Here is a 72,089-nt window from a genome sequence, read left to right on the forward strand (position 1 = left end):
AATTGCTCTCTAGATATGCATGACTTATTAGTGCGGAGAAAATAAGCTTTATATGATCTTGTTATGGAAGCAATAAAAGCGACAGACTGCATAATAATGGTCCATATACAAGTGGCGTTAAGATTGTGTGTATCCAACCATAAAAGAGCATGACAACCTCTACTTCCCTATGCGAAGGGCCTATCTTTTACTTTATGTCTTTTAATCTATGCAAGAGTCAAGGTGATCTTCACCTTTCCCTTTTTCATTTTATCCTTTTGACAAGCACCTCATGTTGGAAAGATCCTGATACATATATCCAATTGGATGTTCGTTAGCATGAACTATTATTGTTGACATCACCCAAAGGTGAATACGTTGGGAGGCAAAATTATAAGCCCCTATCTTTCTCAGTGTCCGTTTAAAACTCCATAACCATAAGTATTGTGTGAGTGATAGCAATTGTAGAAGACTATATGATAGTTGAGTATGTGGAGTTGCTGAAAAGCTCTATTCTTGACTCTTTCTGATGTTATGATAAATTGCAATTGCTTCAGCGACTGAGATTATAGTTTGTTAGTTTTCAATGAAGTTTCTGGACCATACTTGACATTGTGAATAGATTGTTACTTGAGAGTAAGAAATCATATGCCAAGATCTATATATGTTGCTGTTATAAGAATGATCATGATGCCCTCATGTTGGTATTTTATTTTTCTCGACACCTCTATCTCTAAACATGTGGACATATTTCTCGATATCAGCTTCCGCTTGAGGATAAGCGAGGTCTAAGCTTGGGGGAGTTGATACATCCATTTTTCATCATGCTTTTATATCGATATTTATTCTATTATGGGCTGGTATTACATGTTATGTCACAATACTTATGGCTATTCTCTCTTATTTTACAAGGTTTATCATGAAGAGGGAGAATGCCGACAGCTGGGATTCTGGCTGGAAAAGGAGCAAATATTGGAAACCTATTCTGCACAACTCCAAAAGACCTGCAACTCCACGAAAGTCATTTTTGGATTTAATAAGAATTATTGGGCAAAGAAAGTACCAGAGGGGCCCACACCCTGGCCAGGAGGGCGGGGAGCGCCCCCCTACTGGGCGCGCCCCCTGTCTCCTGGCCCCCCTGGTGGCCCTCCAGTGCCCATCTTCTGCTATATGTGGTCTTTTACCCTGGAAAAAATAAATCATAAGCACCCTCATGAGACGAAACTCCGCCGCCATGAGGCGGAACCTTGGCGGAACCAATCTAGGGCTCCGGCGGAGCTGTTCTGCCGGGGAAACTTCCCTCCGGGAGGGGGAAATCATCACCATTGTCATCACCAACGATCCTTTCTTCGGAAGGGGGTCAATCTCACTCAACATCTTCACCAGCACCATCTCCTCTCAAACCCTAGTTCATCTCTTGTATCCAAAACCACAAATTGGTACCGTGGGTTGCTAGTAGTGTTGATTACTCCTTGTAGTTGATGCGAATTGGTTTACTTGGTGGAAGATCATATGTTCAGATCCTTTATGCATATTAATACCCCCTCTAATTATGACATGAATATGCTTTGTGAGTAGTTCCGTTTGTTCGTGAGGACATGGGTGAAGTCTTGCTATTAGTAGTCATGTGAATTTGGTATTCGTTCGATATTTTGATGAGATGTATGTTGTCTCTCCTCTAGTGGTGTTATGAGAACGTCGACTACATGACACTTCACCATTATTTGGGCCTAGAGGAAGGTATTGGGAAGTAATAAATAGATGATGGGCTGCTAGAGTGACAGAAGCTTAAACCCTAGTTTATGCGTTGCTTCATAAGGGGCTGATTTGGATCCATTAGTTTCATGCTATGGTTAGGTTTACCTTAATACTTCTTTTGTAGTTGCGGATGATTGCAATAGGGGTTAATCATAAGTGGGATGCTTGTCCAAGAAAGGGCAGTACCTGCTACATCTTGAGATTGCGTTGGTTTTTCTTGAAGAGGAAAGGGTGATGCAACACAGTAGCGTAAGTATTTCCCTTAGTTTTTCAGAATCAAGGTATCAATCCAGTAGGAGGCTCCTCACAAGTCCCACGAACCTACACAAACAAACAAAGAACTCGCAACCAACGCGATAAAGGGGTTGTCAATCCCTTCACGGCCACTTGCGAAAGCGAGATCTGATAGAGATAATATGATAAGATAAATATATTTTTGGTATTTTATAATATAGATGCAGAAAATAAAGATGCAAAAAAAAGTAGATTGGAAACTTATGTGATAACAGATAGACCCGGGGGCCATAGGTTTTACTAGAGGCTTCTCTCAAGATAGCATAAGTATTACGGTGTGTGAAAAAATTACTGTCGAGCAATTGATAGAAAAGCGAATAATTATGAGATTATCTAGGCATGATCATGTATATAGGCATCACGTCCGCAACAAGTAGACCGACTCCTGCCTGCATCTACTACTATTACTCCACATATCGACCGCTATCCAGCATGCATCTAGAGTATTAAGTTCATAAGAATAGAGTAACGTATTAAGAAAGATGACATGATGTAGAGGGATAAACTCAAGCAATATGATATAAACCCCATCTTTTTAGCCTCGATGGCAACAATACAATACGTGTCTTGCAACCCTTTCTGTCACTGGGTAAGAACACTGCAAGATTGAACCCAAAGGTAAGCACTTCTCCCAGGGCAAGAAAGATCAATATAGTAGGCCAAACCAAACCGATAATTCGAAGAGACTTGCAAAGATAACTCAATCATAAATAAAAGAATTCAGAGAAGATTCAAATATTATTCATAGATAAACTTGATCATAAACCCACAATTCATCGGATCTCGACAAACACACCGCAAAAAGAGATTACAACGAATAGATCTCCACAATAGAGGGGGAGAACATTGTATTGAGATCCAAAAAGAGAGAAGAAGCCATCTAGCTAATAACTATGGACCCGAAGGTCTGTGGTAAACTACTCACAACTCATTAGAGGGGCTATGGTGTTGATGTAGAAGCCCTCCTTGGTGGATTCCCCCTCCGGCAGAACACCGGCTACGGCTCCAAGATGGGATCTCGTAGATACAGAAGGTTGCGATGGTGGAAATATTTCTTTGGTGGCTCCCTGCATGTTTTCGGGGTATGTATGCTTATATAGGAGGAAGAAGCACGTCAGTGGCCGCCCGAGGGGCCCACGAGATAGGGGGGCACGCCCTGTAGGGGTGGGCGCGCCCCCCACCCTCGTGGCTGCCTCGGCTGCTTCTTGACTTGCACTTCAAGTCCTCCGGATCACGTTCGTTCCAAAAATCATGCTCCTGAAGGTTTCATTCCGTTTGGACTCCGTTTGATATTCATTTTCTTCGAAATACTGAAATAGTCAAAAAAACAGCAATACGGGCTGGGCCTTCGGTTAGTAGGTTAGTCCCAAAAATGATATAAATGTGTAAAATAAAGCCCATAGACATCCAAAACAGGTAATATAATAGCATGGAACAATAAAAAATTATAGATACGTTGGAGACGTATCAAGCATCCCCAAGCTTAATTCCTGCTCGTCCTCGAGTAGGTAAATGATAAAAACAGAATTTTTGATGTGGAATGCTACCTAGCATAATTTGTCAATGTAATTTCTCTTTATTGTGGCATGAATGTTCAGATCCAAGTGATTCAAAATAAAAGTTCATATTGACAAAAGAAATAGAAATACTTCAAGCATACTAATAAAAGCAATCATGTCTTCTCAAAATAACATGGCTAAAGAAAGTTCATCCCTACAAAATCATATAGTTAGGCTATTCTTCATTTTCTTCACACAAAGATGTTCCCAACTTCTATACCCCCGATGACAAGCCAAGCAATTGTTTCGTACTAAAATAATCTCAAACTCTTTCAACCTTGACGCAATACATGAACATGAGCCATGGACATAGCACTATGGATGGAATAGAATAATGATTGGGGATTGTGTGGAGAAGACAAAAAAGAGAAAGTCTCACATTGACGAGGATAATCAACGAGCTATGGGAATGCCCATCAATTGATGTCAACATGAGGAGTAGGGATTGCCATGCAACGGATGCACTAGAGCTATAAATAAATGAAAGCTCAACAAAAGAAAACTAGTGGGTGTGCATCCAACTTGCTTGCTCACGAAGACCTAGGGCATTTGATGAAGCCCATCGTAGGAATATACAAGCCAAGTTCTATAATGAAAATTTCCCACTAGTATATGAAAGTGACACCCTATGAAACTCTCTACATGAAAAACAAGGTGCTACTTTGAAGCACAAGTGTGGAAAAAGAGATAGTAGCATTACCCCTTTATTTATTTTCTTTTCTTTTCTTTTCTTTTTTTCCTTTCTCTCTTTTATTTTATTTCTTTTTTTATATTTTTTTCTTTGGCCTTTCTTTTTTTCTTTTGGCCTTTCTTTATTTTTGTTTTTGGGCAATGCTCTAATAATGATGATCATCACACTTTTATTGATTACAACACATGAATTACAACTCAAACTAGAACAAGATATGACTCTATATGAATGCCTCCGGCGGTGTACGGGGATGGTGCAATGAATCAAGAGTGACATGTATACAAATTATGCATGATGGCTTTGCCACAAATACGATGTCAACTACATGATCATGCAATGGCAATATGACAAAAGTAATGTATGTCACGATGATGATGAACGGAACCGTGGAAAGTTGCATGGCAATATATCTCGGAATGGCTATGGAAATGCCATAAATAGGTAGGTATGGTGTCTGTTTTGAGGAAGATATAAGGAGGTTTATGTGTGATAGAGCGTATCATATCACGGGGTTTGGATGGACCAGTGAAGTTTGCACCAACTCTCAAGGTGAGAAAGGGCAATGCACGGTACCAAAGAGGCTAGCAATGATGGAAAGGTAAAAGTGCGTATAATCCATGGACTCAACATTAGTCATAAGTACTCATATACTTATTGCAAAAATGTGGAAGTCATCAAAAACCAAGCACTACGCGCATGCTCCTAGGGGGATAGATTCGTAGGAAAAGACCATCGCTCGTCCCCGACCGCTACTCATAAGGTTGCACAAGCCAGGTACACTTCATGCTTCAAATTTGTTACACAACTTTAACCATACGTGCATGCTACGGGACTTTCTAACTTCAACACAAGCATTCTTTAAATTCATAATCACCCAACTAGCATGACTTTAATATCACTACCTCCCTATCTCAAAACAATTATCAAGTATCAAGTTGATCATAGCATCCAATTCACTTCTTATGATAGTTTTTATTATACCCAACTTGGATGCTCATCATTCTAGGACCAATTTATAACCATAGCAAATACCATGCTGTTATAAAAGACTCTCAAAATAATATAAGTTAAGCATGAGAGATCAACAATTTCTTCAAAATTAATCCACCGCCGTGCTCTAAAAGATATAAGTGAAGCACTAGAGCAAAAACTAGCTAGCTGAAAAGATATAAGTGAAGCACATAGCATATTCTAATAAATTTCAATAAAATAGGCTTCTACCAAAAGGTGTGTTACATCAATGATGATTGTGGTAAACTAAAAGGAAAAGACTAATATAATACATGACGCTCCAAGCAAAACACATATCATGTAGCAAATAAAAATATAGCTCCAAGTAAAGTTACCAATGAACGAAGACGAAAGAGGGGATGCCTTCCGGGGGCATCCCCAAGCTTAGGCTTTTGGCTATTCTTGAATATATTGGGGTGCCATAATCATCCCCAATCTTAGGCTTTTTCCACCCTTTATTCCATAGCCCATCAAATCTTTACCCAAAACTTGAAAACTTCACATCACAAAACTCAACAGGAAATCTCATAAGCTCCGTTAGTGAAAGAAAACAAAACCACTACATAAGGTACTGTAATGAACTCATTATTTATTTATATTGGTGTTAAACCTACTGTATTCCAAGTTCTATATGGTTCATAACCTTACATACTAGCCATAGATGCATCAAAATATGCAAACAACACACGAAAAACAGAATCTGTCAAAAACAGAACAGTCTGTAGCAATCTGTAACTAACGCAAACTTCTGGAACTTTAAAGATCCTACCAAAATAGTAAGTCCTAAACAATTTGTTTATTGAACAGAAGCAAAAAGAATCAATGCAAAAGCTCGTTTCTGTGATTTATTGAATTGTTTCTAGTGAGCGCAAAGTTTCTGTTTTTCAGCAGAATCAAATCAACTCATATCATAGGTTATCCTATAGGTTCTACTTGGCACAAACACTAAATAAAACAAGAAAACCCATCTAAACAGAAAGTAGAAATAAAATTTATTACTAAACAGTAACAAAAACAAGAAACACAAAGAAAATTGGGTTTCCTCCCAACTAGCACTATAGTTTAACACCCTAGCTAGGCATAAAAGCGAAGATAGATCTAAGTAGTGCCATCTTTAATTTTTAGTTTTTTAGCGGAGTCATGCTCGAATCTGGGAGGTTCTTTACGTTTCCCTTCATACTCGGAAATTTTTAGATCTAAGGAATCCAACCTCTTATTGCAAAGGGTAATCAACATATTTATGCGGTGAAGATTTCCGCTAACACTTTTAAGAGGCTCAAGAGATTTTTGTAAATTTTTTGTTACTTTGCAAATATTTCCAAATACTTGGGTTTCTTCTTGGGTAGGATGTGGTCCTCCCTTTTGAGGTAGTGTTCCCACTATCTCCTCTATAATTTCATGCGCAATACTAGGATAAATTTCAATGAAATTTCCCTTGGCAATGCAATCCAAGAGTTGTCTATGCGTCATATTTAGCCCAACATAAAAATTGCGAACAAGAATTCTAAAGTTCACCTCTAGGGTGCATTTGCGATAAGATTCCATCATCCTATACCAAGCATCTTTTAAATTTTCTCCTTGCCTTTGCTTGAAGTGAAGAACTTCAAACTCGGGAGACATAGGAGCGGATAAGGAACTAGCCATAATGACAAGGTAAACGATCTAACACACAAGCAAACGGAAAAAGGCAAGCGAAAGAGAGGGGATGAAGAAGGCAAGCGGAAAAGAGAGGAGATTGGGAAAGAGAGAGCGAATAAAACGGCAAGGGTGAAGTGGGGGAGAGGAAAACGAGAGGCAAATGGCAAATAATGTAAATGCGAGGGAGATGAGTTTGTGATGGGTACTTGGTATGTCTTGACTTGAGCGAAGACCACCCCGGCAACGGCGCCAGAAATCCTTCTTTCTATGTCTTGATCTTCCGTTGGTTTTCCTTGAAGAGGAAAGGGTGATGCAGCATAGTAGCGTAAGTATTTCCCTTAGTTTTTGAGAACCAAGGTATCAATCCAGTAGGAGGCTCCTCACAAATCCCACGAACCTACACAAACAAACAAAGAACTCGACCAACGCGATAAAGGGGTTGTCAATCCCTTCACGGCCACTTGCGGAAGTGAGATCTGATAGAGATGATATGATAAGATAAATATTTTTTTGGTATTTTATAATATAGATGCAGAAAATAAAGATGCAAACAAAAGTAGATTGGAAACTTATGTGATAAAAGATAGACCCGGGGGACATAAGTTTCACTAGAGGCTTCTCTCAAGATAGCATAAGTATTACGGTGGGTGAACAAATTACTGTCGAGCAATTGATAGAAAAGCAAATAATTATGAGATTATCTAGGCATGATCATGTATATAGGCATCACGTCCGCAACAAGTAGACTGACTCCTGCCTGCATATACTACTATTACTCCACACATCGACCGATATCCAGCATGCATCTAGAGTATTAAGTTCATAAGAACAGAGTAACGCATTAAGAAAGATGACATGATGTAGAGGGATAACGTCAAAAAATATGATATAAAACCCATCTTTTTATCCTCGATGACAACAATACCATACGTGTCTTGCAACCCTTTCTGTCACTGGGTAAGAACACCGCAAGATTGAACCCAAAGCTAAGCACTTCTCCCATGTCAAGAAAGATCAATCTAGTAGGCCAAACCAACCCGATAATTCAAAGAGACTTGAAAAGATAACTCAATCATACATAAAAGATTTCAGAGAAGATTCAAATATTATTCATAGATAAACTTGACCATAAACCCACAATTCATCGGATCTCGACAAACACACCGCAAAAAGATATTACATCGAATAGATCTCCACAAGAGAGGGGGAGAACATTGTATTGAGATCCAAAAAGAGAGAAGAAGCCATCTAGCTAATAACTATGGACCCAAAGGTCTGTGGTAAACTACTCACAACTCATCGGAGGGGCTATGGTGTTGATGTAGAAGCCCTCCATGGTGGATTCCCCCTCCGGCAGAATGCCGACGACGGCTCCAAGATGGGATCTCGCGGATGCAGAAGGTTATGGTGGTGGAAATATTTCTTCGGTGGCTCCCTAGATGTTTTTGGGGTATGTAGGCTTATATAGGAGGAATAAGTATGTCGGTGGCCGCCAGAGGGGCCCACGAGATAGGGGCACGCCCTGTAGGGGTGGGCACACCCCCCACCCTCCTTACTGCCTCGGCTGCTTCTTGACTTGAACTCCAAGTCCTCCGGATCACGTTCATTTCAAAAATCGCGCTCCCGAAGGCTTCATTCCGTTTGGACTCCGTTTGATATTCCTTTTCTTCGAAATGCTGAAATAGGAAAAAAACAGCAATATGGGCTGGGCCTCCTGTTAGTAGGTTAGTCCCAAAAATGATATTAGTATGTAAAATAAATCCCATAGACATCCAAAACAGGCAATATAATAGCATGGAACAATAAAAAATTATACATACGTTGGAGACGTATCAGTACCCAAGCACCAGTCCACCCACATATCAAATTATCAAAGTAACAAACGCGAATCATATGAGCGTGATGAAACTAACTTGACGATAATTCCCATGTGTCCTTGGGAGCGCTTTTCTCATTATAAGAAATTGTCCAGGCTTGTCCTTTGCTACAAAAAGGATTAGGCCACCTTACTGCACCTTATTTACTTTCATTGCTTGTTACCCATTACAAATTATCTTATCGCAAAACTATCTGTTACCTACAATTTCAGTGCTTGCAGAGAATACCTTACTGAAAACCGCTTATCATTTCCTTCTGCTCCTTGTTGGGTTCGACACTCTTACTTATCGAAAGGACTACGATAGATCCTCTATACTTGTGGGTCATCAGGGGCTTCGGCCTTAGTCTTCTTGTCATTACTAGGCATGCCCGACCCCTCAATGATCATTAGTGCCTTATCTTTGCGCCTCTTGTTGCGATTCTTGTTCTTCTTCTTCTGACTGGTGGCCTCATCATCATCCTCTGACTCGATGTCAACACCATCTTCTTCCCGAGGGAGTTTCCTCCCCTCCTCCACCCGAGCACACTTGTCCACCAAAGTGTAAAGTTCCTTCACAGTCTTGGGTAACCAAACGTTCATCTTGGAACGTATCTGACGATTGTGCATATTGGATTGGAATGCAGCTATGACAACTGCTCGGTGGATGTCTGGAATATTTCTGTGGACTAGGCTAAACTTCTGCATGTACTTCCACAGAGTCTCTCCTTCCTTCTACGGGAGAAGTTGCAAATTGCTGGTCCACCCTGGTTCTTGATGGCCGCCCGTGAAGGCGTCAACAAACTCATGGCACATGTTATCCCAAGTAGAGATGGAGTTCTCCGGCAAGTGCATCAGCCAAGACGTCACGTTTGGATTGAGTGCCAAAGGGAAGTAGTTGGCAAAACCTTCTTATTTCTTCCCTTGGCAGCTTGAACGGTGATGGTGTAGATGCTCAAGAACTCCGCTGGGTTTAGTTTCCCATCATACTTCTCTGGTATCTCTGGCTTGAACGTGCGAGCGGACGGCCAATGGACTTGCCGCAGCTCATCGGTGAAGGCAGGGCACCCAGCCTCGAAAGGCAGGTACCTGCCTCTGCCGAGAGCAGGCTCGTCGACGTTGGGGCCATTGTGCCTGTCGGTGTCAAAACCGGCGGATCTCGGGTAGTGGGTCCCGAACTGTGCGTCTAGGCGGATGGTAACAGGAGACAAGGGACATGATGTTTTTACCCAGGTTCGGGCCCTCTCGATGGAGGCAAAACCCTACTCCTGCTTGATTAATACTGATGATATGTGTAGTACAAGAGTTGATCTACCACGAGATCAGAGAGGCTAAACCCTAGAAGCTAGCCTATGGTATGATTGTTGTTCGTCCTACGAGCTAAAACTCTTCGGTTTATATAGACACCGGAGAGGGCTAGGGTTACACAGAGTCGGTTACAATGGGAGGAGATCTTCGTATCATATCGCCAAGCTTGCCTTCCACGCCAAGGAAAGTCCTATCCGGACACGGGACGAAGTCTTCAATCTTGTATCTTCATAGTCCGGGAGTCCGGCCAAAGGTCATAGTCCGGCCATCCGGACACCCCCTAATCCAGGACTCCCTCAGTAGCCCCTGAACTAGGCTTCAATGACGACGAGTCTGGCGCGCAAATCATCTTCTGCATTGCAAGGCGGGTTCCTCCTCCAAATACTCCATAGAAGATGTTGAACACAAGGATAGTGTCTGGCTCTGCAAAATAAGTTCCACATGCCACCGTAGAGAGAATAATATCTGCACAAATCTAATCTGCTGACGTATTCCGCAGCGTGACATCACACCACGGCCAGGCCTTTATTCGAATCGTTTTACTGTTCCACCTCAACGCTTTTAGTGAGGCGGTTTCCTTGGCACGTCTTGTCAAAGCAGAGATCGTGTCCCCTTATTCCGGGATTCTCATCAATACGAGCGTGGGTAACCCAACCATGCCTTTCGTATGACTCCCTAATTGAAAGTGAGTCCCAAACGCTTACTGAGAGGGCTCTTGGTATTCAACCTATTTATAAAGAGACCAAGGCTCGACTCCTTTTAACTCGATCGAATCCGCCCCTCGCCTTGAGCTCCAACATCTAGAGCTCCAGCTTTAGGCGCCTCGGACCCTTGACGATGTCCGGCTCCGACCTTAAAGGCCGGTGGATGCCTTCCTCCGTCACGGAAGAAGACGTGCAAAAGCTGAGAGATGCCAGGTATCTGACCGGCGAAATCTCGCATAGGCTGCCTGCTCAAGGGCAAGCCATTCCCACTCCCCAGCCCGGTGAGAGCATGGTGTTCATATCTCACTTCCTTCGGGGGCTAGGCTTCCCGATTGATCCCTTCATGAGGGGACTTATGTTTTATTATGGGCTGGAATTTCACGACCTAGCTCCGGAGTCCATCCTCCAGATCTCATCGTTCATTGTCATGTGTGAGGCCTTCCTCCATATTACTCCTCACTTCGGATTGTGGCTCAGAACCTTCAAGGTGGAGCCGAAGACAACCGAGGGGCAGCATGCTGAGTGCGGAGGAGCCATCGTAAGCAAGATGCCGATGCTTCATGGCCCGAGGGCTCTTTCCAAGAGGAGTTCGGCTTATGGCAACGGGACTGGTTTTACATTACAGCCCCCAGGGGAACCACATGGGTGGCGCCACCTGCTTTTCGCTCGGTTCCCCCACCCGACTAGTGTCATGGGTCAATGAAGGGCTTATCTGGGGGCCGTACAAAGACGTGCCCTTGCTGCAGGACCGCATTCGAGATCTCCTAGAAAGAGATATCAACTTGACCGTAGTGGCACAAGTTATGCTGATTCGCCGCACGCTGCCCTGCAAACGTCGCCCTCTCCGCCTATGGGAATTTAATCCAGAGGGACCGCGAGTCCTCCAACACTTCATGGGCACGACACCCGTGGAGATGTACAAATTGTTCTTCAGATCACAAGCAAGGTGTCCGGATTTGTCCGAGGACGCAGGTCTGAACTGCAATCGACCGAATGCTCGAGTAAGTAGCCCCGTATTTGGACACGCCATCCGTATTTTCATCATAAAATTACCCTTAACAAAGCTGTCCTTTGAACAGGAGTGGATAGCGAAGGCAAAGCTTATCAGGTGTCCAGCCCCCCTGCCTGAGACCGCACCGGATCCCGTGTTAACCAGGATGCTAGAGGTCGTGCTTTTGCAGAAGGCGAAGGGGGGAACAGAGGAGCTACCGCCTCCGCAAAGGAGGCTGTTAGGAAGGGAGGAATCGAAAATTCCCCTGACCAGGGAAAGAAAAGGACTGCCTCTGAAGACCTGGAGGGGATGGCCTCAAAACGGGGGAAGAAATCTTCGCCAGAGGGTTCGGCGCCGGAGAATGCCCCGACCGCATTGCGCCCTCAAGGGGATCATCTCTCCCCCGAGCCATAAGTAAAGAGAGGGGTTCCAAAATGAATGACATTCCTGTTTTATTTCTGAGGAAGATAACTGAAATATTACCTTGCAGCTCGGATCTCAACCCTTCTCAGCAGAGCTCATCTTCAGGGGATCTTCGTCCGGAGATGATAGAGAGCAAAACGCCTCCCCTTGTTGCACCGTCTCACGAGGCAGGCGACCCCGAGGTGTCGTCTCGGAGGGTTTTTCCAAGTCCGGACCCTGAAAAAGGTCATCAGGCTAGTCCGGCACCCTCTGGTGCGCGGTCGGAGGGGCTAAAGGATCTGTTCGGGAGGGCGTCCATCTCAGAAGAACACCGTATGTTGATGAACACGGTGATTGGAAGGATTTCATCCGTGGAAAGCGGACTATACGAGGTTGCCAGGAGTTTACTAACAGGCTTCGAGGTACGTAAAAAGGTGTACCTTTTGGTAGAGCCGCATATAAAATGCGCCCTGTATAAATAGTAGCCCCTGAGACTCTGTGTGTCGTCAAAAGTGATGGCGCACAGAGGATCATAACCCCAGGTATAATATGTCACCTATTTTATGAAGGTGGCGAGGCGTTCGGTGGCTGGCCGGACTGATGAATCTGCCAAGCTAAAGCGGCAACTTGACGTGGCAGATGCCGACATCGCGCTTGTAAATAAGCGGCTAGATGAGGCACAAGGTATGTTCCAAAGACATCTGATAAGAGGAGTTTGGTGCTCGTGCCTTATAAGATATGTGCTTAATGTAGATAGTGCTGCTGCCGTGGAGAACCTTCGGGCGGAACTTGCCCGAGCCAAGGAGCAAGCAAGGGAAAGTGATGCGGCTGCCGTTAAGGCGGCTAAAGAGCTAAGAGCCGAATAGGCTGCTCACTGCCAGAGCAAGAAAGTAATAGCCGAGATGGCTATAAAATTGAAGGATGCTGCCGACCGCTGTAAATTTTTTGACCAAGGAGATAAGGCGGCTCAGAAGGATCTTGAAAAGATCATTGCCGAGGCCATGGATACAAGCTCTTCAATGAGAGCTATAAAGGAGGAGCTACGTCAGGCCAGAGATATCACGGTTGGAAAGCCCTATATGCTGCAGATGAAGTTCGGGGACCCCAAGTATGCTCCGTTAGACCGGCAGTGGAGTGCGGAAAACACGTATCTGGATTTGGCAGCTAGTGCGGCAGATGCGACCGAACACTTCCGCGGCCGAGGTGACCATGGATTGGAAGAGTTGTTTTGGTCGCAGTTCCACAATCCAGAACGCCCACTTTCGGTATCCGACCATTTGGCCGCCTGGGCGGAGCTGAACAGGTTATCCGGACTCTCCATGAGGTATGTTGCGAGTCGTCTGTGGCCGGAGAAGCCGGAGCCAAAGAGTTATTTTGGCTTGGTGCAGCAGTTCCTTGGTTCGGTGCCGCATGCTGATGCAATAAAGAGGTTGGCGTGCATAGAGGGTGCACAAATGGCTCTTGCCCGTGTGAAAACATACTGGGCGGATATGAAGGCCAGTGTCGTTGCATCCCGGGATTCGGACGAAAGCCGAGTACCTGCCAAGCACTACTTTGAGGAAGTTCTTCATGGCGCTCGTTTAATAGAGTCGCAATGCTCGAAGGATGTTGTGTTCGAATAGCATGTACTATTGTAAAACGAATATTTTGATAGAATATAAAAGCTTTTTATACTTGTGCTTGCAAGAATTATAATGCCTCCTGTGCGGCCGTTAATGTATATGTGTATATAACCTGAAAGATGGCAGTCGTTGGCTTCAGCCCCCACGCATAGAATGCGGGGGTGTTTGCAAAAAGGCGCCTTTTCACACTTAATCCAACGTCTTGGTCCTATAAAGGAGGTGGTAGCACAGCGAACTAGGCAACCGGACTATAATGCTTTATCACTTTCACTTAGCCATAGGAGTTTGACAGTGGGGCTACTGAATAGCCCCTAGGGGCACCACGCTCGCCCGAATTCGGGGCGCGTGTGTGCCTGACCGGGAAGCGGCCCTTCATTAATGCGGAGGAATCCTAAAGATTCCGAAAGTCATCGAGTGGTTGACCAGTCTCTCGCTATATCATGATAGTCAGTTTTCGGCTTTCTCTATTGAGGTGCTCGCCTGGCCGAACCGGGGCACAATCATAGTAGTTCTCCTAGTGCCGCCTTAGCCGATAGAGCGGAACGTAAGGCAGCAAAACACAGGAGCCGGGCAAACCCAACATTTGACCAAAGACATGATTCGGAGCTAATGCATATAAGGCCAAACTGGCAACACCGAACACTCCCTAAGGTATTCGGTCTTTCTGAGGACAGGCCGAACAATAGCCCTTTGGTAAAAAAGCCCCAGGTGTCCAGGTACGTGCAAAATTCTGGCGTGGCCACATGCCAAGATGCCAGCCTCCTCCTCGGTTATAGTGAAAACCGGGGGATGGTATCAACAAGAGACAGTAAGAAAGGTTTACGCAGGGTCTTAATCTCAAGAGAATCCTTAGAACGGGTCCCTACTGCACGTCTGCGCCTGTGTCTCCGTTGTGCCATATCCTGGACGGGCGTAGCACGGTGTTTGTTTGCGAAAGAGAGGGACTTAGTGAAAAATAATTGTGCGAGAAAGCTATATTAGGAAAAACAAAATATAACACAGAGGCATGAGTAAGATTGGGCTGTATTGTCTCCTGGTGTAAACACGTGGAGCCCCTTGTACAGGGTTATGCGGCTGTTAGGCCTTTGTATGTTTACGCCGGACTTGTCGAACCGTGTCCGGGGTAGTGAAGCTGGATTAGTGTGCGGCTGTCAAGGCGGCCGCACCATTATCCGTACTCCAGGGATCAATTGATATTTCCCTTTAATGAGATGATGCCTCGCGGACCGGGCATTTTGAGTGTGAGGGATGCATAATGCGGTATTGCGTTAAAGCGGGCGAAAGCTTCATGTCCCAGCAGCGCTTGATAGCGACTTATGAATGGGGCGATATGGAAGGTTAGCTTTTCGCTTCGGAAGTTGTCGGGTGAGCCGAACATGACTTCTAACGACAGGGAACCCATACTCTGGGTATCTAGGCCCGGCATGATTCCTTGAAAGGAAGTGTTGTCATGGCGAATTGTTGCTGGGTTTACCCCCAGTTTGTGGATTGTGTCCTGATATAATAGGTTTAGGTCACTGGCGCCGTCCATTAGGACTTGTGTAAATTGGAGTTCGTCAATAATCGGATCCAAGACCAAGGCAGTCCAGCCTGCGTTCCGGATTCTTCTGGAGTAATCCTAATGATCGAAGGTGATTGGTTGTAACAACCAGTGATGGTGCTCCTCTGGGGCGGGCCGTGTGGCGCGTATCTTCGTGGGCGCCGTTTTGTTTTTCCCTTTTGTCACCTGAAGTGAATTTACTGTTTTGACTTCTTGTGGGAACTTCTTTTGTTCTCCGTTGTTCTGCTTGTGGGGCGCGTCATCATCCTCGCTTGGTGTGTCGAGCCCCTTGTGTTCGGCATTGAGTTTGCCGGTCTGCTTGAAGACCCAACAATCTCTGTGGCTGTGGTTTGCAGGTCTCCCGGGAGTACTGTGGATTTGACATATTTTGTCCAAGATTTTGTTGAGGTTGGATAGCTCGTCCCTGTCATCTTTGGGTGGCGGCTTTTTCTGATTTTGTCGAGAGCTTTTGAATCCGACGTTGACTGCCGTGCTCATCGGGCTGTTGTCCTTGATCCGGCGCAGTTCTTTGTGACGGTGTGGTTTCCCATTTCCATCTCCGAGTTCGGATGTATTCGGGTCGCTGGTGCTGCTTCTTGCCAACCAGCTATCCTCTCCTGCACAAAAGCGGGTCATGAGGCTTGTTAATGCGGCCATTGTTCTTGGCTTTTCTTGGCCGAGGTGTCTGGCGAGCCATTCGTCTCGGACGCTATGTTTGAAAGCTGCTAGGGCTTCAGCGTCCGGACAGTCGACTATCTGATTCTTTTTAGTAAGAAATCTGTTCCAGAGTTTCTGGGCTGACTCTCCGTGTTGTTGAGTTATATGACTCAAATCGTCTGCATCCGGGGGTTGGACATAGGTCCCTTGGAAATTTGCCCGGAAAGCATCCTGGAGCTCTTCCCAACTTCACATGGTGTTTTCGGGGAGGCTTTTAAGCCAATGTCAGGCTGGCCCTTTGAGCTTAAGGGGTAAGTATTTTATTGCGTGAAGGTCATCTCCTCTGGCCATGTGTATATGGAGGATATAATCCTTGATCCAGACTCCAGGGTCTGTTGTTCTGTTGTATGCTTCTATATTTACGGGCTTGGATCCCGCTAGAAATTCATGATCCAGTACCTCATCGGTAAAAGATAGGGGATGCGCGACGCCCCTGTATGTAGGTGTGCCGCGATGTTCGGATATTTTTTGCGTTGCATTGCTCAATGGAGCTTGCTTTCTTGGCCCGTAGATGGATCTGGTCGGGCCGTTTTTCTGATGCGAATCTTTGGGCGACTCGCGTGCCGCATTGAATGCGGCGCCCTTTGTTGGTTGAGGTCGATCATGGGGTCATCTATCCGACCTGGTGACTTCCTTGTTTTTTGATTGTGTGGGATCTTTGTGTGACGACTGTTGCCGTACTTGTGGGCGGTATTGAGTACTTTGCTCCATCTTATTCTGATTGCATCTTCCGCTATTTTGAGCTTCCGCTTCTGCTTTTTCAGGCTACGTGCAGTGGCGACGAGCCTTTGGTGGAGGTTTTGGTGCTCTAGCGACTTGTCCGGCGTGAGGTCGTCCAGACTAGTATCTTTGCTGGGGACAGATTGTTCGGTTTGTCCGCCTTGTTTGGACAGTTGCTCGATGGCATGTTCGTCTTCCGTTGATTCTCCCTGCTCCATGGCTGGGTCTCTGTCGAGGTGGGGCTTGGCGCGGCGCTTGCGCCGCCGCTTTGATTGTTTTTCGAGGGAACGATCCCTGGTTGTGCCTTTTTGATCCTCACCGTTGCTTCTTTTAGGTGTGTCCACCATGCATACATCGTGTGATAAGGCGATTGTGCGGCGCTCTATAGGCGCTGGTTCTTGGTCTTCTCCTTCATCGGCGTCCATATCGTCGATGTCTTCGGAGTCGAAGTCGAGCATGTCGGTTAAATCGTCGACAGCGGCTACGAAGTGGGTGGTGGGTGGGTTTCGAATTTCTTCGTCGTCCGCATCCCAACCATGCTGACCATAGTCCGGCCAGGGCTCTCCTGACAAAGAGAGAGTCTTTAGTGAATTCAGGATATCGCCAAAGGGCGAGTGCTGAAAGACGTCCGTGGCGGTGAACTCCATGATCGGAGCCCAATCGGGTTCGATCGGAAGAGGTGCGGAAGATTCGGAGTTCGGAACGGAGTCTGGCACCCTGGAGTCATAGGCCTCGCAAAGGACTAGGTTGGTGTTCGGCTCTATTGCCGTAGAGATTGCGGCTCCTGGGGCGGCATCCAACCGTCCGTCCCAACTGGCGCAGTCGGCTCCGAGCTAATGGTCGAAGCGAGCACCTGAGCGACGCTCGGGGCGTTGTCCGGCGGCACAGCTAAATCATGCCCATCGTGACAGTGCGGCGCGCTCAGCCGTGGCTCGAATCCGTCGAAGATCAAGTCCCCGCGGGTGTCTGCCGTGTAGTTTAAACTTCCAAACCTGACGTGATGGCCAGGGGTGTAGCTTTCGATCTGCTCCAGATGGCCAAGCGAATTGGCCCGCAGTGTGAAGCCGCCGAATACGAAGATCTGTCCAGGGAGAAAAGTCTCACCCTGGACCGCGTCGTGGTTGGTGATCGAAGAAGCCATCGGACCTTAAGGTGATGACATAGAGGAACTCTCAATGAAAGCACCATGTCGGTGTCAAAACCGACGGATCTCGGGTAGGGGGTCCCGAACTATGCGTCTAGGCGGATGGTAACAGGAGACAAGGGACACGATGTTTTTACCCAGGCTCGGGCCCTCTCGATGGAGGTAAAACCCTACTCCTGCTTGATTAATATTGATGATATGGGTAGTACAAGAGTTGATCTACCACGAGATCAGAGAGGCTAAACCCTAGAAGCTAGCCTATGGTATGATTGTTGTTTGTCCTACGGACTAAAACTCTCCGGTTTATATAGACACCGGAGAGGGCTAGGGTTACACAGAGTCGGTTACAATGGGAGGAGATATTCGTATCATATCGCCAAGCTTGCCTTCCACGCCAAGGAAAGTCCTATCCGGACACGGGACGAAGTCTTCAATCTTGTATCTTCATAGTCTGGGAGTCCGGCCAAAGGTCATAGTCGGCCATCCGGGTACCCCCTAATCCAGGACTCCCTCAGTGCCCCTTAGAGTGGTGGTGATTGTCACGGCATCGCTCGATGGTGACGCGTGCACCCTCCCTCTACCTGTCCTCCAAGGCTCGTTGTTGGCCTTGACATCCTCGGGGATCGGATGAAGCCATCGAGACGTCATCAAGCTCTTGGTCGTGTAGCCCTCGTGCTGGTTGCCGCGGCGGGGATTTCACCGTGTGGGTGGCCCCTTCCACACGGCCAGCAGCGTGGGCTGCCGTCGTCGCCTAGGGAGGCTGTGGCGGGCCATCTCGCTGTGAGGCTCCAGCCTCAGCAAAGCCAATCATGATTTGAATGGTGGCTCTCCACTCATCCATCTAATCAGCTGCCATAGGAAATCTCAGCAACAGCTGGGCCCATGCCATGGCCTCCAAAGCTGTGCTTGGCATAGGTGATGACAATGTAGATTGCAGCATCACTCGTCTCCTGCCGGGCTCCCGTCGTTGGGAGCCAATCGCTTGGATGGCATGATGACATGGTGGTGGCGCGTGTGGATCAATGGCCCCGTTCGGAGCATTGGATGGGCCAATTTTATCCAGGGGTGGTGCATGTCCTACGACCGCGACCGTGGCGGGGGCGGGCGGAAGATTGTGATTCACCTCAGGGCGAGCGTCACCGCCATGGTTGTGCTCCTCGGCTGGACGAGGAGGTGCATAAGGAATAATCTCTCTACCCGTACCTCATGGAGCGTGGTCGCCGGGATGCTGTTGGTGCTGTCATTCTCGGGTGCCTCCTGCTCCTGCTTCGGCCGTGGGGGAGGTGGTAACAACACCGCCTGCGTTGACCACGTCCCCCACAGCGTCCACATCCCTGTGCGTCCCCGCAGTCCCTGCGACATCGTTGGTCGCGGGTGGCGGGGCCTTCGAGGTGGATGGGTAAGCTGCGGCACCGGGCTTCTTCTCGGGCGCCATAGTTGATGGAGCCGTCGATGAAGAAAATGGCAAAGATTACACGCTGCTTACACTGTCGGGTTCGGGCAAACGACCCACCCCCTACCTGGCGCGCCAAAGATGTCATGGGAAACCACAACCACCTATGGGGCCATCAACCCCTTTGTGGTTCGGTGGGGGGATGGGCACGTTGCACAAAGGGCGAAGAAGCGTAACACAGCATGACAGAGATCACACGGGCAGTTTTACCGAGGTTCGGGCCGCCGTGAGGCGTAAAACTCTACTCCTGCTTTGGTGGATTGATTGTGGATTCTGGTGAAAAATGCGGTGCTCTTGCCCGACAGGGTTACCTCGGGGCGAGAGTGACTACGCTCGTATGAGTATGCGAGGGTTCGAATCCTCTCTACCATTACCATGGGACTCCTTTTATAGAACAAGGGGTCACCACAGTGGCAAATCAGTCTTTATGTAATGATTAGATAACAAACAATGCTATCATACCTAACTTTGCAGGCGGACAGAGCGCATTAAATGCGCTGCTTAGTGTCACATCACAGCATGCCGAGCAAGCCAGCTTCGCACCTGCTTGCTTGACACGTCTCAGGACGGGTGTCATTTGAAGGTGTTTTCTGTAGGAAGTGGCTGCCATGTGGCAAGAAGCAGCCACTTAGTCACTCAGGGGCTTGACACCGCACTGATCGATGACTTGTGTCACTGTGAGGTCGAGCGGTGAAGCTTTGGTAGGCAGCCCGCCCTTGCCGTGCTCGGCAAGCCTGCCAGGGCGATCTGGTGGCTTATCTTCGGGGCAATCCTCGTTGTCGCCAGGCTCGCCTGCCCAGCAAGGGAGGTTTTTCCCTTAGTGACATCTTCTCTCTTGCTTGACTTGGTTTTCTTGATCTGCACTTTGATTCTTCAAAGAACTGATGTCTAGTGCTTGGTCTAATCTTGCATGCTGCAATCTTGCCCTTAGGCATGTGCACAGTCTGGGCAACAGGCCCAGGGTTTGTTGCACCGACACCCATCATGCTCAATCATTGATCCATTCCTGAAACACACTCGAATATTAGCGACATCCAATGCACAAGTATGATCATAGTGCTCCCTACCTGGTGCTTTATAAGAGAAGATGGAGACTCAAATAAAACTAAAAATTGCATAAAGTAAATAGTAGGCCCTTCGCAGAGGGAAGTAGAGATTTGTAGAGGTGGTAGAGCTCAAAGATTAAATTGAGAGATAAATATATTTTGGGAGGCATAGTTTTCCCGTCAACGAAAACGACCGAGTAATTCCCAACACTTTCCATGCTAGATATATCATAGACGGTTCCAAAACATAAAATAAAGTTTATTATTTTTTGCACCATACTTTCACACTCCACAACTAGCCGTATCCATGGGTGTCGTCCATACCAACACTTTCCAAGGAATTTATTATTTAACAACATAAAGTAAGTTTCTTTTTCATTTTAGGACTAGGCATCCCTATTACCACCGTACTCTCATGCAATGACAAGTGAATAAATGATACATCCATTTTGCATCATGTTTTCCTACTGTTATTTATAATGTTTTTATGCATAATAATGCTTTGGGGAGTAATTCTAATGCCTTTTCTCTCATAATATGCAAGGTTTACACAAAGAGGGAGAATACCGGGAGCTGGAATTCTGGATCTGGAAAAGCTACATTGGAGTTACCTATTCTGCAAATCACCAAATAAGCTAAAACTTCACGGAGATTTTTATGGAATACTTAAGAAATATTGGAGCAAAAAACTACCAGACGGGGCCCACCAGGTGGCACAACCCACCTCGGCGCGCTAGGGAGCCCAGGCGCGCCCTGGTGGGTTGTGCCCTCCTCGGCCCACCTCCGGTCCGCCTTTTCTGGTATATAAGTCATTTTTACCTAGAAAAAATAAGGAGAGGACTTTTGGTATGAAGTGCCGCCGTCTCGAGGCGGAACTTGGGCAGGAGCACTTTTGCCTTCTGGTGGAGCGATTCCGCCGCTGAACTTCCCTCCCGGAGGGGGAAATCATCGTCATCGTCGTCACCAACTACTCTCCCATCTTTGGGAGGGCTATCTCCATCAACATCTTCAACATCACCATCTCCTCTCAAACCCTAGTTCATCTCTTGTGTTCAATCTTTGTACCGGAACCTTAGATTGGTGCTTGTGGGTGACTAGTAGTGTTGATTACATCTTGTAGTTGATTACTATATGGTTTATTTGGTGGAAGATTATATGTTCAGATCCATTATGCTATTTAACACCCCTTCGATCTTGAGCATGATTATTATTTATGAGTAGTTACTTTTGTTCTTGAGGTCACGGGAGAAGTCATGTTGCAAGTAATCATGTGAACTTGATATGTGTTCAATATTTTGATTATATGTATGTTGTGATTCCCTTATTGGTGTCATGTGAACGTCGACTACATGACACTTCACCATATTTGGGCCTAAGGGAATGCATTGTGGAGTAGTTATTAGATGATGGGTTGCTAGAGTGACAGAAGCTTAAACCCTAGTTTATGCGCTACTCTGTAATAGACCGATTTGGATCCAAAAGTTTAATGCTATGGTTAGATTTTATCTTAATACTTTTCTCATAGTTGTGGATGCTTGCGAGGGGGTTAATCATAAGTAGGAGGTTTGTTCAAGTAAGAATAGCACTTAATCACCGATCAACCTACATATCAAATTATCAAAGTAGCGAACACGAATCAAACCAACATGATGAAAGTGATATGATGAAATTCCCGTGTACCCTCAAGAACGATTTGCTTATCATAAGAGACCATTTTGGCCCGTCGTTTGCCTCAAAAGGATTGGGCTACCTTGCTGCACTTTTGTCACCGTTACCGTTACTTGCTTGTTACAAATTATCTTGCTATCAAACAACTTAGTTTGTTACCTACAATTTCAGTGCTTAGAGACATTACCTTGCTCAAAACCACTTGTCATTTCCTTCTGCTCCTCGTTGGGTTCGACACTATTGAAAGGACTGCGATTGATCCCCTATACTTGTGGGTCCTCAAGGCTCTTTTCTGGCACCGTTGTCGGGGAGTGAAGCGCTCTTGGAGAAATCTGTAAGGAAAAATTATTACTACGTGCTGAAATTTATTGTCACTTGCTACTATGGAGAACCATCCTTTGAGGGGTTTGTTCGGGGTACCCTCACTTTGACCGGAACCACAATTAGTTGCCCCTCAACCTACTACACCTACTGAAAATATTGGTTATGAAATTCCTTCCGGTATGATAGAACAACTGCTAGCTAATCCTTATGCATGAGATGGAACTGAACATCCTGAGATGCACTTGATATTTGTGGATGAAATTTGTGGATTATTGAAGCTTGTGGGTTTACCCAGAGATGAAGCTAAGAAGAAGGTTTTCCCTTTATCTTTAAAGGGGAAAGCATTAGCATGGTATAGGCTATGCGATGATATTGGATCTTGGAACTGGAATCGATTGAAATTGGAATTCACTACTGCAGGATGCTGCTAACGTGACACTACAATCAGAGACCCTTTCACGAAACTATGTGCGATGCATTAATCGCAGACGATGGTGTAAAAGAATCGTCAAAAGGGTGCAAAATGTTTGCGATGACGGATGCATCAAACACAGTTCAGATTTTTGTTGCGTGTGTGATTCAGGGCATACGGTTCAGTTCAATTAACTATTTGCAATGATGGTAAACAAAAGAAACAGGCTGCCAGACGAAGGCGTGTGCGATGTAGAGCATATGGTTCACTCGGATGAACTGTTTGTGATTGATGAATTCATCGTTGACGGGTTACCTATTGTGGTCCATGTGTGTTGTGATATGCTCTGCCTGCAAAACATCTATGCTCTATGTAGAGAAGAACAACATATATATACTTGTAACATGACATGATTGCAATACCAAATTAAACATCTAATTACGTTATATAACAAATACCATAAATATTGCATGGTTCAAATTCAAAGATTACAACACCCAAATTCAAACATTGCAAACATCGACATTTCTGCAAAGGGACCAGCCGCTGGCAAGTCATGTATGGGTTTGACACACTGACTTCCAATTGCTCTGCCATATGCTCTTCCAAAATGAAGTTTAGATTTTTTGGAGCCTCTTCCATTCTATAGTACCCGCTGACTCTGATCAACATACCATTCATCTTTCGAAATTAAATGCATGTTCAACGTTAGTACCCTCAGCACCTTTGCTCTGGCAAGAAAGAACCTGGCGAGTGTAATCTCTGATATGGTCCCTCGGTAGGAGTTCAAAGTAATATTTGAGAGATGCAGATCTAGGCATTCGATGTGATTGTCGTTATAAACATTATGCACCTCCGGGCCTATTATTATGTGCAAAAGAAGAGAACATGTTAGTGCCTACATGCAGTTTGAACACTACCACACGTCTATTTGGTTTGCGAGATTTCTAGAATGCACCAACGTGCCATCTTCGATCTGACATGACTAACATGGACATTTGATTACAATCTAGAAACATGTAGCCTTCTTCACATGAGGATGGTTTGGATGAAAAATTCCCTAAGAAAACTAGTACAGATGAATCCAAAGGAGAAATGCTTATGGATTGTAACCATATGAATAAAGCAACCAATATGTGGTGGTGGGGGGTGTATGTCCTGAAATCCTCAAAAATTCCTTCAGAAATTGTAGTACATTGTCATTGTAAACTTGGGAAAAGGTGCAAAAAATTGAACTCCCTTATGGTTAACATTTAACAGGAAAGGAACATCACCTCGATATGCAGCTTCTTCAGGCACGGAAAGCATCTCAGGCAACTGACAACTTGGTCCAGGTTGGGGCCGATAGATTCTAGTGCCAAGACGTTCACTATGCCCAGAATCTGGGTGAAGCTTTGCTGGATGACAGACAAACATACATCTTCAAAACTAGAAATAATGTTGATATCAAGAAAGAGAGGTATAAGGCGACTGTTGTACCTAAAAGTAGTAGTATTTGATAGACGAGTAGCCCACCACTACCAATTTCGGCGCAGAAATGACATTGATTCTTGTTGGACCTTGTTGATCAACTACAAGTAATCTCTCAAGTGAAGGTGTGTCCTCAATGACCATATTGTGGTCCACCTTTTGTGATATCTCATTGCAGCACCAACAACACACACAAATAGTCCGGAGAGTCCTGGAGGTGATGTGGAAGGTACTCGACCAATTCATCACCTGAAGACAAAGGAACTCGAGTGTAGTACATTCGCGGAGCAGGCGCTCCATGTCGTCCTTTGGGATGCGGACGGCGACGAGCTTGAGGTGCTTCAGTTGTGGTAGAAAAAGAGCAGGCACATCATTAAGGGGGGGGGAATGGCAGTTCATGAACTTGGCGAGGCGCAGCATGGGCACGAAGCGGAGCGCGGATGTTGGCAGCGAGCGAATATGCCCATCATTAAAACTGAGCTTCTCGAGCTAATCTATGGCGGGGGATCGGAACCACATGTCAAGCTTGGCTCGGTCCTTGCCATTGGAACGGAACTTGCTCACCATAAGGCCTCTGATTGGGCCATGGTGACTGCCGAGGATCTGGGAGAACGCATCCAAGCTTTTCTGATAGCCATAGCAGAGCTCGTGGGCGTCGAGGAGGTCGACAAGTGTGAGCAGCCATAGGGGGCGCCATCGCCAGGAAAGGGCGGCTTTCCTTGCCCCATATTTGATTGGGAGGAGGGATATGATGACTCTCAACATATCATCGGGGAGGTTGCTGATGAAGTTTAGGCCTGCTGGAGTCGTTTGCGGTTCTTTCTCGAACCGTCTCCGCTTGGTGGCAGCCTCGTTCTCCACCTCGTCGGCGGCGACGGAAACCTCTGTCTCCATATTCACGCCGTGCTCCGGTGTACTTTGGGGACTGAGAGCAGCGTCGAGGATGCGGGTGGAGAGAGAGGATTGTGTGTGTGGCGAGGATGGGGGGTGCGGCTGCTCGGGCGCGTCATTAATATAGACCAGTGGGAGCAAGGCGGGTGGCGGTCAAATGCTGTCTCGCTTCCTGGTGAGCCTGTCTGGCGGACTCCTGGCATTCCTATACCATCATTTCACGGAGTGAGGCAGACGCACCATTAATATGGAGGAGTGGGAGCAAGGTGGCCGGCGGTCGAAGGGCTGGCTCGCCTCTCGGTGAGCCTGCCCGGTGGACTGCTGGCACACCTACCGTCATTTCACACAGCTACTAGCATGCCCTGTACGGTGAGTGCATAGCGAACACGCGCATGAATTAGATAGTGGTAGTGATTTTAGTTGCAAAAAATATATATTGCTAGTGATTTTTAGCTGCATATTTTGACAAATTGCAGTGTCTCTTGGCTTAGCGCCGAAGTCTGGCTTTAATTTGCATACCGTATTCAATCTGAACCGTTTGCGTTGAAGAGATGCACAAATCCCACGTTGAATAGCTTGCACGCTTCCCGGTGAGCCTCTCGGCCATCCTGTGCACCGGACTGCACTCGCACGCCTCCCGTTCAGTCAAGCAACTGTCTGCACGGCACCTGCTATAGCCATTAAAACCAAGATACATGGCATCACGTGAATGGTTAACATAACTCACACGATTTGAATTACACAAACATTTGCGATGTTAGAGTGCTAGCTATTTGTTTGAAAATGCCTTTGTTGGCTGTTATTCGAGTGCTTCTTCTCTCAAATGGACACGAAAAATACACAGCATGTCGGGTGCCATTCCATGATAGCATGCCAAGTTTCATGAATTTCAGACGAGTTTTGGATTTGCTAGAATTTAAAAACAAAGTATCTCAACATTTTGCGGGCAATCAATAGTGCCCCGGTGTTTGAAATTCATTCCCATTTCTTGCATGGGACCTAAGCATGCACCCAAGGACAAAGATTTGATTTTTCAACCAATTTATATGCACTTGAGCATGTGCATGTAGTTCAAATTTGAATTATGCACATAAAATGCCTAGAAAACCTAGTTAATGTATAAAAATGTCCAAACGAACCCCAAAAAATTGCAAAATTTAACACAACACTCCTGTTGTTCTATGTTTACACTAGAATTTTTGTAGAAGTAATAAGAGGCAGCAAATATCATTTTGTCCCCGTAGGTGGGACGTTCCCTACCGAAACCATCAGGCTTGTTGTGAGAAGCTTTGTTTTGTGAGAAGCTTATACCCAAACCTGCCCCAAATGGGAGAAAAAATTACCACGCCATGTTGCTGCCACTCCATGATAGCATACCAAGTTTCATGAATTTCACACGAGTTTTGGATTTACTAGAGTTTAAAAACCAGGAATCTCAATGTTTGCGGCCGAGTGATGGTGGCAGGGTGTTTGACCTTCGTTCCCATTTCTTGCTTGGGACCTAAGCATGCAACCAAGGACACATATTCGAATTTTCAACCAATTTATATGCATTAGAGCATGTGCCTGCAGTTCAAGTTTGAATTATGCACATGAATGCATAGAAAACTCAGTTAATGCATGAAAATGTCCAAACGAACCCCGAAAAATCCCAAAAATTGACACAACACTCGTGTTGTTCTATGTTGACACTAGACAAAATTTGAAACCAATAAGAGGCAGTGGATATCGTTTCGTCCCCAAAGGTGGGACGTTCCCTACCGAAATCATCAGGCTTGTTGTGAGAAGCTCTGGTTTGTGGGAAGCATATCCCCAAACCTGCCCCAAATTGGACAAAATTTTTACCACGACATGTTGATGCCGCTCCATGATAGCATGCCAAGTTTCATGAATTTCAGGCAAGTTTTGCATTTACTAGAATTTAAAAACCAGGCATCTCAATGTTTGCGGCCAAGTGACAGTGGCAGGGTGATTGACATTCATTCCCATTTCTTGCATGGGACTGATGTCTACTACACAACCTTCTTCTTGTAGACGTTGTTGGACCTCCAAGTGCAGAGGTTTGTAGGATAGTAGAAAATTTCCCTCAAGTGGATGACCTAAGGTTTATCAATCCGTGGGAGGCGTAGGATGAAGATGGTCTCTCTCAAACAACCCTGCAACCAAATAACAAAGAGTCTCTTGTGTCCCCAACACACCCAATACAATGGTAAATTGTATAGGTGCACTAGTTTGGCGAAGAGATGGTGATACACGTGTAATATGGATGGTAGATAAAGGTTTTTGTAATATGAAATTATAAAACAGCAAGGTAACTAATGATAAAAGTGAGCATAAACGGTATTGCAATACTAGGAAACAAGGCCTAAGGTTCGTACTTTCACTACTGCAAGTTCTCTCAACAATAATAACATAAGAATCGATCAGCAGGGATTTGCAGAGGTGCCAGAGCTCGATTTTGAAATAGAGATAAATAATTTTGAGAGGTATGCTTTCATTGTCAACATAACAACCAAGAGTTCCCAAAGTCTTCCATACTACATACATTATAGGCGGTTCCCAAACAGAATGGTAAAGTTTTTGCTCCCCCTCTACCAACAATCATCAATCCATTGCTTGCCCGAAACAACGGGTGCCTCCAACTAACATCAATCCTGGGGGAGTTTTTGTTTGCAATTATTTTGATTTGATTTTGATCTTTTGATCATGGGACTGGGCATCCCAGTTACCAGCCATTTTTCTCATGAATGATGAGCGGAGTCCACTCATCGTGAGAATAAGCCACCTAGCATGGAAGATACTGACAGCCCCTAGTCGCTACATCACTACAGGAATCTGCTACTTTGCCATCTGCCACGGCGGACGGCAAAGGCTTGGATGGCGGACGGCAAAGACCTTTGCCGTCAGCCGCGGACGGCAAAAGGTGACGGCAAAGTAGGGGACGGCAAAGAGCTGCGTTGTCGTCTGCTTCGGGCAGCTGACGGCAAAGGGGCCTTTGCCATCAGCAGCGGACGGCAAAGAAGACGGACGGCAATAAATGCATTGTTACTCCGTTAGGTGGTTAACGGCAGGCCTTTGCCATCAGCTGCTGATGGCAAACCGACCAAATTAGCTGACGGCAAATTTTGTCCGGCCTTTGCCGTCTGCCGAATGATGTCAGCTGGACGTCACTACAAGGCAGGCCTTTGCCGTCCGTGGCTGTAGGCAAAGTGTCCAGATGCACGGACGGCAAATCTCCTTCTTTGCCATCTCTGTCATCGATTTACAGTATGTTCAGCAATGCATATTCATATGTATAGCCCATGCATATATCACAAATATCTAACACAGACCACAGGAAAAAAAGAACATCACAAGATCATCCATAAAAACATATATATCGTACAACTTGTATCACAAAGTAAGACGAGATCACACAAGTGTCGACAAATAAGATCACAAAGGTTGGCCTCTACATAACACAAAACTTAGGTGAGCATCATGGGATCTAGCAGCAACAACACCTAAACTACTGGATGGACACTGCAGCCCAGACCCAACTCCACAAGCACACTACATACTAATTTGCGACCCTGACGGTGATGCAACCACCACAACCAAAATTAAAAAGGCAAGGGAGGTGGGTGGTCCAGGTTGTTGTCTCCACGCCGCCTGTGTTTGCCATCTCTAAATGCCAAAAGGTCTAGGTTGTGATCATCAGCCTTCTTCATGCCATCAGCATGATCACCATTGCGTTCCGCACCCCGTCATCATCAGGCTGATTTGCTGCTGCTGCTTGTCCTCCTACTCCATCTGCATGGACAAGAGCAAGTTAGTTGAATGGCATGCACGATAAAAGTGCAAGGCATATATATTCATCTACATTAATTGTACTGCAGTACAGATTTTGCATGGATGGGTTTGACTTCAACAGAGACTGAAGGAAGAGCATTTTCCCCTCCCAATCCAAAACCTGTTGTACAAGTACAGCTGTAAGAGAAGGAACTGTGGTACAACAAGAGGCGCTCCAAATCAAACTAAATCTCAGTTTCTTTATTTAGCTAAGAAACAACACAACCATAACTTCTGCCAAGCAAGCAGTTATCATACTATCAGCTAAAAGAAAAACAAAGGAAGATCATGTGTCACTTTCATGGAAAACATCAGAAGTAGATGATAGGCAAAAGTAGATGATCATCAAATTCCCTCACACTCAACAGTGAAAAATGCTACTACCATTGATAGCAAGGACTAACTATTCCCACTACCTGGATGCAGCGTCCTTCATTTTGCAAACAAAAAAAGAACACATTATCAAACTCCTTCACATACATAAATGAATAGCAGCAACCAAATTCAACGGTACTACCAAAATCAAATTACTAATATAATAGTTGGACGCCCATCATCAAAATTGGTAACATAATCCAAGAAGTTCAGTAGCTAGTATTAATTAATATAATCTAGTTGATTAAGAGGAGCAAGCACGGATTGGGTTTGAAGCAGTCAAGTTACATCTAGCGCTGCTTGAGGATGGTCTCCTACAAGGGTCCAGACCTCATCTTCTCGTCGATCTTGAGGATGGTCTCCTACAAGGGTCCTACGAGTAGCCTTTTTTTCATGAAAGGAGAGTACAAGTAGCATTGCTTTGATTCTAATTGTAATTCCTAGTTGATTATGAAAATTCTGTATGAGCAAATATCCATTGCCAAATACTCCTACATGACAGATCTAGCACATGACCAAAATAAGTGCTCCATAGCCACAACCGGACTGACCAAAATGCAACTAAATATGACCAATAACTACCAATTCATGGATGATCTGAACCTGTACCCGCCGATGCTCGCCGTCGACTCTGCCATCAGTGCCGAGACGCCGCCGTTAAGAATCTTGAAGGGTTGCGACCACCCCGACCACGCCGACGTCGCTGTGCCCGCAGCAACAGCAGCTCGACACTGTCGGGGCCTCCTCTAAACAAGACTGAAATAAAAATCATGTATCTGCATGTAGAGTCATTTGAAGTTCGTTTCATCAGTAGGAGGAGTGCAAGTGGCAGCCCGCTTCGTCCCACGAAACTCATCCATTAGTTCAAAATTTGCTCAACATTTGCCTAAAAGTAACACTACATTTGTACTACTATGTTACTGTCCACTAGCCCGCCACACTTGCATTGCATCCTTAATCCAAAGAGATTGATGAGCTAGCTAATGAATGTCGTTTTGCTTGTACCACATAACTAGTCAGTTTTGTGCTGCCTTTTGATCCCTAACCTGTGACGCGAAGGCTTTCTGGAGCTACTGCCGAAGCAGTGCTCTGAACTGGCGGGCTGCAGCCAGGGTCTCGTCCATCTTGGACTTCTTAGCCATGAGGTCGGCCTTCCTGGCTTCCGCAGCCCCGATCCCGGCGTCTTCCGAGTGCAACCCGCTGCTCTGTAGCTCCTACAGGGCTGCCTGCAGTTGAGACACAGAGGCCTTGAGCCTCGGCACTTCCTGACGAGCTCCCGCTGCGACATCGCCCGGAACTCTGTATCTGCAGTTCATGATTACTGAACGTGTAGTCGTTAAGCTTTGGCATAAACCCACATTCCTGGTTGTGCTTTGTAACTCTTTGCATAATGTTTGTCCTCATGAATTCCAATGTTCTTCATTTGATACAGGTTTTAGCATAGAAATGGTACCTTGAAACACTTTGAGTACTCAAGAAGAGTTGTTTGGTAGCACTCCTGGCATATCAAGGGAGGCACCTCCACGCTGAACTTAACCTGCAAAGCAGCACACCATGACCATCAGAATCAAGCATCAATTCATCAGTTTATCCCCTAATCTAGTCTACGCATCGCACAGAAACTGAGACAACATCCCACATTACAGAATTACGCGACTCTCCAACTCATATACAACCAGAGAGGTACTTAATTGAGCAAAGTTGGGGCTAACACTTGAGTTGGGCTGTGGCGTCTCAATGACGCGGACGGAGTCTCCACCACCCGCGGCGGCCTCGCAGAGCTCTACGGCGGGCGAGGCGATGGGGAATCATCGCCTCTGGGACCACCAGGTGGAGGCGGAGGTGGACAGGGATCGGGAGGAGGACGGTGATGAGGAACTAGGGCAGGAGGCTGCTCGTGGGGTTGAGAAGTGGCTGCGGGCGGGGTGGATGGAGGCTGTGGAGACGACGGCTGGAACTCCTCCATCTCCTTCCTCTTGGACTCATAGAAGCGGTCCCACTCCTCCGCCTTCTGCTGCGTGTCCTCGATCTCGCCGTTGGTCGAGCTGATGTCGCGGGCGACGGCGAGGCGGCACACGTGGGTGGCGTCGATGTTAGCGCGGGCGGCGAGGGCGCGGGAGGCGAGGTCTGCAGCGCGGCGCTCGAGGAGGAGGCGGCGCCGCTCGAGGAGGAGGCGGCGCCACTCGAGGCGGCGGTGGCCTTGGTGGTGAGGCGGCGGGACTCTCCTGGGCGAGGAGAGAAACCGGTTGGTGGAGATGGTGAGCAGGGAGAGGTGACATCGGGGAGGAGAGCTGGGCGGTGGGGAACGGCGGGGATCGCCGAAATCTGGCGGCGGCGTGGGATGGAGAAAGGGGATCGAGGAAGACGAGAGAGATGGGATCCAACGTGGGTGTGTGTGTGCGTGGGTTGGGCGTGTGTGCATCGTGGGTGGGGCCCGAGGCTGTGTGGGTCGTGGTGGGTGTGTGCCGGGGGCGGCTGTTAGATACGTTAGGTTATTTTCTTTGCCGTCTGCTTTCGGGCTGTTTGCCGTCCGCTAGCAGATGGCAATGAAAGTGGCCGTTAGTTTTTTCATTAGTGGGTGTCACCTCCCTCTTTGCCGTCAGCCAGCGGATGGCAAAGATTCTTTGCCGTCAGCCAGCGGATGGCAAAGATTCTTTGCCGTCAGCCAGCGGACGGCAAAGAAATGGCAGATGGCAAAGACCTTCTTTGCCGTCTGCCATTTGTTTGCCGTCAGCTTCTTGGTAGCTGATGGCAAAGATATTCTTTGTCGTCCGCTAGCTGACGGCAAAGAATTGGCAGACGGCAAATTCCCTGATTCCAGTAGTGCATGAGCAATTCGGGCATACAAAACAGATTATTATTTGAAGGTTTAGAGTTCAGCACATGCAAATTTACTTGGAACGGCAGGTAAATACCGCATATAGGTAGATATGGTGGACACTCATGGAAGAAACTTGGTTCAAGGAATTGGGATGCACAACCAGTATTCCCGCTTAGTACAGATATTTTGGCTAGCAAAGGATTCTAAATAGCAAGCACCACATGTTGGAGGATCTATAACAATATAACTTCTATACAAATATACCCAAGAATAACTCATTATGTTGTCTTCCTTGTCCAATTTCAACTAATTTGCTCAGGTTTGAAAATAATTAATGGGGCTCACAATCATAGAAGATGTCTAAGATAGTACATTTATATGTGAAATCTCTCTTCCTTCAATATTCTTTCATGAATTGTTCAAGTGCATATATAATTTCAGATTTATGATATTCAAATCATTCAACCATTTACTCATAGGATATAAGTGAAGCACACGAGTAAATGACAAACTACTCCAAAAAGATACAAGTGAAGATCAATGAGTAGTTAAATAATTATGTTGCTATGTGAGGATCTCTCTCATTTAAGTATTTCAGATCTTGGTGTTTTATTCAAACAACAAGCAAAACAAAACAAAAATGGCATTGCAAGGATATCACAACTCATGTGAAGAACCAAAAACTTAGGTTCAACCAATACTAACCGATAATTGTTGAAGAAGAAAGGTGGGATGCCTACCGGGGCATCCCCAAGCTTGGATGCTTGAGACTTCTTGAAATATTATCTTGGGGTGCCTTGGGAATACCCAATCTTGAGCTTTTGTGTCTCCTTAATTCCTCTCATATCACGGTTTTCCTAAATCTCAAAAACTTCATCCACACCAAACTCAACAAGAACTCGTGAGATAAGTTAGTATAAACCAATGCAAAAACCTTATCATTATCTACTGTAACAAATCACTAACATTATTATTCGACATTGCATACTAAATGTCTCTGCATATTTAATACTCCTATCCTCAAATAGAATCATTAAAGAAGCAATCATATGCAAACAATGCAACATAACAGCAATCTACCAAAACAGTATAGTCTGTAGAGAATGCAAGATTCATCATACTTCCCTAACTCCAAAAATTATAAGAAAAATACTACGCTGTAGGATATTTATCATAACTCATTATGCAAAACGATTCAACATTATATCATTCTCTGACTTTTCTAGGGAATTTTGCCAACAGTGGTAACTTTCTGTTTTGAAACAGCAACATGTATTCTTGTAAAATAAGCATGGTAAAGGCTGTCCTTGACACTTTTATTGAAAGTAAAGATGCAAAACATTATTACAAATAACCGCAAGAAAATACTAACAAAAGAAAATGACGCTCCAAGAAAAACACATATCATGTGGTGAATAAAAATATAGCTCCAAGTAAAGTAACCGATGAACAAAGACGGAAGAGGGGATGCCTTCTGGGGCATACCTAAGCTTAGGCTCTTGGTTGTACTTGGATATTACCTTGGGGTGCCTTGGGCATCCCCAAGATTAGGCTCTTTCAACTCCTTATTGCATAGTCCATCGAATCTTTACCCAAAACTTGAAAACTTCACAACACAAAACTCAACACAAAACTCGTAAGCTACGTTAGTATAAGAAAAATAAATAACCACTTAAGTACTGTTTCATATTGGTGTAATATCTACTGTATTCCAACTTCTCTATGGTTCATGCTCTCCAATACTACTCATAGATTCATCAAAATAAGCAAACAACACATAGAAAACAGAATCTGTCAAAAACAGAACAGTCTGTAGTAATCTGTATCAAACGTATACTTATGGAACTCCAAAAATTCTTAAATAAATTTGTGGACCTGAGGAATTTGTCTATTAATCATCTGCAAAAAGAATCAGCCTAAAAGCACTCTCTAGTAAAACATGGAAGCTAATCTCGTGAGTGCAAAGTTTCTGTTTTTTACAGCAAGATCAGATGGACTTCACACAAGTCTTCCCAAAGGCTCTACTTGGCACAACACTAATTAAAACATAAAACCACATATAACCAGAGGCTAGATGAATTATTTATTACTAAACAGGAGCAAAAAGTAAGGAACTAAAATAAAGTTGGGTTGCCTCCCAACAAGCGCTATCGTTTAATGCCCCTACCTAGGTATGATGATTTCAATGATGCTCACATAAAAGATAAGAATTGAAACATAAAGAGAGCATCATGAAGAATATGACTAGCATATTTAAGTCTAACCCACTTACTATGCATAGGGATTTTGTGACCAAACAACTTATGGGAACAATAATCAATTAGCATAGGAAGGCAAAACAAGCATAACTTTAAAATTTTAAGCACATAGAGAGGAAACTTGATATTATTGCAATTCCTACAAGCATATGTTCCTCCCTCATAATAATTTTCAGTAGCATCATGAATGAATTCAACAATATAACCAGCACATAAAGCATTATTTTCATGATCTACAAGCATAGAATTTTTATTACTCTCCACATAAGGAAATTTCTTCTCATGAATAGTAGTGGGAGCAAACTCAACGAAATAACTATCATGTGACACTTTATTCACATAATCAATTTGAGCATTAAAATCATGATGAAAAGTTTCATGGATATCATTACTCTTTATAGCATAAATTTCATCACAATAATCATCATAGATAGCACGCATGCTATCATCATAATATATTTTCTCATCAAAACTTGGGGGGCTAAAAATATCATCTTCATCAAACATAGCATCCCCAAGCTTGTGGCTTTGCATACCATTCGCATCATGGGTATTCAAAGAATTCATACTAACAACATTGCAATCATGTTCATCATTCAAAGATTTAGTGCCAAACATTTTATAGATTTCTTCTTCTACCACTTGAGCACAATTTTCCTTACCATCATTCTCACGAAAGATATTAAAAAGATGAAGCGTATGAGGCAAACTAAATTCCATTTTTTGTAGTTTTCTTTTATAGACTAAACTAGTGATAAAACAAGAAACAAAAAGATTTGATTGCAATATCTAAAGATATACCTTCAAGCACTCACCTCCCTGGCAACGGCTCCAGAAAAGAGCTTGATGTCTACTACACAACCTTCTTCTTGTAGACGTTGTTGGGCCTCCAAGTGCGGAGGTTTGTAGGACAATAGAAAATTTCCCTCAAGTGTATGACCTAAGGTTTATCAATCCGTGGGAGGCATAGGATGAAGATGGTCTCTCTCAAACAACCCTGCAACCAAATAACAAAGAGTCTCTTGTGTCCCCAAAACACCCAATACAATGGTAAATTGTATAGGTGCACTAGTTCGGCAAAGAGATGGTGATACAAGTGCAATATGGATGGTAGATAAAGGTTTTTGTAATCTGAAATTATAAAAACAGCAAGGTAACTAATGATAAAAGTGAGCATAAATGGTATTGAAATGCTAGGAAACACGGCATAAGGTTCGTACTTTGACTAGTGCAAGTTCTCTCAACAATAATAACATAATTGGATCATATAAATATCCCTCGACATGCAACAAAGAGTCACTCCAAAGTCACTAATAGCGGAGAGCAAACGAAGAGATTATGGTAGGGTACGAAACCACCTCAAAGTTATTCTTTTTGATCTATCTATTCAAGAGTCCATAGTAAAATAACATGAAGCTATTCTTTCCATTCGATCTATCGTAGAGTTCATACTAGAATAACAACTTAAGACACAAATCAACCAAAACCCTAATGTCACCTGGATACTCCATTATCACCTCAAGTATCCATGGGCATGATTATACGATATGCACCACACAATCTCAGATTCATCTATTCAACCAACACAAAGTACTTCAAAGAGTGCCCCAAAGTTTCTACCGGAGAGTCAAGAGGAAAACGTGTGCCAACCCCTATGCATAAGTTCACAAGGTCACTGAACCCGCAAGTTGATCACCAAAACATACATGAAGTAGATCACGTGAATATCCCATTGTCACCACAGATAAGCATGGCAAGACATGCATCAATTGTTCTCAAATCCTTAAAGACTCAATCCGATAAGATAATTTCAAAGGGAAAACTCAATCCATTACAAGAGAGTAGAGGGGGAGAAACATCATAAGATCCAACTATAATAGCAAAGCTCGAGATACATCAAGATCGTATCACCTCAATAACACGAGAGAGAGAGATCAAACACATAGCTACTGGTACATACCCTCAGCCCCGAGGGGGAACTACTCCCTCCTTGTCATGGAGAGCGCTGGGATGATGAAGATGGCCACCGGTGAGGGAGCCCCCTCCGGCAGGGTGCCGGAACAGGGTCCCGATTGGTTTTTGGTGGCTACAGAGGCTTGCGGCGGTGTAACTCCCGATCTATTCTGCTCCTGGAGGTTTTTGGGGTATATGGAGATATATAGGCGAAAGAAGTCGGTCAGGGGAGCCATGAGGGACCCACAAGGGTGGGGGGCGCGCCCAGGGGGGTAGGGCACGTCCTCTTGCCTCGTGGCTTCCTCGAAGCTGCCCTGACGTCTACTCCAAGTCTCCTGGATTGCTTCCATTCCAAAAATAACTCTCGCGAAGGTTTCATTCTGTTTGGACTCCGTTTGATATTCCTTTATTACGAAACACTGAAATAGGCAAAAAAACAGCAATGTGGGCTGGGCATCCGGTTAATAGATTAGTCCCAAAAATAATATAAAAGTGTATAATAAAGCCCATTAAACATGTAAAACAAATAATATAATAGCATGAATGCTTCATAAATTATAGATACGTTGGAGACGTATCAGGGACCTAATTAAGCATGCAACCAAGGACACAAATTTGAATTTTCAACCAATTTATATGCATTAGAGCATGTGCCTGTAGTTCTTATTTGCACATGAATGCATTGAAACTCAGTTAATGTATAAAAATGCCCAAGTGAACCCCCAAAAATCCCAAAAATTGACACAACACTCCTGTTGTTCTATGTTGACACTAGGAAAAAAATTGAAATCGAGAAGAGGCAATGGATATCGTTTTGTCTAGAAAGGTGAAAGGTTCCCTACCGAAACCATCAGGCTTGTTGTGAGAAGCTCTGTGTCGGTGTACTTGAGTAGGGGTACCCCAGTATCCCGAACTTGTGCACGGGCAGTTGCAGCACCCCGCGGCAAGGCTTGCCGGGCGACCGCCAAGGTCCTCCGTGGTTCCCATGGAGCCATTCAAGAACAAAGTATTTCAAGCCAAGGAGACAAGGCCCCGGTAAGAGGAGCTTGCCGGGAAGGCCAACCAAGGCATCCCAAGGAACTTGCCGCGATGCGCCACGCGTCGCGGCAAGGCAACGAGGCCCCGGCAAGAGGAGCTTGCCGGGAAGACCAACCAAGGCATCTCAAAGCCTTGTGAGCGACAAGCTTCCGGGCCCGACAAGACAACGGCCGCGGCAAGGCGCTTGCCGCGGCGGGCTACCACCCTGTACCCACGCTCCAGCACATCCACCAACGTGTCGCTCTAGGGGCCATTCCAGGCGCGCGTGGCGGGAGGCTGTGCAGCCAGCGGTGCGCGGTGGCATGCGAAGCTGACAAGATTACCATCATGGCGAACGGTGGCGTCCCTGACGGTCCTTTTCTGCACTGTTTGGGCGACGCAGACGGGCATTAAATGCCTTTGTCCCTTGCCGTCAGGGTTAGGTAGGATGCACTATGCAGGTAGCTGCACCAACCACCTCACTTTTTACGCTTTTACCCTTCTCTGCGTTGCCACCTATCGGTAACCCCTTGAGCATATAAAAGGAGGCCCATTCGCAACGTAGAGGGGGTTCGGATCATTTCGAAGCCAGAGAAACACTTAGCTCTCTGCAGCAAGAACACAATATAATCAAACAAGCAGCAGTAGGAGTATTATCTCTCCGGAGAGCTCCGAAGCTGGGTAAACTGCTCGTGTGCTCCGCCTTGATCTGCTCTTCGTGCGATCTCCGCCCCCCGCCGAACCGAAAGGGGCCCGGTCCGCCGGCCCCATAGGTGCTCGTGGATTAGTTTCCCCGACATCTTTGGCGCGCCAGGTAGGGGGCGTCGAGATTGTGTGAACCTGATCCGGCGTTCACACGAGCTAGATCTTCATTTTTCTTCATCAACATGCCACCGAAGAAGAAGACTTCGGCGGCAGCTGCTCCGTCCGCGTCACTTCCACCACCACCGGAGCAAGCGGGTGGTGGAGTAGACGCCGGCGGAAGGACGGACGTCGACGAGGAAGCTCACGACGCTGCCAGGTCCAAGGACAAGGCCGCGCAAACCTCGGCGTCCGTGCACGTTCCGCGCCCATCTCAGGAGGCGCAGGACCGACAGCGTCATGGTATACGCAGTACCATACGTTCGTTGGGACAAGATCAAGCTGGTGGATCTCGGGGTTCTCAAGACCAACATGGACGCCAACATGCTGGCACAAGCGAGACACGGTTGCCTGGACGGGATGCTGCTCCTTCTAACATAGTTAGAAGTCCGAGCATATCCCGCTCCTCGCACCGTTCCCCACTACCGCCCACCACTCTAGCAGAAGCTTTGGCGCGAGCTCAGCTGCTCCTGGATTACCCTCCAGCGGAAGACAAGATCAACCAATGGAGGGCCACCATTCAGAGTCTCATCGGCTTTGCCAACGGCGACACTCCGCGGCAGCCAACTACATCGCAGCCGCGGCAGGACCACCAGGCACGAGCCGGTGGCGACGAAACCGGTGGGGGTGCAACCACCATGCACTCTCCACCTCGAAGGCCAAGATCGCCGACTCGTCGGATCCACCTCGACAGCGACTCCACCGCATCATCAGATCCACGAGCTCGCTGCGATCAGCGCCAAGTTCTTCACGAACGACAGCAAGAAGACGCTCGTACTCGCATCGAGCGCTGAAGAGAAGCGCGACGTCAATCCAACAAGCGCGCTGGGCCCTCTGTCGACATGCATGCGCCAGGGGAACCAGGCGACTTGCCGTACGCGGTAGGTTGCCCTGCGTTCACTCGTGAGCTGCGGCAAGTCCAGTGGCCCAGCACGAAGAATTTCAAGCCAGATGTACCAGAGAAGTACGACGGCAAGACGCATCCGTCGGAGTTCCTCAGCATCTACACCATCGCAGTGCATGCTGCCGGAGGACGGGACGACAAGATCCTTGCCAACTACTTCCCGCTGGTGCTCAAGCCCAATGTCAGATCCTGGCTCATGCACTTGCCGGACAACTCCATATCCTCCTGGGCTGATCTATGCCATCAGTTTGTCGGTGCCTTTACAGGCGGCCACAAGCCTCATGGCCAAGAGAGCGATCTTCATCTGCTCGCCCAGAAGGAAGGAGAGCCCCTGCGCAAGTACATTCAAAGATTCACCCGCGTACAACACAACATCCCAGACGTCCACCCTGCCGCGGTGATCAGCGCGTTCCATCAGAATGTGCGAAACCGCAGGATGCGGGAGGAGATGGCGATGTGCAAGATTAGAGACGTCAGTGAGCTATATGCCCTGGCCGACAAGTGTGCGCGTGCTGAGGAAGGGAGGAAACTCCCTGGAGAGAATGCTGGAGCAGGATGATCTGATAGTGAGGAGACTGCCCCGGCAAAGAAAAACCGGCGGTGGAACAACAGGAAGAAAAGAGGCAAAGAGGTGCTAGTCGTTGAGCAGTCCGGCAAGAAAGGCGAAGCTGGTAGCTCCGGCAAGGAGGTTGCCGCAGCTATGGCGGTCGCCGACAAGCAGGACAGCACCAACAAGCAGTATTGCAAGATCCACCGCACCAAGGGCCATGACTTCCAGAGCTGCAAGAAAGTCGAGTAGCTTGTCGAGCAGCAAAGGCTGAATACGAGTGGCGCGACAAGGAGAAAGCTCAGGAAGGTGCTGGAGGAGCTAGCAAGAAACGTCCCGGCCGAGGAGGACGCCGCGGCAAGGCCAAGCAGCGGCAAGGAGACAGACCTCCCCGCGGCCGCGACAAGGATGAACATGACGATGACGATGAAGATATGGATGAAGAAGAGACCGATGAGCAGGAGTTCCAGAAAGCCACAAAGGTCCTATGCGTTGACGGTGGTGCTTCTCTGCATACTTCACACCGCCAGCTTAAGCAGTGGGTGCGGGAAGTCAATGCAGCAGAACCACCCATCGAGTCACGCAAGCCTCTAAAATGGTCCAGCATGCCTATCATCTTTGATATTGAGGACCACCCTGATCGCATAACTGCAGTCGGGTGCTTGCCGATGTTGGTTTCACCAACTATCCGCAACCTCAAGGTCACTAAGATGCTGGTTGACGGCGGGGCCGGCTTGAACCTGATCTCCTCCGCGGTACTCCAGAAGCTTCAGATCCCTGATGGCGAGCTCGAAGAGACTGGCACGTTCCAAGGAATCAATCCGGGAAGGAGCAAACCGAAGGGAAAGATCACGCTGCCGGTAACATTTGGCAGCGAGCTGAACTTCAGGACTGAGAGGGTCACTTTTGACGTTGCAGACTTCCCATTGCCCTACAATGGGATAGTTGGCCGTCCAGCACTGGCCAACTTCATGGCTGCCTCTCACTATGCATACAACATACTGAAGATGCCAGGCCCGATAAGTGTCATCTCTGTCCCTGGCGACAAGAAGGATGCTCTTATCTGCGCCGATAAGATCTACCGGGAAGCAGCAGCCGCGACAGATCGCAAATCACTTGCCGCTGAAGCTCCCGGGGGGAAGAAGAAGACCAAGCCCGGCAAGAGCTCTGATGCCCACTCCGGCAAGCGCACCTCTTCGGAGTGCTGCACTACCGTCGAGGACGCGCCATCGAGCTCCACCGGAAAGTGTAAGAAGGCAATGGCAGCTCCACCAGAGACCAAGAAGGTGTCCGCCAAGGAGGACGGCACTGGTGGTACCTTCACCATCAGTGCCACTCTCGACCCTAAATAGGAAGGCGCGCTCGTTGCTTTCCTGCGGGCGAACGTCGACGTGTTTGCATGGAAACCGTCTGACATCCCTGGTGTTCCCAGGGAAGTAATCGAGCACCATCTTGCCGTCTGTCCTCATGCGCGGCCCATCAAGCAGAAAGTCAGGAAACAAGCAGTGGAGCGCCAAGAATTCATTGCAGAAGAGATCAAGAAATTGGAAGTAGCGGGCCTTGTCAGAGGAGTGGTCCATCCTACGTGGTTGGCCAATCCTGTAGTCGTGCGTAAGGCAAACAGGAAATGGAGGCTTTGTATTGACTTTACCGATGTTAATAAAGCTTGTCCCAAAGACCCATTCCCCTTGCCGCGCATCGACCAGATTGTTGACTCCATGGCCGGATGTGACCTGCTTTCATTTCTTGATGCATACTCAGGATACCATCAGATCTTCATGGCAGAAGAGGATGAGGAGAAGACCGCATTCATCACCCCATGTGGCACATACTGTTTCGTACGAATGCCATTCGGTTTAAAGAATGCTGGTTCAACATTTGCAAGGGTTGTCCATCACGCTTTTGAACCGCAAGTGCACAGAAATGTGGAAGCCTACATGGATGACATAGTGGTCAAGAGCAAGGACAAAGCGACTCTGATCCAAGAATTAGATGAAACCTTTGCGAATCTGCGCAAGATCAACCTCAAGCTTAACCCCGAGAAGTGCGTGTTTGGAGTCCCTTCCGGCAAGCTTCTCGGGTTCTTCGTGTCTCAGCGGGGGATTGAAGCCAATCCCGACAAGATCAAGGCCATTGAGCAAATTGAAGCACCAAAGCGCGTCAAGGATGTACGAAGACTTGCCGGTTGCGTGGCTGCTCTCAGCAGGTTTATTTCTAGGTCTGCTGAGCGCGCCCTGCCGTTTTTCAAAATATTGAAAAAGGCGGGTCCAATGAAATGTACTCCGGAAGCGGAGGCTGCGCTACAGGACTTGAAGAAATACCTGTCCTCGACTCCAACACTTGTCGCACCTAAGCCACAAGAGAAGTTGCTGCTATATATAGCAGCAACCAATCAAGTGGTTAGTGCTGCGTTAGTGGCGGAGAGGGAGGCGGATGACGAGCCGGCAACCACGGCAAGTGCGTCCAGTGACAAGCAAGGAACTTCTCCGACAAGCTCTGGTCCCGACAAGGATGGGTCTGCGCAGGCGCGTGAGGAGGTGCAGAAGAGAATGGTGCAGCACCCAGTTTACTTTGTCAGTTCCCTTCTGCAGGGGGCTCGGTCAAGGTACTCTGGTGTGCAGAAATTGCTTTTCGGCCTTCTCATGGCCTCGAGAAAGCTGCGCCATTACTTCCAAGCGCATGAGATCACAGTTGTCACTCGCTTTCCGTTGAAGAGAATACTGCAAAATCCAGAAGCAACAGGCAGGATTGTCGAGTGGGCACTGGAACTGTCAAGCTTTGGGCTCAAGTTTGATAGCACTTCAACTATCCAAAGCAGAGCATTGGCAGAGTTCATAGCAGAGTGGACGCCAATGCCAGATGAAGAAATTCCAGAGACGAGCATCCCTGTCAAGGAAGCAAGCAAAGAGTGGCTGATGTACTTTGACGGTGCCTTCTCGCTGCAAGGCACCGGTGCGGGCGTGCTACTTATTGCACCCACCGGAGAGCACCTCAAGTACGTAGTCCAGATGCACTTTCCCAAGGAGCAAGCGACGAACAATACTACAAAGTATGAAGGATTGCTTGCCGGTCTCAGGATCGCGGCAGACCTTGGGATCAAGAAGCTCGTTGTCAGGGGTGACTCACAGCTTGTCGTCCGCCAAGTGAACAAGAACTATCAGAGTCCGTTGATGGAGGCATATGTTGATGAAGTGAGGAAGCTAGAAGAGCACTTTGACGGCCTGCAGATGGAGCATGTTCCAAGAGCTTAGAATGACATTGCCGATGGTTTGTCAAAGTGCGCCGCACTGAAGTTACCTGTGGAACCAGGGATCTTTGTGCTCAAGCTGACTCAGCCATCCGTAACACCGCCAACTGGACAGAGCAAGAAGAGGAAGTTGATTTCTGGCGACTATTTTCCGGCAGAGCTTCCCGAAGCCGCTGCCAAGAAGGTCCCCAAGATCAACACCTAGAGTGCTGAGGAGCAGTCTGCTCCGGCAAACCTTAGGGTTTTTTCTGTTGAAGCAAACGCTCCCGACAAGTTTTGCTCCGGCAAGCTTGCCGGGGAACATCAAGCTCCGGCAGAGCCACGGGTTCTTGCCGTAGAAGCGGATGTTCCCGCAGCAGCAGATATGCCTTTGGTCCTTGTTGTCGAGCCGCAAGCTCCAGCCTGGGCACAACAGATTGTCCATTTCCTTCAGACAGGAGAACTTCTCGAAGAACAAGAAGAAGCGGAAAGAGTAGCCCGGCAGTCAAGTATGTACCAGTTTGTTGACAGCACACTGTACAGAAGAAGACTCAACGGTGTGAAATTGAAGTGTATTCATCGGGAAGACGGACAAAGGCTGTTGACAGAGATACATGGAGGCATATGTGGTCACCACATTGGTGCAAGAGCTCTTGCCGGCAAAGCTTTCCGGCAAGGTTTCTTTTGGCCGACAGCCCTCCAGGATGCAACTGCACAAGTAACCAAGTGTGAAGCGTGCCAGTTCCATTCCAAGCAGATACACCAGCCAGCTCAAGCTCTCCAGACGATCCCTTTATCCTGGCCATTTTTGGTCTGGGGGCTCGACACCCTCGGCCCCTTTCCCCGAGCTGCCGGGGGCTTTGAGTACTTGTACGTTGCAATCGACAAGTTCACCAAGTGGCCGGAAGTGGAAGCAGTGAGGAAGGTGACAGCACAGTCAGCAGTCAAGTTCTTCAGGTCGATTGTTTGCCGTTTCGGGATCCCTAACAGGATCATCACCGACAACGGCACACAATTCACGAGCCGCACCTTCATGCAGTACGTCCAAGATCTTGGCGCCAAGGTCTGCTTCGCTTCTGTTGCTCACCCAAGAAGCAACGGTCAAGCGGAGAGGGCAAATGCTGAAGTGCTGCACGGGCTCAAGACCAGAACTTTCGACAGGCTGCGCAAGTGCGGAAGGAAATGGATCGAGGAGCTGCCGGTGGTTCTTTGGCTGATCAGGACGACGCCAAATCGAGCCACTGGCCAGACACCTTTCGCTCTAGTCTGTGGAGCAGAGGCAGTTCTCCCCACGAAACTCGTATACGGCTCACCTCGAGTGCTCGCTTATGATGAGTTTGAGCAAGAGCAGCTGCGACAAGATGACGCGCTGCTCCTTGAGGAAGACCGTCTTCAAGCTGCTGTACGAGCTGCTCGATACCAGCAAGCTTTGCGCCGCTACCATAGCCGCAAAGTTAAAGCCAGAAGCTTCGAGGAAGGCGACCTTGTTCTTCGGCGCGTTTAGTCCGCCAAGAATTCCAACAAGTTGACGCCGAAGTGGGAAGGCCCTTACCGGGTGAAACGAGTCACTAGGCCCGGCGCTGTCCGCCTTGAGACCGAAGATGGCATTCCGGTGAGCAACTCCTGGAACACTGAGCATCTTCGTAAGTTTTACCCGTAGGGCGCGGTTGCCGGAACCTGTTCCGGCAACCACCTTTTGTACAAGTCTTGCCGCTGTTGCATGTAATCCTTTGTACAAAGCCGGGCGCAGATCCCGTGCATAAGTAAAGCTCATGTGCTCCGCACATCTTGTCAATTTCATGCATTATTTTCGTTCTTGCATCCGTTATCTGACACTTTGTGCAGCACCTACCCCCCGGGTAAGCAATAACGGGCCAAAAGGCTCCATATCTTTATTTTCTCTTCTTTCTTTTTTCTCAATAAAGGAAACGAAGGTCCCCTCGCACACAAGTTTGTCGGGGGGAAAGGAGAAGATAATGATGTGGACCAGGCATCGTTCAAGGAAGTTTCGCCTTACCGGGAAGGAAACGACAGAAAAGCTAAGTTGCCAAAGTTTGAGCAATCAGTTTTTAAATTTTAAAGTTATCTTCCTTGAACGACCGTGCTTTGTATGGAAAACCTATGCGCGGAGGAACCAACTTGTAGCTAGTTGCGCCCTTACTTTGTTTCGAGTCCGCTCAACAACTTAAGTGAGCTGCGACTAGTTGCGACAAGGTTTCTTGTCGGAAGTGGCATCGCCAGCAGGCTGCTGATGTCCCGCACTCAGCGCTCGTGGCAAAGGTGCCTACGCCGTCAAGTTCCCTAAAAGCGTAGGGTAAAAACATACAAAGGAAGGAATCTAGTAAAGGAAATAACGTAGCAATTGATACTAGAAATAGAGTTATATTACAAGATAACTTGTCGCGGCTCTAACAGATTGTTCTTGTGATATAACCAGCAGCGACAAAGAGAAAAAGTAAACGGGCGGCCTAATCTACGCGATCGCCCTCAACCCTCTTAATCTCGCTCACCTTGTCCACAATGGGTGCGACAAGGGCCTTGAGCGCATCCAGATCAGCATCCGGCGGCAAGGGTTTGAGGACGTTGGTGAGGTTGAGGCCTGGATTGCGGAAAGCCACCTTCACCAACACCTTCTAAAGAACCCCCGCGCAGATTCTGCGCGACTCGTCGGCCAGCTGCTTTGGGATCTTCTCCCGGAGTCGCTGGAAAGCCGTCGCCACGCCCTTGAAGAACAGGCTGAGCTTGGCGCTGGGTTGGAGGTGCTCGTCGGAGGAGTACCCGAGCTTCTCCATCCCCAGCTGCGCCAGCTCCCCGTCGATGGCGGCGGCAATATTCACCAGACCCTCAGTCCAGTGCTCCATAGTCTCCTTGAAGGCGTCGTTGGCGGCAGCAGCATTAACCAGCAGTGCCTCGTTGGCCTTGATCTTCTCCGACAAGGCCACCACCTGCTCCCTGGCGCCGTCCAGCGTCTGAGTCAAAGTGGCCAGCTTCAACTCGAGGTCCGCCTTGGAGTCCTTGGCGGCACTGAGCTCCTTGCCCCTCTCTGCGAGAAGGCCCTGCAGTTCACCATGCGCGGCAGCATCCTTCTCGCGCTCACGCTTGAGAGCGGCAAGCTCCTCGCCACTCGCCCTAAGATCAACCTCCAGTTGCGCCACCTTTGTCTCCAGCTCCTTCTTGGCGGCCTCGGCGGCTGCGGCAGCATCCTTTGCCTCCTTGAGAGCCCCGCCAATCACTTGCTCACGCGCGGCGAGCTCCTCCTCGTGGCTGTCAAGATTCACCTTGCGCTGAGCCAACTCTCCTTCTTGCGCAGATAAATTCTCAGCGACAAGCCATTGCTTCTCTTCAGCTTCAGCCTTCTCGAGGAGGAAGGCTTTCCGCTCTTCGAGAAGCTACTCCCGCTCCTCCGCCAGGGACCGGAGAGCCTCCTGCCTGAGACCCTGGAGCTCCTCTGCGCGCTTCTCAATATCCACCCCCGCCTTCGCGACAAGCGCCTCTCGGGACGCCAATTTGGCTTGGCGGGCGCGGTAAAGCGACGTCAGCTTCCGCAGTAGCCGCTCCTCCTCAGGCTCGTCGCCGCTGCTGCTTGGCGTGTCGACCACCGTCAGCCCAGCAGAGGCGAGCACCTCTCCGTCCAGGATTTCTCCCTCGACCGGCGCCCTGGAGCTTGACGCCCAGGGAAGCTTGATGAAGATACCGTCGCCGGCCTTCAAGTAGGCGCCGGGCTGGGGCTCTTCGGGGCCTGGCGCTGCAGCATCGGCGGAGGGATCGGCGGTCGGTGCAGCGCCTGGCGCTCCTGCGGCCTCGGGGCCGTCAGTGCGATCGCCGGATCCCTCGCCCGCTTCTGCGGCGGCAGCCTTGGCGGCCTCTTCGCCGGCGGGATCATCAGCGCCGGCCTCTTCTTCGGTGGCGGTGGCATCGTCATTGTTGCCGCGCGCGTCCTCCTCGCCGGCGGCCTTTGTCTCCATTGGGTCCGCGGCAGGTGGATCTGACAACCGAAGAAGGGAGAAAGATCAAGCAAATGCTCAAGAAGAAAATCTGAAGAAGAAGAACCCAAGGGAAGTTCTTGGGCAAAAGGGGTACCTGTGCTGGGATCTGCAGTCGTGGTCTCCACCACCGGAGGATCGCTGGCGCTGTCCCTTGCCGGAGAACTGCCCCTTGCCGGAGAATTCTCCCTTGCCGGAGAATTCTCCCTTACCGGGGAACGCTCCCTTGCTGGGGAATTCTCCCTTGGTGGCGTAGTCGAAGCAGATGACACTTCGGGAGCAGCTTTCGGGCACTCCTGGTGAGGCTGCTCTGCTCCTGCACAAATCCAACAGTCAAGATATCAATAGAAAGAAGAGCACCCACGCACGCCTGAAAGCAGGAAGTAAACTATAAACTTACGCTGGGGGCTGCGCCGGGGGCTGCTTTGGGGAGTAGTTGCCGGGTCCGTCAAGGTGCTCTCAGACACTCCCCCTGCTGACGCGGTGGGATCGTCTTTGGTGACAATCACCGAGGCCTTGACTCTCTTCACCGCTCTCTGGGCCAACGTCCTGAAAAGGAATGGATTCAGATCAAAACAAGTCAGATATGAGACGAAAGCAACAAGATTGAAGGACTACGAGGACAGCAAGGGGATCTCACTCTTCTTCTTCGTCGTCGGAGCTGAGCGCGGAGAGATCGAAGTCCGGCTCGCCTCCGGTGCGGCGAGATGGAGGAGTAGGCTCCCTCGCCCGCTTGGCAGGAGCAGTGGTGGCGGACCGAGAAGACCCCGCTCCAGTTGCCGCAGCGGCGTGAGGCGCTCCCGCGGCAACGGTGCTTGCCGCGGTAGAGCGTGTCGCGCGGCTCGGCGGCTGTTGACCCGTCTGTCACCACGCTACGTCCGCGGCCTTGCGGAGACGCCTTCTTGGCGGGGCCGGGGGCTCCGCCTGCAGCAAGCTGTCTGAAGGTTCGGGCTCTTCCTCGCCGGGCTCGCTCGGCTCGGCTTCAGGACCGGCAAGATCTTCCTCGCCGGCAAACTCCTCGCGCTCAGCAAGGCTTGCCGCCTCTGCTGCCTCTGCCTCCTCCACGGTGAACCCGAACACGCCCGCGGCAGCAGCTGCTGCCGCCTCTTCCAGCCTGGTAGCGATGCGCTGCATCTCCGCATCGGTGGTGTCGCGGGTGAGGCTCTTCTGCTCATCAGCGCGGACCGGCACTTCTACCAAGTCGTTGAAGAACGCCCGCACGACGTCATCCGCAGGTTCTTGCCAAGTTGGGGCGATTCCGTGCGAGTCGCACAACGGCATCATCGCGCGGATGCGGTCAAGTGAAGAATTGTTGCACAACGGAACGACATTCCGCGGCAACATGAATGGGTGCTGAGGGTCGCGCTTGAACAGCTCCAGAAGCATTGCGTCCAATTCCAAGACCGTGAAGTTGAAGTTGAGGCCCGGGCGCAACCTCATGATGTCCGCCGAGTTCTTGAACTCCCAGGCGGGTCTCCCCCTCTCCTGCAGGGGGGCGATGCGGCGGCGAAGAAAGTCTGCACCAACTGCGCCTACAGTGAGCCCGGCAAGCCTAAGGCGAAGGATCCGGGTGACGGCAATCTTCAGCCTGTCGTCCTCCGGAGCCACATTGCTCCAATCATTGCCACGCACTACTGGGGCTTGGCGCAGGGCGGTGAAAGGCTGCGGGTTCTCCTCGACGATCCAGCACCACTCTGCCCTCCACTCTTCCCATTTGTTGTGGAGCTCTTCGTCCAAATAGGCGTCCTTTTTGCCAGTTCTCGAGATCCAAGCGATTCCTCCGGCAAGGGGCTCTCCTCTCTCGACCCGGGGCATGAAGAAGTGGCGGAAGAGGGCTACGTTTGGGTGGACTCCGACAAAGTTTTCGCACAAATGTGCGAAAACTGCCATGGTCAGAACGACGTTGGGGGTGAAGTCAAGGAGGCGGAACCCATAGGTGTTCATGATGTCGCAAAAGAATTCAGAGAAAGGCGGGCAGAGCCCGCAGTAGAAGAACAGCGCGAAAAAGGGGTACCCGTTCGGAGCCAATCTCGAAGCGGTGGCCGGGAGTACCCTCGTACGCGGATGCGCTCGCGTCTCCGTCGACCAAAAGAGGTAGTAGTACTCCCTCAGCTCCTTCGCGTCAAGCTGAGGGGGGAAGATGGCCTGCTCCTTCCGCAGCGCCGCGAGCCACTGCGCCTCGGCTGACTTCACGCCCTTCCCCTTGTCGGCTTTCGGAGCCATGGCGGAGGTGGTGAGGGAGGTCGGCGGCGTTGGTGGAGCTGGTGGCAATGGGGGGCGGAGCGCTGCTCTCTTTCAGCTTCGGGAAGAAGGGGGGAGCAGCGGAGATTTTTCGGGAATGAAGTAGCAACCGGCAAAGTGGGGAAACTGCCCCTGTTTCCCCTGCTTATAAAGAGGGAGGGGGCGGACGTTTCGCCCTTTCGAATAAAGAAACCACCCACGATCTCTCCCACGATGCCGCATTCAACGCGTGTCGTTCAGGGAGGGCGCGGTGGATACGGAGTAAGATTCGGCGTACCCCAGGTCGCGCGTGCCCGTGCCCTATTTTGGGCCTGGCCCAACAGCGCTCGGCACTGTGTGTGGCCCAGGCCCTGGGGCTCCTGTCGGTGTACTAGAGTAGGGGTACGCCAGTATCCCGAACTTGTGCACGGGCAGTTGCAGCACCCCGCGGCAAGGCTTGCGGGGCGACTGCCAAGGTCCTCCGTGGTTCCCATGGAGCCATTCAAGAACAAAGTATTTCAAGCCAAGGAGACAAGGCCCCGGCAAGAGGAGCTTGCCGGGAAGGCCAACCAAGGCATCCCAAGGAACTTGCCGCGACGCGCCACGCGTTGCGGCAAGGCAATGAGGCCCCGGCAAGAGGAGCTTGCCGGGAAGACCAACCAAGGCATCTCAAAGCCTGGTGAGCGACAAGCTTCCGGGCCCGACAAGACAACGGCCGCGGCAAGGCGCTTGCCGCGGTGGGCTACCACCCTGTACCCACGCTCCAGCACATCCACCAACATGTCGCTCTGGGGGCCATTCCAGGCGCGCGTGGCAGGAGGCTGTGCAGCCAGCGGTGCACGGTGGCATGCGAAGCTGACAAGATTACCATCGTGGCGAACGGTGGCGTCCCTGACGGTCCTTTTCTGCACTGTTTGGGTGACGCAGACAGGCATTAAATGCCTTTGTCCCCTGCCATCAGGGTTAAGTAGGATGCACTGTGCAGGTAGCTGCACCAACCACCTCAGTTTTTACGCTTTTACCCTTCTCTGCATTGCCACCTATCGGTAACCCCTTGAGCATATAAAAGGAGGCCCATGCGCAACGTAGAGGGGGTTCGGATCATTTCGAAGCCAGAGAAACACTTAGCTCTCTACAGCAAGAACACAATATAATCAAACAAGCAGCAGTAGGAGTATTATCTCTCCGGAGAGCTCCGAAGCTGGGTAAACTGCTCGTGTGCTCCGCCTCGATCCGCTCTTCGTGCGATCTCCGCCCCCCGCCGAACCGAAAGGGGCCCGGTCCGCCAGCCCCACAGGTGCTCGTGGATCAGTTTCCCCGACACTCTGGTTTGTGAGAAGCATATCCCCAAACCTGCCCCAAATGGGACAAAAATTTTACCACGACATGTTGATGCCGCTCCATGACAGCATGCCAAGTTTCATGAATTTCAGACGAGCTTTGGATTTAGTAGAATTTAAAAACCAGGTATCTCAATGTTTGCGGCCGAGTGACGGTGGCAGGGTGTTTGACATTCATTCTCATTTCTTGCATGGGACCTAAGCATGCAACCAAGGACACAAATTTGAATTTTCAACTAATTTATATGCATTAGAGCATGTGCATGTAGTTCTAATTTGAATTATGCACATGAATGCATAGAAAACTCAGTTAATGTATAAAAATGTCCAATCGAACCCCGAAAAATCCCAAAAATGGACACAACACTCCTATTATTCTATGTTGACACGAGAAAATTTTTGAAAGTAAGAAGATGCAACAAATATCGTTTCGTGCTTGTTAGGAGAGAAGCTCTGGTTTGCGAGATGCTTATACCATCACCTGTCCCAAATGGGACAATATTTTTTACCCCAGCATCTTGATGTCGTTCCATGAGAGCATTCAAAGGTTCATGAATTTCAGATGAGTTTAGTATTTACTAGAATTACAAAAGCAAGCACCTCAACATTAGCCGGAGATCCACGGTGCCGTGGTGTTTGAAATTCATCCCCATTTCTTGAATGGGACGTAAGCATCAACCCATGGACACATATATCATTTTACAACCCATTTTGGCGTGCACCGGAGCATTTGCGTGTGGTTTAATTTATAATTGTGCACATGAAATGCCTAGAAAACCAAGTTACCGTATAAAAATGTCCAAACGAACCCTGAATAATTCCAAAAATTTTGAAGACACATATGTAGTTGCATGTTCACTACAGATAGAAGTTCTAGCAATTGAAACACCATCCTTTGCAGTTGTGACCCCATTATGTAATTCAAATCAATATGAAAAATCAAGTAGATCCCACACAATTTATTATCACCAACCGTGTGAGATGCTGTACAAAATATCCCGGAGGACCGTCGGTGTATAGTACGCCTATGGCTTACGCGAGAAGGTGCTACGGCTACAGTCCACAGCCCGCTCTGAATAAGGGACTATGTCTAATGACACTTTGCACGCCAGTTTTTTCGCTGTAGTGATTCCAAATTTTCGGCTTCCACAGAAATATCTACCTCCCCGCCCCCTCCCCTTACCAAAAGCCACATTTCCCCTATTTCCTCGCTGGTGACCCTCCTTCACGCTGTTCGGCCTCGCCTATCCAGGCAGGAAATCCACACCCGAACCCCATCCTCCTCCTCCTTCCACATCCCACATGCCCCGACTGCCGGCGCGAGCGTGACACCTTCCACCCAAATCACCGACCCCTCCACCAAATAAGCGCCGCCCTAAGCCATGGTGCACGCAGTATAGCCAGGATCTCAAGGAGCATTTGGCAGCGAAGAAGCAAATCACGACCGCACGCATGGATGAGGTCGCGATGGGTGCCATTCGTGCTGACCCCCAGATCTTGGAGGAGCACCCCACCATCGAGGCCACCATCGACGCCTCACGCGCCGATGCCGCGGCGTAGTTGGATGCTTTAAACGACAGTTTTTGGCATTTTCTCGAGGCCACCGTCGATGCCTTCGACGAAGACTACGAGGTGTTTTCTCAGCGTGCATGTGCTTACCTCATCTCGAGAGCCAGTAGGTTGATGCCCGGAGTGGCTCAGGCAAGTCACCACTATGACGAGGGCACCCATGATGTGGAGGCCTCGCGCTCTTCCATGTCCATGGAGCCAATCGTCATCGATATCTCCGACAATGAGTAGCTTGTCTTATTAGCTCACTATAAGGACCCATGTTCAGTTTGCTAGCTACTGCCTTTCCTGAACAAATGCTAGTGAATTGTGCTATCTACTTTTACCATGCAATCTTCTGCTCTAGTGTATATGTTCAATATGTTGTGCAATGTGGTGTTCAATTAACTGTTTGGTTCAATTCTACAAATGTGATGTTCAATTCTTTAGGGTGCAATTTTCCAAGTTGTCAAGCATGCTTGGTCTGGTTAACTGTCTGATCTTCTATTAGGAGTATGTTATATTGTGCAATGTGGTGCTCAGTTAATGTTTGGTCCATTCTATGTGGTGTTTAGTTAACTATTTGGTTCAATTCTGCAATGCGATGTTCAATTGTTGTGTGTGCATTCTGTTATTGTATACCATGTGAGAAATAAATCGAATTTGGCTGTACTAAATACATGAGAAATAAATACATTTACTATATTTCCAAGTTGTTAAGCATGCTTTGTTTGGTTAACTGTCAGATCTTCTATTAGGAGTATGTTATATTGTGAAATATGGTGCTTAGTTAACATTTGGTTCATTTGTTGTGGTGTTTAGTTAACTGTTTGGTTCAATTCTGCAATGCAATGTTCACTTGTTGTGTGTGCATTCTGTTATTGTATACCATGTGAGAAATAAATCGAATTTGGCTGTACTAAATACATGAGAAACAAATACAATTGCTATATTCAAATATATATTCAAATGTATTTTCCCATTCTGTTAGCTTGCGAACCCTTACTTAACTTGATGACTAACTACCTTATATGTGTTGCAGGGAAACAACGGGAAGCACTGAGGTTTACAAGATGGTACTAACTATTATACCTTGCCTTTTTTATTCCTTTGCCCCATTTCCAATATAGAGAAGATATTTATGCACATCCTTGTTTTTAGGCCTTTCCAAAGCAGTTCACTGATGATTATCTCTCAAACCACCTCTATGGTCAGGAGGCGAGGAAAGTTTTCATACAACACCCCCGGTTCAATATTGAAGTGTTCCTGAAGAGGACGAAGGATGGACGGTCAATCATCTACAGGCACTGGCCTAAAGTTGCAAAGACCTTCAACATGAATGAAGGCTCAATATTCGCCTTCCGCTTCAGCAGTTTTCTAGACGAGATGCATCTGTCTATGTACCGTCTATGAAGCTAATTTCGAAAGGTTCTAGATGTTGCATCTGAAACTTGGTGCTGGTGCAGTTATGTAATGGAGTAGCTGAGTGCTGAAGCTATATCATGTTGTACTCGGATGTATTTCAATTATGAAATCCCACTTCCTTAATATAGAAATGAAATATATTATGTGCTTAATATGAATGTCAATTAGATTAATAAATGGATTATTAATAATAGGGCAATTAGCCTGCTAAATAGCCAATTAGCTTGCTAATTGGGTTTTCCAATTGCAAACGGTTATTGAGAAAACACCGTGGGCGATGACCTCAGGCAACGCACACAGTTTCTAGGAATAAACCATGTTGGATGAATGAACAATCACACATGGCATTCTTTTGAAAACTGTTTGCGTTACGCCACCTTGTGCAAACGTTTTCCTTGGAGTGACTGTGTGGGATGTATATACGAACGAACACGTTTAGCGGGGACTGACTGTGTGGGATGTACTTATGACCAGAAACGAATTCGCCTGTATAATTGTATTTATTTAGCACCACTGTACGTATAACCATATTTGGTCGCTTACCGGTTGCACACGACCTCATTTTGCTGAGCATGTGTGCCAGGAGGGCATATCCCCGATGGTTTTTGGGTCGTGTGGGAAGGAACCCCCTATCGCAGTCACTCATTAGGTGACGGTTCCGAATGCTGTCGCGGAAAGGGGGTTAAAACCGTTTGTATAGCACCAACGCGTACCAGTGATTTCACCAAAAAAATTATCCTATGCATCTAGTTCATCATGATCGGAATTATATATATAATTTTTGGCCTCGTAAAGGACAAAGTATCACTCTAGCTTGGGGGAGGCTTAAGTCAATGTTATATTCATGCCCCAATCGTGAGCTCTCAAGAGAAATTATTATTCAGAATTTTTTTGCTTGGCTTTCTCGTGATGATCAATCCATACTCGATACTTCTTGTATTGGTTCTTTTATGAAGAAGACTATTGAATTCAGGTGAGATCTCTTAGAAAGAATTAAAAGCAACTCTGAAGATTGGGAACTCGACGACGGTAAAGAGTCACGTATTAAGCTTAAGTTTGATTGTGTCAAATCTTTTATGAATACCGAAGCTTTTCAGAAATTTAGCACTAAATATGGACTTGACTCTGAGATCGTAGCCTCTTTCTGTGAATCTTTTGCTACTTATGTTGATCTCCCTAAGGAGAAGTGGTTTAAATATCACCCACCTATTTAAGAAGAAATTAAAGAACCGGTTATAGCTAAATTTGAAACTATTGTTTACAATGTTGACCTAGTTGTTCCTACTGCTTACATTGAAAATCCACCTTTCCCTGTTAGGATAAAGGAACATGCTAAGGTTTCAACCGTGGTTCGTAAAATTCATATTAGAGCACCTAAACCGGCTGAAGAAATTAAAGTAGAACCTAGTGTTGCTATGGTTAAAGATCTCCTGGTAGAAAATACTGATGGGCATGTTATTTATTTCTATGATGAAGCTACTAGAACTTCCAAGCCTGATGAAAAAGATAAACATAGACCTGTTGTTGGCATGCCTGTTGAGGGAGTCCTGGATAAGGGGGTATCCGGACAGCCGGACTATATGCGTTGTCCGGTCTATAGAAGCGTCAAGATACAAGACTCAAGACTTCATCTTGTGTCCGGATGGGACTCTCCTTTGCGTGGAGGACAAGCTTGGCGATCCGGATATTATGTTTCCTTTCTTGTAAACCGACTCCATGTAAATCCTAGCTCTCCGGTGTCTATAAAAACCGGAGAGCATGGTCCTTAGAATGCCGATCACAATTACAATCATACCATCATAGGCTAGCTCTTAGGGTTTAGCCTCTACGTTCTCGTGGTAGATCTACTCTTGTATTCCACATATCTTCAATATTAATCAAGCAGGAAGTAGGGTTTTACCTCCATCGAGAGGGTCCGAACCTGGGTAAACATTGTGTCCCTTGCTTCCTATTACCATCAGCCTAAGACGCACAGATCGAGACCCCCTACCCGAGATCCGCCGGTTTTGACACCGACAGTGGTGCTTTCATTGAGAGTTCCTCTGTGTTGTCGCTTCGAGGCTTGATGGCGTCTTCACCATCAACAACACGGTCCAGGGTGAGACTTTTCTTCCCGGACAGATCTTTGTGTTCGGCGGCTTCGCACTGCGGGCCAATTCGCTTGGCCAGTTGGAGTAGATCGATAGCTTCGCCCCTGGCCACCAGATCAGGTTCGGAAACTTGAACTACACAGCGGATATCCGCGGAGACTTGATCTTCGATGGATTCGAGCCTGCGCCAGGAGCACCGGACAGCCACGACGAGCACGGCCTAGACCTGCTGTCGGACAGTGCTCGGGACATCATCCCTGAAGCAGGCTTGGATCTAAATCCAGGGCAGGTTGCGTTGCCTACGGACGGAGGGTTGGACCTCGCTCCACAGGCCGCACACTTATCAGCGGTAGAGCCGAACACGGGTCCCACCGCTGTGGAGGCCTGTAATCCCGGACCCCCGGACTCATATTCGGCTGTTGGTCCTGATCCGCTCACCCTCGAGCCAGCCAAGCCAGGTTGGGCTCCGGTAATGGAGTTTACCGCTACGGACATCTTTCAGCACTCACCCTTTGGCGACATGCTGAACTCATTGAAGTCTCTCTCTCTCTGTCAGGAGACTCTAGGCCGAACTATGTCCGGATGGAGTGGGAAGCAGGCGAAGAAGGAATTCGCTGCCCACCCACCACCCACTTTGTCGCCATGATCGATGATTTAACCGACGTGCTCGACTTTGACTTCGAAGACATCAACGGTATGGGCGACGATGCAGGAGACACACGGGAGCCACCGCTCACAGGGCGGTGGGCAGCCACCTCTTCATATGACATATATATGGTGGACACTCCGAAAGAAACGAATGGCGACGAGGCAACGAAGGATAACCCCTCCAAGAAGAAAGCAAAGCATGGGCGTCGTCAGCGCCGCTCCAAGCCCCGCAAAGGCAATACCGGCACCGGAAACGATAATAATCCAGACGGTGCCGACGATGAATACAACCCCGAACAGCCTGCCTTCGAGCAGGCCGAACAGGAAAATGGGCATGACAGCCCAGATGAACAGGCGACGGACGGGTATCCGGAGGAGGATAACTACATGCCCCTAAGACGAGATTAGCCTCGGCGACAACGAGTTCGGCGTACCCGAAGACCCCGTAGAGCAGGAGCGCTTCAAGCACCGGCTTATTGCAACTGTGAGAAGCCTGAAGAAGAAGCAACAATAGCTTCAAGCTGATCAAGATCTGCTCACAGACAGATGGACAGAAGTCCTGGCAGCCGAGGAATACAGACTCGAGCGCCCCACGGCGGACCGACCGCCTCGAGGTCGGGACAAAACGACATATCAGCCGAAATACCAGCCCGTACCCCTGTGCCGGTTTACTACGGCCTGGGGCAATACTTAGGACCTGCGCCATAAACTGGATAACGTCACAGGACAACCAAGATCGATCTACGGATCACGGGGGCGCGCCGAAGCACATGACGATGACCGTCATACCGGATACACTAACAACAAATCCAGCCAGGCCGAATACAACCAGTCAGACGCAGCCGGACTGCGCCGCGACATAGCCCGACATAGAGGCGCCACACACCCCCTGTTGGGGATATTACTACTAGGTGTGAACCGGCCTACCTGGGCCGGGTTAACTTTATTAGTAGTATAAAGGTGATTAAGCAGATGAAGGCCCAAGGCCTGTAGTCGGTTTAGAACCTGTAGCCGTAAACCGGCTTGATATGTAAACTTGCATTGTAAGTTAGGAATAGAGAGAGACCAAACGGGATACGAGTATGAACCAGTGTGGGACTCTATGGACCGACGGGCGTCACCCGTGTCTATAAGGGGACGACCCGGCGGCGGTTCAGGGACAGACAACAACAACTCGAGCCTAGGCGAAGCTTGTTTGCTCCCTAGCCATCGAAACCACATCAATTCCATCACAACTAGACATAGGCTTTTACCTTCATCTAAGGGGACGAACTAGTATAAACCCTTGTGTCTTTGTGTCCGCTTTAACCCCTTCAAGTTAACCCGTAGCGATGGCTCCACGACTAAGTCCTTTCACAAGGACATCTGCCGTGACAAATCCACGACAGTTGGCGCCCGCCGTGGGGCTATCGCACGGCGGTTTGATGTTCTTGGAGGGCAAGCTCAAAGGACTCGAAGGCTATGCTGTGGGCCGGATGACAAAGAGTCGTCACGGCAAGCTCTACATCGACGATGCAGGATGGGGTCCCGAAGCCGGCTCGATCGAGTATGGGTACCGGGTCCCCTTTGGTGGCATACACGTTTTTATCGGCAAGATTGGTGAGCCTGGGCCTGAGCCGGACATCCGCACCGACCTCGTCGAGACGGCTCAGCATGCGAGATCTACCCAGGTTAAACCGGCCGTGAAGCGTGCCTTCGTGGGATTCATCCACGGAGGAGAGCATGGGGACGAGTCAGAATACGGTAGCGAGACCGTCGTCTATTCCGGCGACGAGTCCTCAACCGGAGAGACCGAATCATTGTACCAGTTGCAAGACGACTAGATTAGGGGCTGTTCCGATGGCGACAGTATTCCGGACCCCCCGGAGCAGATCAACCGGGTTGGAATATTCATGGCCGGTACGCAGGCGGCGAATCACTCCTCGACCACAGCAGCAATGTTCCCCGGATCAGCAGCAGCAGCGGCAGCAGGGGCAGGAGGCCTTGTGCGCTCATCGGTTCAAGTTCTGTCTGACCTGTTTGATGCACTAGCTGTACTTATGGCAGAGGCCAATCCGGTGGATCAGGAGGCCCATGATGCAGAGGTTGCAAAGGTGAGAGAGCAGATCGCACAAGCCAAAGCCGACCTGGCAGCAGAGAAGGACAGGATGGCCGCAGAGTGGGCTGCTTTGGACGCCCAGGCCTATAAGTTCATGCTCGACCAGAACGCATCACAGGAAGTCTTGAAGCGGAAGCACAGATCACGCCTGCCGTTAGGGTTCGACCCTCGAAATCTCTTTCACACTCCGGGAGCTGGAACCAGTAATCCGCCGGGGCACCTGAAGGTAAACCGGGTCGAGGCACCAGGGCCAGGAGCGACGGGCCAACCCCGCCTGATGGAACCTCCTCGGCAGAACATTGTGATTCCTCCACCGGTCCAGACACCTCCGGGTCATTATTCTAATCCTATGGGCAATCTTGTCGCAGCTGCTGCACGATTAGAAGCTATCCCGGTCGAAGGAGACTCTCCACAAGCAATAGAGACGCGCCGGGTTAAGGAACTTCTCTGGACCGCTTTCATTCAACAAGAGGCATATTCATACAGCCGCGATCGGATTCATTCCACACCTCGTCCAAGCCGGAGCTATAGTAGGTGCCTGGATGAACCGGCCATATCAAGCAATGCGCGGGGCCGTGAAGCGGCCCGTGGCAATAACCCGGCCGGTGGTGTTCATGATGCTCAGGATGTAGTGGACCGGGCCCGGGCACGAAGGGAGGTCGAGTTAGCAGCACAGAACGAGGCGGATCAGCTTACACCGGTTCGTCCTTCCACCTCTGCCGGGCCAGGGGTCGCATCTAGCTTGGGAGTGCCCTATTTAGTCCATGCTTTACGCAATGTACGCCTGCCCAAGGACTTCAAGGGCCCGCGCAAGGTGCCAAATTACACCGCTGATTTATCTCCAGAAGCGTGGGTAGAGAGTTATGAGATGGCAATGGAGATGCTGGATGTGGATGAGACCGCGTGTGCAAAGTACTTCACCATGATGCTTGAAGGCACAACCCGTACTTGGTTGAAAAGCCTGCCGCCTAATTCTATCAGTTCATGGGCCCAGTTGCGGACCCGGTTTATCCAGAATTTCAAAGATACATGTAAGCAGCCTAAGTCCGTAGTAGACTTGGCGGCTTGTGTTCAGGAGGACGGAGAGTCAACAACCCATTGGGTACGCCGCGTTTCTGAAGTCTTGCACTCGTCTGACAGGATCAATGCTGACTCTGCGATCTTAACCGTGGAGGGAAACTGCCGGTTTAAGCCTCTAAAGCAGAAGTTGGGGCGTATGAAGCGGTTCTGTAATGACATGGGAACTCTAATGGCCGCTTTAGTGAAGTATGATGATTCTGATAGTACCAAGGATCCCGAGACTGACGATGACGAAGCAGGGAAGGGAAAAAAGAATAGCAACTCTAAGGGGCATCAATACAAACCGGCGGGCCATGGAAACGGAGGCAAGCATAAGGCGGATGGCAGCATGGACTTTGTGGCTAACACTAATGCGCAGGACAAGGGTCAGTGGCGCAGAGGTAAAGCGGCGAATCATAATGGGGCTCCAAATCCTAACCCGGAACGCTTAAACTATTTGCTGAATCAGCCTTGCCCAAAACACGGGACGAAGGAGGCGCCGGCTAACCACCTTTGGAAGGATTGTTACATTATGCAGGAATTTAAAAACTCTAATGCCTTCCGGTATGACCGTGGGTCAGGTGGTGGCTCAGGATCCGGTTTCCATGGGCCGGGTCACGATGGAGCTTCTGGTTCAGGTTTCAACCAGGGCGGTAATAATAACCAGGATAATCACAACGGTCAAGGGGGTTACAACCAACAGCAGCAGCAGCAGCGGTCGGGTTATCAGAGCCAGCCAAAACAGTTGAACAATGGGCAGTATCACGTTTTCACAACTAGCTTGGATAAGCGCGACCAGAAACTTCATAAGCGAGCAGTGAACTCTGTTGAACCGGCCGTACCGCGTTATTTACGCTGGTCGGAGCAGCCTATCGTGTGGAGCAGGGAGGATCACCCCCTCCGGGTTGACAATCTGGGTCAGTTGGCATTAGTGGTAGACCCTCAGGTGGGAGGTTATAAATTCACCAAGGTACTCATGGATGGAGGGAGCAGTATTAACATCCTGTACTATGAGACATTCCACCGCATGGGGCTAACAGACAAGGATCTCAGGACGTCTAATACTGTGTTCCATGGTGTGGTGCCTGGCAAATTAGCATATCCTGTTGGTAAGATAGCCCTGGAGGTGGCTTTTGGGGACGAGCATGATTCCCGATCCAAGACACTAACCTTTGAGGTGGTGAAGATCCGGAGCCCGTATCACGCCTTGTTTGGGCGGCTGGCTTATGCCAAATTCATGGCACGACCTTGTTATATCTATTTGCAGCTCAAGATGCCGGGTCACAAAGGGATAATAATGGTTCATGGGAGCTGCAAGATTGCTTTGGAATGTGAGGAAGGTGATGCGGCCTATGCAGAGTCGGTTTGTGCCACGGAGGAGTTAAAATATTATAGGGACAATGTTGATCCGGCGGACATGACCCCTTTGAAGAAGCCAACTACGGAGCATGATTCAGATCTGAAGTTCAAATCAGTGGCTGAGACCAAGCTTGTTGACTTCGTGCCCGGCGATTCGTCCAAGCAGTTCACTGTCAGTGCCAACTTGGACCCTAAATAGGAAAGCGCGCTCATCGAGTTCATCTGTGAGAATCGGGACATTTTTGCACGGAAGCCTTCTGACATGCCAGGTGTACCGAGGGAACTCGTTGAGCACTCTTAATGTTGATCCCAAGTATAAACCGGTAAAGCAATTTCTCCGCCGGTTTAACGAAGAGAGGCGCAAAGCTATTGGGGAGGAGGTGGACAGGCTCTTAGCAGCTGGTTTTATCATTGAAGTGTTCCATCCAGAGTGGCTTGCTAATCCGGTGCTGGTTCTTAAGAAAAATGGCACTTGGCGTATGTGTGTGGATTATACGGATCTTAACAAGGCTTGTCCAGCGGATCCTTTTTCCCTCCCCCGCATTGACCAGATTATTGATGCCACGGCGGGTTGTGAGCGCTTGAGTTTTTTGGATGCGTATTCTGGGTATCATCAGATCAAAATGGCGGTTAAGGACCAGGAGAAGACGGTGTTTATTACTCCCTTTGGAGCCTTCTACTATGTATCTATGCCTTTTGGTCTCAAGAGAGCCCAAGCCACTTATCAACGGTGTGTACGGAATTGCCTGCATAAACAGATCGGCCGCAATGTGCACGCCTATGTGGATGATATTGTAGTCAAGTCAAGGCAGAAGGAGACACTGGTTGATGATTTAAAGGAAACCTTTGACAACTTGCGGGTTTATAAGATGATGCTTAACCCTGCCAAATGTGTCTTTGGTGTTCCGGCAGGCAAGTTACTGGGCTTTCTTGTGTCCAACAGAGGAATTGAGGCTAATCCGGAGAAGATTACGGCTATCACCTCCCTGGCTAAACCGAAGTGTATCAACAATGTTCAGCGTTTGGCGGGTCAAATCACCGCACTGAGCCGGTTTATCAGCCGCCTCGGAGAGAAGGCCATCCCTTTATACCAGATGTTGAGAAAGACAGATCAATTCATCTGGAGTCCAGCTGCTGATGAAGCGTTGGAGGACTTGAAGCGGAAATTAGCCAATCCGCCCGTTCTTGCAGCTCCGGTCGACAAGGAGCCATTATTGTTATACGTAGTGGCCAATGCTCGTGCAGTTAGCGTGGCTATTGTGGTAGAACGCAAGGAGGCAGGCAAGGAGTATCCGGTTCAGCGGTCGGTTTACTATATCAGCGAGGTGCTTATTGAATCCAAGCAAAGGTATCCGCATTGGCAGAAGCTGGTATATGGAGTTTTCATGGCAAGCCGGAAGTTGAAGCAGTATTTCCAAGGGCACCCTATCACAGTGGTCAGTTCAGCTCCCTTGGGCGATATCATACAGAACCGGGAGGCGACCGGCCGGATTGCCAAGTGGGCTATAGAACTTGGGCCGCACGGACTGAAGTACGTACCCCGGACGACGGTGAAGTCTCAAGCACTTGTTGATTTCATCAAAGATTGGACTGAGTTGAAAGCACCAGAGGAGAAGCCGGATCACACATATTGGACTATCCATTTTGATGGATCCAGGCAATTGGAAGGCTCGGGGGCCGGAGTCGTGTTAACTTCCCCACGAGGTGATAAGATTTGTTATGTTCTCCGCTTAATGTTCCCTTGTACTAATAATGCAGCTGAGTATGAAGCCTTGCTCCATGGTCTCCGGATGGCTAAAGAGATGAATCTAAGTCGGGTTAAGTGCTTCGGTGACTCGGACCTCGTAGATCAACAGGTGTCTGGCACTTGGGATTCTAAAGACCCACTCATGGCGGCATATCGTCGTGAGGTGGATATTGTTGCAGGTCACTTCAAGGTTTATCAGGTGGATCACGTGGATCGTTGAAAAAATGAAGCGGCGGACGCTTTAAGCCGGTTGGGCTCTCAGCGTAAACCGGTCCCGCCTAATGTCTTTCTTGATGTGTTGCACAATCCGTCAGTCAAGCTCCTAGGTGAAGCGGATTTGGCTATTCCTGATCCGAAGGCTCAATTGGTGGCAGCCTTGCATGTTATACCGGATTGGACAGTTCCTTATCTTGCGCACATGAACCGGGGAGAGTTGCCAGAGGATGAGACTCTAGCCAGGCAGATAGTCCGGCGATCCAAGTCTATGACTATTGTCAATGGCGAATTGCATCATTGCAGTGTATCAGGGGCGTTTCAATGCTGCGTCTCCCCTGAGGAAGGCTGTGAAACTTTACGCGAAATCCATGAAGGGGATTGTGGTCACCACGCCGGTTCAAAGTCTCTGGTAGCTAAGGCGTTTCATCACGGGTTCTACTGGTTGACAGCTCATGCTGATGCGGAGGACTTGGTTAAACGGTGTGATGGCTGTCAGAAATTTTCAAGGCGTGCTCATGTGCCGGCTCAAGAATTGAGGATGATTCCAATTACTTGGCCGTTTGCAACATGGGGGCTGGATATGGTCGGACCTTTTAAAAGGTCCAAGGATAAGAAAACCCACCTTTTGGTGGCAGTCGATAAATTTACCAAGTGGGTTGAAGCGGAGCCTGTTAGTAAGTGTGATGCAGCTACAGCAGTACAGTTCATTAAAAAGGTGATTTTCCGGTTTGGCTTTCCACACAGCATCATTACGGACAATGGTACCAATTTATCCAAGGGCGTTATGAAGGAATTCTGTGAACGTGAGCACATCCGACTTGACGTATCGTCAGTGGCTCACCTCCAGTCCAATGGGCAGGCAGAACGAGCTAATCAAGAGATCTTGCGAGGCATCAAACCCTGGCTTATGGTTCCATTGCAAAGAACACCGGGATGTTGGGTTGAAGATCTACCATCTGTGCTATGGAGTATCAACACTACGCCCAACCGATCTACAGGATACACACCGTTTTTTATGGTCTACGGAGCAGAGGCGGTTCTCCCTAGTGATATCCGGCACGATTCGCCTCGTGTGGCGGCTTATGTTGAAGCGGACAATGAGACAGCACGGCAAGATGCTTTGGACCTATTAGATGAGGAGCGTGACATAGCAGCTGCCCGCTCGGCGATTTATCAACAAGATCTTAGTCGCGATCACAGTCGCCGGGTCAGAACCAGAACTTTTCAAGAAGGAGATTTGGTGCTTCGGCTCATCCAAGATCAGACGGATATGCACAAGTTATCCCCACCTTGGGAGGGACCTTTCGTGGTCAGCAAGAATCTGCACAACGGGTCGTACTATCTGATTGATATTCGAGAGCATAAAGACTCACGCACATCAGAGGAGGAGACCAATAGGCCGTGGAATATAGCTCATTTTCGGCCTTACTACACTTGAGCCATCGGCTCTATCTATGTACATATTATGGCAGTGTATATATTATCATTGATATAATAACACCGGAGCCTCAGCTAAAGCGGGGTCTCTGTCCTTTCATATCATGTGTGGTTACATGGAGTGGTTCTGTTTTAAAGCGGCCTCCGGTTTACCCCTTGAAATTTGCTTTAAAAAAAAGCTTTGTGATATCACTTGGGGCCTTGGTCGTGTCTGAACCAATGCGACACCTTTTGATAGGCGAAAGCCACCAGATCACTTAGGGACATGGTCAAGTCTGAACCAGTCACGCCTCTTAATCGGCCTAAGGCCACATAATCACTTGGGGGCTTGGTCGAACCCGAACCATTGCCACGCCTTTTGATCGGCATAAATGCCACAGTTTCATTTGGGGACCTGGCTGACTTGAACCATTGTCACTCCTATTGGGGGCTTGGTCCTATCCGACCGTGGTAACACCATCTGATCAGCTGAGTAAAGCATGTTTTTGCAAACGGTTTTTATCATTGCCTTTGTTTCCATATTTCTTTCATGACTATTCTTCAATTTTTGTTGTGTTTCCTTTAAACCAACAACACTTTTTTACCGGTTCAGCTGACGGAAATCGGTTCATTTGTACTCCGGAGAAATATGCCCAATTTAACTTTCCTGTTAACATCATGAAGTAGCAGGGGGGCTCATAATGACCCAGCACGGTATACATGGGAGTTGTTTTCTCCCCTTTGATGGTAATGGTTTATAGAACCTCTGTTTCAAGCTTGGCTAAGCCAACTTCATGCCCAGCGATGGCAGGTATTTTGTATCGCATATTTGATTATATGTTTTAAATACATTGATATATATATATATATATATATATATATATATCAAGGTTATAAACCGGTTGGCGGTATAACCGCCACCGCAGTTCAAGATTTTCTGATTGCAGGAAATATAAATTGAGGATTTCACGGAAAAGCATCAGTACGTATGCACGAAGGCATATTTAAAGTAGAAGTATTGGCTATTCTATTACAAGGCAACGCGGTGCCCAAATAAGATCATTGTTATTTTGGCAGATCATAATAAGGCAGTTGTTTAAACCGGCCTCCGGTTCAAGCCTGCTCATCAAACCGGTCTGATGGTTGTGGGTCGTCCCGTGCCGTTTCAGCTTCCTCATCTCTATCCATTGGCTGGAAATCAACAGTGGACCAGTCGATTCCCATTAGAGCTTGAAAGACAGCCTCTTCATGGATCAGAGAAGACGGTTCAGTATCAGGAGCGTAAGTATGCTTACGGATTGGAGGAACCAGATTCTCCGCTTCAGGAATTGGTGCGGCCACTCTTTTGTTCTGCTCATTGTACTGAGCTTGATAATGCGACAAGTCGGCCTCTTCAGCCAATTGACAAGCCAGAGGGCGTACTGCATGGTTTATCGCCCTCAAATCATCTTCATTGAACTCTGAGCCATCTTCCTTCAAGCTGGGATAGCCTTGAACTGCTTCAACAGGATCGAAATCCGGCACCCATGCTTTTGCCCGGATTAAGGCGTTAATGGCTCCGGTTCGAGCAGCAGATTTTTTCAGTTCTTCAATCCGAGCAGGAAGCATTGACAACCTATTAAGAGTGTCTTGGATTAAAGTGGGTGCCGGATTGTTATGAGATGCAGTGGTGATGATCCGTTGCGCTCTGGTATACAACTGTTCAATTAAAGTGTAGGCAGCCTTCAACTTCTTCTGAACATCTGACCCTAAGTGACCAATGCATGTACCTGTAACAATACAGGAAATATCACAAACCGGATCTATTATAAGCAGGCCAGAGTTGTCCAGGAAACCAAAAGGAGCTTACCAAAGATAGCAGCGGTCATGGAATGTACTTGCCGCTTTACGGCGGTCAGCTCATCTACCACCGGTTTAAGGGCAGCTTCAGTGTTTTCAGCTCTTTTTATTAAAGCGGCCTTCTCAGTGGCCCAATCATTCCGCTCCTTCTTGAAGTCCTCCTTCAGCTGTTCTGTGATGCTCAAAGCGCTGGTTATTTCTTCCCTTGCCTTGTCGGTCTCAGCTTGCTGGGTTTTCAAAATTTCCTGCAGATCAGTAATCAGGTCCTCTTTGATCCTCACTTCAGCCTGCATAAAGACAGTGCTTGGCTTTCAACAAACGATACAAGAATTTGAAGTACCAACCACATAACAAGTTATACGCTTGATACTTGGGGGCTAATGCACCTTCAATTTTCATCTATTACTAAAATCGCAAAGTCCCAAGCTCAATACAGGTATTCAACTTGGCACTTGGGGGCTAATGGCTATTTGCTCAGTTATGTTCTGATGTTAGAATCTTTATTGGAGTCCCGGTTTAACTATACTAAGTTGAACCGGCCCTTGGGGGCTACATTGATGGATTTCAAAGTATTGAGGACTATATTTCAAGTCCCGGTTTGAAGAAGGTTACAAACCGGCCCTTGGGGGCTAGGAGGATTAATACAGTGGCAGTAATTAAAGAACGAAGAAGCGCAAGGAAGTTACCTCAAATTTATCTCTCATTATCTTTACCAGACCAGCTTCACAGTCATGACTAGTATATAGCCGGTTCAAGTAACCAGAATGAACATCTTGGGCACTCAGAGCAGCATATGTTTCCAGATCAACATCCCATTTGCCTTTGTTCATGGCGGAAGAATCTTCTTTCATAGTATGCTTTGCCAAAGCGACAGGATTCCCTGGTTCAAAGCGACCTACGCCGGTATTACAACGTCATCATCCTTGGACTCGCCAGTTTGCGTTGGCGCGGTCGGTTTATCGGCAGGCTTTGAAGGACTGCGGGATCTATCAATCCGGACGGAGCTGGCAGGCTGGTCAATAGGGACTGAGGTATTGATAGGCCTTTTCTCAGGAATAGCATCATCTTGCAAGGGAGGATCATTGGGAATATCCTCATAAACGAACGTTTCAAGATCTGGTGTTTTATCCTGTTCAGGGGCGACATCTTCCTTGGCCGCTTTATCTAGGCGGGCTTTCTTGCTCGGTTTAGGTTTAGCCCTAAAAGAGAAACAAAGAGTCAAGAAACAACATAAGTTATAACGTGATATACCAGAAGCATATGTTCAGTCTAGCTTACCCAAGAACCGTTTTCAGTGGTGGCAGCTGAGTGGCCGACGATTCACCAGAGGAAGAATGAGAAGTAACCTGATAATCGGAGTCGGACGGATTAAGAGGTTGACGGATGAAACCTGCTTTAGGACATAAATTAATAAAAAGGTCGGAGACCTCGGAGCGGCGTTTTCGAACCGGACTGTTTGGGAAACCGGCGAAGGTAACTACCTGGCCGCTGTGCCGGGTTGTGCGGCGAGCTTCATGTTGCTGAGTCTTCATAAGAAATTTGGGATCCAAGTAAGCAAGAGGATGAGAAAATTTAACTTTCCGGTTTGCCTGGCGAAATTTTGGCAAAGGCAAAGGATCTGAATCGGAAGACAGAATAGTTACCTCAGCGACATCAGCATTACTGGCTTCAGCATCGTCCTGACAAGTATCATCATCAATAAGGCGTGTAAAAAGTAAGCCTAGTGAATCGAGTTCTACCTCAAGGTCCGAGTTACCCACATCATCATCAACAGCCGGATCAGATGAAGCAGTGGTTTTCCTCTTTTTAGCAGGCTTCTTGATGACCTTGGTCTTTGGCCGGATTGACCGTTCTGCTTTCTCCGGTTTGTCTTGTGGAAGCTTCTTGCTCCAAAACGGATTATCACCCTGGTTAAGTAGCAATTGATGTCAGACAGAGATAGCAATAACAGGTTCAGTAAAAAGTACAATCAAAATCTTACAGCTGGCGGTTTGTTGGTAGCACAGAAAGGGAGCAGGCCGGTTTGAGCGCACAGGTGCTCCGGTTCGTTCAGCATTTTCTTCACAGCCTCTGTGACTTCATCATCGGAGAGCTGGATGTTGGTGTGTCGGAGTGGGTCATCAACGCTACCAGTATACTTGCACATTAAACCGGAGCGCCGGCTAAGAGGCAGTATGCTCCATGATATCCAACAGCGTGCGAGATCTACTCCTGTTAAACCGTTGGCCATGAAGGCTCGGAGCTTGGATAATTGCGGAGCGTATTTACTCCTCTCCTTGGCACTTAACCTTTGTGGGAAGGGGTGTGTATTGCTGAGCCGCTCCGGACGAAAGCCAGGCAAAGGATTTTCATCATCAGGGGAAGTATCTTGGCAGTAAAACCATGTTGCATTCCACTCCTTGGGGTGACTGTGTAGTCTGGCATGGGGATAAGTGATTTCTTTCCTTTTCTGAATTGCCATACCACCCAATTCGGTATTGGGACCATCAGTGAATTCTGTGCGGCGGTTTAAGTGGAAGCAGTCTCTGAACAATTCAACTGTGGGTTTCTCTTGAAGGTATACCTCACAGAGCACTTGGAAGTGACATAAGTTGGTAACAGAATTGGGGCCAATATCTTGCGGGCGGAGTTGAAAATTGGCTAACACATCCCGGTAAAATTTAGAGCCGGGCGGTTTGAAGCCCCGGGCTAAGTGATCCGCAAAGATCACAAACTCTCCCTCTTGAGGTGTGGGAGGACATTCATCACCAGGAACCCTCCAGTGGATAGTCTCTTTGCTGTCTAAAGTGTCGATCGAGACTAAATCATCCAACTGAGTTTCTGTGACACGAGAAGGAACCCAGTTGCACTCATATACTTGTTTGGCCATGGTGAGATCTACAAGAAATAGGTGATTCCGGTTCAAGAACATGTTGGATAAAAGAAGGCGCTGGTATGAACAATGCTAAACCGGAGGCAGTATATTTAAACCGGATTTTTATGAAGTGGCATCATATGGCTAAAGAGTTCTGGCGGTTCAACAAGGGGACTAATGGTTGCGGATGGCTAAGTATGCAGAAACAGGTTTCACAAGGTCTTATTGCAGGAATGGATCTGAAGCAAGTTCAGAAAAACAGAAAATATTCAAAAGATTAAAGCAGAACGGAAGTGAATCAATGGGCAGATCTATCCAGGAGTCTGGGTACAAGCATGAACAAGTGAGGAACATGGCAAGAACATGAAACCCTAGAACAGATCTATGTTAAGAAGAGCAGAAGGCTTACCAGAATCGAGGAAGACATGGAAAGCTACCGCAATGCTCTGGAGCGTTCAGGTTGATGCAGCGGCCCAAGACGGTGCAGAGGTCAATGGCGGTGGCGGAGCTCCGAGTCTGGCGACGCGAGGAAGACGAAGAGAAAGAGACGAAGGGGAGAAAAGGAAATGACCCTTCGGTCCTATTTATAAGACAAAGGACGTGTGTCAGGCGCGCGAATCCAGGAGCCACAAAATTCGGAAGTGGAGCTACTGCTTTGGGTATCACAGATTTATCAATGAAAGAAGGCGTCATAAATGTTAAACTTTGTGATGATGTCATGCCGGTCTACAGCAACCAGAGATGATGACGACATAGCGGTTTACCAATTACCAGAAGATGTTGAAGACAAAGATTTTTGTGAAGGATTGACATGAACCAGTTCAAATCAATCTGGGGCCTAATGTTGGGGATATTACTACTAGGTGTGAACCGGCCTACCTGGGCCGGGTTAACTTCATTAGTAGTATAAAGGTGATTAAGCAGATGAAGGCCCAAGGCCTGTAGTCGGTTTAGAACCTGTAGCCGTAAACTGGCTTGAAATGTAAACTTGCATTGTAAGTTAGGAATAGAGAGAGACCAACCGGGATACGAGTATGAACCGGTGTGGGAATCTGTGGACCGACGGGCGTCACCCATGTCTATAAGGGGATGACCCGGCGGCGGTTCAGGGACAGACAACAACAACTCGAGCCTAGGCGAAGCTTGTTTGCTCCCTAGCCATCGAAACCACATCAATTCCATCACAACTAGACGTAGGCTTTTACCTTCATCGAAGGGGCCGAACTAGTATAAACCCTTGTGTCTTTGTGTCCGCTTTAACCCCTTCAAGTTAACCATAGCGATGGCTCCACAACTAAGTCCTTTCACAAGGACATCTGCCGTGACAAATCCATGACACCCCTATGCTTCACTGATGAAGTGATGGATCATGAATTCCCAGAAGGGTTTAAACCCGTAAACATCGAATCATATGATGGCACCACAGACCCCGCGGTATGGATGGATCATTTCCTTCTCCACATTCACATGGCCCGCGGAGATGATCTACATGCCATCAAATATCTTCCCCTTAAGCTCAAAGGACCTGCCCGGCACTGGCTAAATAGCCTGCCCGCAAATTCCATTGGCAGTTGGGAAAATCTGGAAGACACATTCCTTGACAACTTCCAGGGCACATATGTGCGACCTCCGGATGTTGATGACTTGAGCCACATTACTCAACAGCCCAGAGAATCAGCCAGGAAATTCTGGACTCGGTTCCTAACTAAAAAGAACCAAATAGTCGACTGTCCAGACGCCGAAGCCATGGCGACTTTCAAGCACAATATCCGTGACGAGTGGCTTGCCAGACACCTCGGCCAAGAGAAACCCAAGTCCATGGCAGCTCTTACGACACTAATGACCTGCTTTTGCGCGGGTGAGGACAGCTGGTTGGCTCGTAGTAGCACTATGCCACATTCTAGAACTTCAGATCGTCCAGGACAATAATGGCAAGCCACGGCGCAACAGACACAAGCGACAAAACAACGGCGACAACACCGAGGATACGATGGTCAATGCCGGATTCAGCGGATCCAAATCCGGTCAGTGGAAGAAGCCATTCAAGCATAACAATCAAGGACCGTCCAGTCTGGACCGTATACTAGAGCGCTCGTGCCAAATTCATGGCACCACGGACAAGCCAGCCAACCACAACAACAGAGACTGCTGGGTATTTAAACAAGCCGGCAAAATAAACGCCAAAAACAAGGACAAGGGCTACATAGTGACGATGACGATGAGCCCCGGCGTCCGAACATGGGGGGGGCAGAAGAAATTTCCCCCCTAGGTGAAAACGGTCAACATGATATACGCCACCCACATCCCCAAGCGGGAACGGAAGCAAGCACTACGGTACGTATATGTGATGGAGCCAGTCATCCCCAAATTCAACCATGGTCAGCTTGTCCTATCACCTTTGATCGTAGGGATCATCCTACTAGCATCCGTCATAGCAGTTCAACCGCATTGGTTTTAGACCCAATTATAGACGGACTTCACCTCACAAGAGTCCTTATGGATGGAGGCAGCAGCCTGAACCAGCTTTATCAGGACACGGTGCGGAAGATGGGCATCGATCCTTCAAGGATCAAGCCCACCAAAACCACCTTTCAAGGTGTCATTCCTGGAGTAGAGGCCCGTTGCATAGGATCTATAACATTGGAAGTGGTCTTTGGATCTCCGGATAATTTCCGAAGCGAAGAGCTAATCTGTGATATCGTCCCTTTCCGCAGTGGTTACCATGCCCTGCTCTGACGAACCGCATTTGCTAGATTCAATGCAGTACCACACTATGCATACCTCAAGCTCAAGATACCAGGCCAGCGCAGGGTCATAACAGTCAACGGGAATATGGACCGCTCTCTCCGTACAGAAGAACATACTGCGGCCCTTGCGACAGAAGTACAATGCGGCCTCCTCCGGCAAACCACCAATCCGGCAACGACATTTTCAAGCTCCGTCAAGCGAGGGCGGAACACCCCGCAGCAAGATCAGCAGGCACGGCAAGAGCAGGACTAGCAGTCCGGCCTCCGCTCAAATCCCAGCAAAGCAGCATTCGTGCCACGCGTACACAATTACACACTCAAAATACCATGGGCACAGGCGGAGGAGTATCAGGGGCTCAGTCAACAGTATGGTATTGCTTCATAACTTTTCCTTTTACCCTTAAGGACATTGCTTTAGCGCAGCTTCTCCAGAATAGACGGATTGTCGGACTTACATAGGAGAAGAAACCCAGGAGGCAACTGGCTTTGGGCACAGCAGGAAACACCCAG

The 72,089-nt window shown here is 48.1% G+C and overlaps 1 pseudogene; it reads right to left on the reverse strand.

Moving 5' to 3' along the window:
• Positions 1-30,144: 30,144 nt before the first annotated feature.
• Positions 30,145-31,825, reverse strand: LOC123039024 (uncharacterized; annotated as a pseudogene).
• Between the last annotated feature and the right edge of the window lie 40,264 nt (positions 31,826-72,089).

This window comes from Triticum aestivum, chromosome 2B (assembly GCF_018294505.1).
Source record: "Triticum aestivum cultivar Chinese Spring chromosome 2B, IWGSC CS RefSeq v2.1, whole genome shotgun sequence".
NCBI lineage: Eukaryota > Viridiplantae > Streptophyta > Magnoliopsida > Poales > Poaceae > Triticum > Triticum aestivum.